Source organism: Trichomycterus rosablanca, chromosome 8 (genome assembly GCF_030014385.1).
Source record: "Trichomycterus rosablanca isolate fTriRos1 chromosome 8, fTriRos1.hap1, whole genome shotgun sequence".
Classification (NCBI taxonomy): domain Eukaryota; kingdom Metazoa; phylum Chordata; class Actinopteri; order Siluriformes; family Trichomycteridae; genus Trichomycterus; species Trichomycterus rosablanca.
This window is the reverse complement of record NC_085995.1, coordinates 29117774-29188682: the sequence shown is the minus strand read 5'-3', so window position 1 is coordinate 29188682 and position 70909 is coordinate 29117774. Positions and strand designations below refer to the sequence as shown.

Below are 70909 nucleotides of genomic sequence, written 5' to 3'. Positions count from 1 at the left end.
TATAGACATGAAACTTGGATATAACTTAGAGTAGTCAGTGTACAACTTGTATAGCAGTGTAGATTTACTGTCTTCTGAAAATAACTCAACACACAGCCATTAATGTCTAAATAGCTGGCAACATAAGTGAGTACACCCCACAGTGAACATGTCCAAATTGTGCCCAAATGTGTCGTTGTCCCTCCCTGGTGTCATGTGTCAAGGTCCCAGGTGTAAATGGGGAGCAGGGCTGTTAAATTTGGTGTTTTGGGTACAATTCTCTCATACTGGCCACTGGATATTCAACATGGCACCTCATGGCAAAGAACTCTCTGAGGATGTGAGAAATAGAATTGTTGCTCTCCACAAAGATGGCCTGGGCTATAAGAAGATTGCTAACACACTGAAACTGAGCTACAGCATGGTGGCCAAGGTCATACAGCGGTTTTCCAGGACAGGTTCCACTCGGAACAGGCTTCGCCAGGGTCGACCAAAGAAGTTGAGTCCACGTGTTCGGCGTCATATCCAGAGGTTGGCTTTAAAAAATAGACACATGAGTGCTGCCAGCATTGCTGCAGAGGTTGAAGACGTGGGAGGTCAGCCTGTCAGTGCTCAGACCATACGCCGCACACTGCATCAACTCGGTCTGCATGGTCGTCATCCCAGAAGGAAGCTGACGCACAAGAAAGCCCGCAAACAGTTTGCTGAAGACAAGCAGTCCAAGAACATGGATTACTGGAATGCCCTGTGGTCTGACGAGACCAAGATAAACTTGTTTGGCTCAGATGGTGTCCAGCATGTGTGGCAGCGCCCTGGTGAGAAGTACCAAGACAACTGTATCTTGCCTACAGTCAAGCATGGTGGTGGTAGCATCATGGTCTTGGGCTGCATGAGTGTTGCTGGCACTGGGGAGCTGCAGTTCATTGAGGGAAACATGAATTCCAACATGTACTGTGACATTCTGAAACAGAGCATGATCCTCTCCCTTCGAAAACTGGGCCTCATGGCAGTTTTCCAACAGGATAACGACCCCAAACACAACCTCCAAGATGACAACTGCCTTGCTGAGGAAGCTGAAGGTAAAGGTGATGGACTAAACCCAATTGAGCACCTGTGGCGCATCCTCAAGTGGAAGGTGGAGGAGTTCAAGGTGTCTAACATCCACCAGCTCCGTGATGTCATCATGGAGGAGTGGAAGAGGATTCCAGTAGCAACCTGTGCAGCTCTGGTGAATTCCATGCCCAGGATGGTTAAGGCAGTGCTCAATAATAATGGTGGTCACACAAAATATTGATACTTTGGGCACAATTTGGACATGTTCACTGTGGGGTGTACTCACTTATGTTGCCAGCTATTTAGACATTAATGGCTGTGTGTTGAGTTATTTTCAGAAGACAGTAAATCTACACTGCTATACAAGTTGTACACTGACTACTCTAAGTTATATCCAAGTTTTATGTCTATAGTGTTGTCCCATGAAAAGATATAATGAAATATTTGCAGAAATGTGAGGGGTGTACTCACTTTTGTGATACACTGTATATATATATATATATATATATATTTATATATATATATATATATATATATATATATATATATATATATATATATATATATAAAAAAAAAAAATATATATATATATATATATATATATAAATATATATATATATATAAATATATATATATATATATATATATATATAACTTGTATATACAGTGGTGTTCAAAAACATAGCAGTGATTTTAAAAAAGTGAATAAAGCACGAAATCATTATAATAACTTTTATTTCCATGGATGCAAATGCACTGAAAATACTACACTTTCAATTCTAAATCAAAACATTAAGAACATTTAGCCAGTTTGTGTTAATCCTTTACAGAAAGTTAAGAAAATGAATTTTAGGCTGTTCAAAAAAATAGCAGTGCCAGCTATTTTCTTTACAAACCCCAAAAAAAAATTATATATAAACTGAAATAATGTTTGAGGTTTTACTTTACTTTAAATTACTGAACTAATATTTAGTGGCATTACAATTGTTTCTGTGATCTGTGTTGCATGGAGTTGACCAACTTCTGGCACCTCTGAACAGGTATTCCTGTCCAGGATGATTAGACTACATTCCACAGTTCTTCTGCAATTTTTGGTTTTGCCTCAATAAAAACATGTTTTAGATATCAGAACACAAGTTCTCTATGGGATTGAGGTCAGGGGATTGCGCTGGCCACTCTATTACCTCAATCTTGTTTGTCTGTAACCAAGATGTTTTGGGTCATTGTCATGTTGAAACACCCATTTTAAGGACATTTCTTCTTCGACATAGGGCAACATGATCTCCTCAAGTATTCTGATATATTTAAATTGATCCATGATCCCTCGTATGTGATAAATAGGCGTAACACCATGGTATGAGAAACATCCCTATATCATCATTTTGTACCACCATGCTTTACTGTCTTCACAGTGTACTCTGGCTTGAATTCAGTGCTCGAGGGTCGTCTGACATACTGTCTACAGCCACTAGACCCAAAAAGAACAATTTTGTTTTCACCAGTCCACAAAATGTCGAGCCATTTCACTTTGGACCAGTCAATGTGTTCCTTGGTAAATTTGAATCCATTTAGGACGCGTCCTTTTCTTAACAACGGGACTTTGCAGGAGTTTTTGCTGGTAAATTGGCTTCACTTAATCATCTTCTGTACTCACTGGTAACTCCAGATGTTCCTTGATCTTGCTGGAGGTGATCATTGGCTGAGTATTTGCCATTCTGGGTATTGTTCAATCCATTCGAACAGTAGTTTATGCTTCCTTCTGTGTCTTTCAGGTTTTGGTTGTCACTTCAAGGCATTTGAGATCATTTTAGCTGAGCTGATATTTTTTCCCTCTACAATCAACTTTTTAATCAAAGTACGCTGTTAATCAGAACAACGTCTGGAACATTTTACCCAGTATTTCAGAAGGAAATGCGCTATGACCAACATGTGCAAAATTTGCCCCCCTCCTACCTTAAATAAGGACCAAAATTGACACCCGTTCTTCTGCAGAATGAGTGACTTCACCAATTGAACTCCTCACTGCTATTATTTTGAACAACCCCCTTTCAATCAATGTTTTGATTACTTAGAATGAGCGGCATGCAATTGTTGGGTATGTTTTGTTTTCATTACTCTACTACACTTTCAGGTAAATTATTTGCTATGTAGAAATATCACTTCTACTAAAAACAGTGATTTATCAGGTTAATGATGTTGGACTGCTATTTTTTTGAACACCATTGTGTGTATATATATATAAGTCCCTTAAGCATCTAAGGTTTTTTAGGCACAAGATGTGGACTCCATACTCCACTGCAGTCCCATTGATCCAAACAGTTTGATGGTTCCTCTCCTGCTTCCCGCTGCAGTCCACTGTCAGCTCCTTTGTCTTGCTGATGTTGAAAAGGAGATTGTTATCCTGGCACCAGTTACAGACTGCAGGTTACAGACTGCAGGTTAGGGAAATGGAAGAAAACCAGAATACAATGATTACCAACTACCAGAGTACATTGATTACCAACAAAGATATGACAGTAATAAGGAGACTATTAAACTAAGGGTACAGACATGAAAGTAATAAATAGTGCATATTTGAGATTTGAAACATCAAAGTTTAGTAGATGCTCAACAATGCTTGTTAAAATCAAAGTGTAATATACAGTATTTATTTATTCAGAAGAAATTATAGATACTAATTAATTCATAAAGAAAACAGATTGAGCCATAATGGTTTTTGACTAGAAACTGTTTTTTATGCCTTACTGGCCAGATGAAATTTGAAAAGGTTTGGCAAATGTTTGAGAGGCACCTGACTGTGCAAAGAGCATTCCTCTCAAAGGATTGCTTAGAGATGCCAGAGATGAGTGGAAATAGTGACCCATTGATTTCACCATCTGGAGGATTTTGTGGTCTGATGATGCAGCCGCCTGCCAAACTGTGACTGTGATGCTGCTGGTGAGGAAGTATTTCCCAGTGGCTCTAGGAGCGCTGTGAATCTCTCTGGAAGATTTCTAACTTTCTTTTTTAACTGTAAGTTAATAGTTTTTATTCTACAAAAAAAAAATTATATACCAAAAAATTCAAAAGCCTTGCAGTTGCAGACCTGCAAAAAGTAAAAAGTCAAAAATAATTTGTTCATCTCTTGATGCATGCTCAATAATCCAGGTACACAAATCCACAAAGTTGAATCAGTTCATCTGGACACAAGTTTGTTGTAGAGATACTACAACAGCATCCCCACAGACACTACAGCCAAGCATAGAGAGAAGTCTCATGTCAAGAAGGCCCTGGGTGAATGTGGTTATCCCAACTGGGGATTCATAAAAGCTGAAAAAGTGCCCAAACACTGCTCCAGTGGACCAAAGGGAGGAGAAGGACAACCGCTGTCTAAGCGCAAACCAGTGGTGATTCAGTATGTGGCTAGAGTAGCAGAACAATTGAGACGGATTCTCTCCAAACACTGCATTTTGGTTGCTTTCAAACCCCAAAACACACTACGCCAGAAATTAGTTCACCCTAAGGACCGGGTCCCTCAACACAAACAGAGTAACGTAGTGTATGCTGTTAGGTGCCGGGAGGATTGCCGGGAACTGTACATCAGGGAAACTAAACAGCCACTGGCGAAACGGATGGCCCAGCATAGAAGATCGACCTCTTCTGGCCAGGACTCTGTGGTTTACACTCACCTGCAAGCCAGCGGCCACTCATTTAATGATGAAGATGTGCAGATCCTTGACAAGGAAGAATGCTGGTTTGAACCAGGAGTCAAAGAGGCCATCTATGTGAAGAGGGAACGATCATCCCTGAACTGAGGAGGGGGCCTTATAACCATCTTACAATGCCGTAATAGGAGCTATACCCCAATCATATGTGAGAGGCACACATGGCCATTATAGCTAATGGTCATTGTGATTTGCATATGGACCTGATCACCGGTTCCATTGTTATGCAATGGGCGATGATCGTCGTTATGCAAATCAACTGCATATAAAGTTGGGGTATTCACCACCAGCTCAGACTGAAGAAGTCACTTGGGTGTGTGATGAAACATATCTCTACAACAAATTTGTGTCCAGATGAACTGATTCAACTTTGTGGATATAGTTTGTTTAGTTTCTTTCAAAATTAGCAACGTTTATGCTTATGTCAGTACTGAGCATGGGAAGCAAGCTGACTATATTCTTTATACATGTGAATCATGCAAGTTGGTTGCAAGATAATAGAGCCCTAAAAGACTCACTCTAAAAATGCTGGGCTGAAAACAACCCAACAAATATTGGATAGAACACACGCTGGGTTATTTTAACGCAACTTGTTGGGTTATGCAATTTAGCCATTGTGCTGTGTTGCTTCAACAACCCAAATGTAAGGTTCTTTTTTTACCCAATGCTGGGTTAATTTTACCATGAATGTTGGGTCGTTTACTCAATGCATTGTTTACTCTAATGCTAATATGTAAATAATAATACTAATACTACTACTATTACTACTACTACTTCTAATAATCATAACAATAATAACAATCTGGCAACACAGGCCGTTACAAATGTACATTTATAATCTTAGGGAAATTTAGCCGTTGGCAGCAGGACATGGTAACCCAAGTGCTGAGTTGAGAAAATAACCCAACAGCTGGGTTATTTGAGTGAGAAATAACCCAGCAAAGTAACCCAGCTGCCTCAACCCAGCACTTTGGTAGAAAACACAACCCAGCATTGTTTAGAGTGTACGACTGTTTTGCATGGTCACACAGTCATGGCTAAAACAAAAAATTAAATTTTTTAATGGAATTTTAAATATAGCCCAGAGGTACTTCAGATTTTATTTGCAGACTTCATTAAAACACCTCAAATCCAATTGTGAAATATGTTATTCAGCCCCGGAATATAAAACGAAATAAATAACCTGGATGAAAAGGAATAGCAAATAGTTTAGTGTCCACATGTGGCACAACTGTAAAGCATTCACCTGGTTGAAAGGTCATGAATTGCAATCTGGAAAAACCAACAGTTATCTTTGGCAGAATGAAGACCTCTGCTTCAGGGTTTTTTGATTACTGGCCTGAATAGAATATTTCTTAATAACATTCTAATAAAATATCCACATAATATCTGACGTTCCTCTGGGCTGTATTTTGAATCTTCTTGGGTTTCCATTTTATCTACAGGGTGGGGTCAAAAAGTATTTAGTCAGCCACTGATTGTGCAAGTTCTCCTACTTAAAAAGATGAGAGAGGTCTGTAATTCTCATCATAGGTACACTTCAACTATGAGAGACAAAATGAGAAAAAAAAAATCCAGGAAATCACATTGTAGAATTTTTAAAGAATTTATTTGTAAATTATGGTGGAAAATAAGTATTTGGTCAATAACAAAAGTTCAACTCAATACTTTGTAACATAACCTTTGTTGGCAATGACAGAGGTCAAACGTTTCCTGTAAGTCTTCACCAGGTTTGCACACACTGTAGCTGGTATTTTGGCCCATTCCTCCATGCAGATCTCCTCTAGAGCAGTGATGTTTTGGGGCTGTCGCTGGGCAACACGGACTTTCAACTCCCTCCACAAATTTTCTATGGGGTTGAGGTCTGGAGACTGGCTAGGCCACTCCAGGACCTTGAAATGCTTTTTACGGAGCCACTCCTTCGTTGCCCGTGTTTGGGATCATTGTCATGCTGGAAGACCCAGCCACGTTCCATCTTCAATGCTCTCACTGATGGAAGGAGGTTTTGGCTTAAAATCTCACGATACATGGCCCCGTTCATTCTTCCCTTAACACGGATCAGTCGTCCTGTCCCCTTTGCAGAAAAACAGCCCCAAAGCATGATGTTTCCACCCCCATGCTTCACAGTAGGTATGGTGTTCTTGGGATGCAACTCAGCATTCTTCTTCCTCCAAACACGACGAGTTGAGTTTTTACCAAAAAGTTCCATTTTGGTTTCATCTGACCACATGATATTCTCCCAATCCTCTTCTGGATCATCCATATGCTCTCTGGCAAACTTCAGACGGGCCTGGACATGTACTGGCTTAAGCAGGGGGACACACCTGGCACTAAAGGATTTTGACCCCACGGGGTCTTGTATGTCTTCCATTTTCTTACAATTGCTCCCACAGTTGATTTATTCACACCAACCTGCTTGCCTATTGTAGATTCACTCTTCCCAGCCTGGTGCAGGTCTACAATTTTCTTCCTGGTGTCCTTCGACAGCTCTTTGGTCTTGGTCATGGTTGAGTTTGGAGTCTGACTGTTTGAGGCTGTGGACAGGTGTCTTTTATACAAATAACGAGGTCAAACAGGTGCCATTAATACAGGTAACGAGTGGAGGACAGAAGAGCTTCTTAAAGAAGAAGTTACAGGTCTGTGAGAGCCAGAATTCTTGCTTGTTTGTAGGTGACCAATAACTTATTTTCCACCATAATTTACAAATAAATTCTTTAAAAATCCTACAATGTGATTTCCTGGATTTTTTTTCTCATTTTGTCTCTCATAGTTGAAGTGCACCTATGATGAAAATTAAAGACCTCTCTCATCTTTCTAAGTAGGAGAACTTGCACAATCAGTGGCTGACTAAATACTTTTTGGCCCAACTGTATGACCGTGTGACCATGCAAAAGACCCTTAACTTTAGTGAGGTGAGGTATAATGAGTTTGTTTGGAAGGAACTCCGGAGAGGGACATAGAGCTGAAATGTTGATTTTGCCTGACCTCACCAAAGCTTTTTTCATTAATTAGACACTAATTTCTCCAGACACGATCCAAAAACTTGAAAGTGTGAAATCTTTCACAGTCTATATTAATGCCTATGATTTTTGGACTAGATAATCTAGTAAGCATATGATCAACTGTCCACATTCTTTGCGGCTATAATGTTTTAGTATGAGATGTCTATTGGTTTGAATACATGTTTATTAATTACTCATTCTATCTCTCTTGTCACTTTAGCTATCTGTATGTAAATGTAATTTCTTATTGTTATTATGATCTCCAGTCTTTGGTAAGTTCATTTGTGGTCATCTAATCAAATATTAGACTTACTGCATATCATTTTCTATCAGTCCATCTTAATTTAGGGACTGTATTTTATTTCTAATTTGTTTTTAATAATGCTCATTGTGTACTATTGGTAAACAGGTGTTAGTTACAGTGGGAGAAATAAGTATTTGATCCCCTGCTGATTTTGTAAGTGTACCCCCTTAGAAAGATTTGAACAGTCTATAATTTTTATGGAAGGTTTATTTTAACAGAGAGAGACAGAATATCAACAAAAAAATCCAGAAAAAAAACATTAAATAAAAGTTATAAATTAATTTGTATTTAACTAAGGGAAATAAGTATTTGATCCCCTACCAACCAGCAATAATTCTGACCCCCACAGACCGGTTATGTGCCCATGAGGCACACAAATTAGTCCTGTCCCTGTATAAAAGACTCCTGTCACAGAATCAGTTTCTTCCATTCAAATCTCTCGACCACCATGGGCAAGACCAAAGAGCTATCAAAGGACGTCAGGGACAAGATTGTAGACCTGCACAAGGCTGGAATGGGCTACAAGACCATCAGCAAGAAGCTTGGTGAGAAAGCGACCACTGTTGGTGTGATAATTCGAAAATTGAAGAAATACAAGATCACAGTCGATCACCCTCACTCTGGAGCTCCATGCAAGATCTCACCTGGTGGGGTAAGAAGGATTCTGAGAAAGGTGAGGTCAGTCCAGAATTACATGGGAGGAGCTTGTCAATGATCTCAAGGGAGCTGGGAGCACAGTCACCAAGAAAACCATTAGTAACACACTTCCCTGTAATGGATTGAGATCCTGCAGTGCCCGCAAAGTCCCTTTGCTCAAGAAGGCTCATGTACAGGCCCATCTGAAGTTTGCCAATGAACACCTGAATGATTCAGAGAAAGCTTGGGAGAATGTGATATGGTCAGATGAGACCAAAATTGAGCTCTTTGGCATCAACTCCACTCGCCGTGTTTGGAGGCAAAGAAATGCCCGGTGGGGATGGTGTTCTTGGGGTCAAATCCAGCATTTCTCTGCTCCCAGCTCCCTTGAGATCATTGACAAGCTCCTCCCGTGTAATTCTGGGCTGACCTCACCTTTCTCAGAATCATTCTTACCCCACCAGGTGAGATCTTGCATGGAGCTCCAGAGTGAGGGTGATTGACTGTGATCTTGTATTTCTTCCATTTTTGAATTATCGCACCAACAGTGGTCTCTTTCTCACCAAGCTTCTTGCTGATGGTCTTGTAGCCCATTCCAGCCTTGTGCAGGTCTACAATCTTGTCCCTGACGTCCTTTGATAGCTCTTTGGTCTTGCCCATGGTGGTCGAGAGATTTGAACGGAAGAAACTGATTCTGTGACAGGAGTCTTTTATACAGGGACAGGACTAGGGTAGGGGATCAAATACTTATTTCCCTTAATTAAATACAAATTAATTTATAACTTTTATTTAATTTTTTTTTTTCTGGATTTTTTGTTGATATTCTGTCTCTCTCTGTTAAAATAAACCTTCCATAAAAATTATAGACTGTTCAAGTCTTTGTAAGGGAGTAAACTTACAAAATCAGCAGGGGATCAAATACTTATTTCCCCCACTGTATATTATGTTTTATTTACTTACATAATTTCACTTTTGAGTCTTTGCATTTCTCAAAGCTTCCATGTGGTTTCTGAGGAAGTCTGTGGAGAAACCAATGGATCTGGGTTTAAACACCTTGCTTTAGGTATTTGGTCTGTGAAGTTCCACAGAGAGAGTCAATTAATGTTTTAAACACAAGTATGACTAACAAAACATTAGCCTTTTGACCACACAATACCAACTAGTTATTTGGTATTTTAGTGAAATAAAGGCTTCTCATTCACATGAGAAACATTCCCTCACTGAGCCTCGGCGCAAATCCCCGCTTTGCTTAGCACTTGACTTGAGCGGTGCAGTAAAATGTCACGAATACTCATTTGTGTGAAGTAACCATCAAATCCACTTTAAAAGCATTCACATGTATCTGTTTTCAGCTGTAATTTCCTCACTGTTTCACTTTTAAACTTGTGTTATAACTCGGGGTGCTGAGAAACGCTGATAATCAGCTTTTTTAAAAAAAGTCTCAAATGCTTATCGTAAAAAAAAGCTTAACGTGGCTTATTGTACTAAAAAAACGGAACACTAAATTCTCTGTTATCAATAGTCATGAGTTCTCTCTACGAATTAAATTCCTCACTTGTTTTAATACAATAAGTCAAACATCACAAGTGCAATGCGGGATGTTTGTGCTGACATTAAGGAAACAATGGCATAGTCGGCGCAAAAGCGGTTTTGCCGTTTCTCATGTGAATGCACCCTAAGACTTGTGCCTTTAATGTCAGATGTACACTGTACTGTCTCAGTGGTCTCATAAAATCATTACTTGTCACACTATATAAGGTTATAACATATACTGTATATCTTGCACCTTGTGCAACATCAGTTGTACTCAGTGTTAACAACAGACCTTAAAAACACAGTGGTATAAATGTGGCAATGTTCTGTCTAAATAAAGCACAGTTTAAAAGGTGAAGAAGAAAAGTTCAGAGTCGTTAGAGAACAACATGCATTGCCTTTTTTCTAAAGTGAACATCTGTTAGCTGCAGTGCTATTGTGAGAAATGTCATGTATTATGTAATTTTTATATTTGTTAACAGGTTTTTATGGTGGAGCTATATACCTCTTTGGGTGGCCTTATTTATAAGTATTAAGTATTATTATTAAAGTAGTACTTTAGTCGTACAACCATTTTTTTCATACGTCCGTCGGCCTCTTACCATGTTGGACTACTGTGTAAAAAAACAGGCAGTAAATCCCAACCCTAATATTTGTATTATTCTCTTTTCCAGCACTCGTTTACACTTGGCTTGTTTCAGCATTCAGCTAATATGCCTTTCTTCTGCACAATAAGATGTAATTTATTCAGCATTCATGCAAGATTGTTGAGGTATGCTACAGAACACCACAGGCAATTGATTAAGTTGTTGGACCTAAGTTGTTAAGTCCATCTGGTATTTTGTATCTAAAACTTTTGTACAATGTTGTCTTAACTTTAAAGAAAAGCAGCTTTACTGTTAACTCTAGCAAGTTCAAACAATTTAAGTGACAGCCAACTCCAAAAAGAACTTGCTAGGGTCAGGGAGTTAAGTGATGTTCACAGTGGGGTATAGTAAAGGTGTGCAGACTACTTAAAGCAGACTTTTAAAGGAGCCCTTGGGATGACAGCAGTGAATCATAAAGTGATGCTGTACAGTGTGGAGGTCAGATGCCAGGTTCCTCATTTTTCTGTGCTTCCTTATGTTTTTGTTGTGGTATCAAGACCAAAACATGGACTTGCCACAAATCATCAGGATTTACCACAAGTGCACCAATTCAGTGTCAAGTCCCAATATACACTGATCAGCCATAACATTAAAACTACCTTCACGTTTCTACACTCACTGTCCATTTTATTAGCTCCAGTTACCATATAGAAGCACTTTGTAGTTCTACAGTTACTGACTGTAGTCCATCTGTTTCTCTACATACTTTTTTAGCCTGCTTTCACCCTGTTCTTCAAATGTCAGGACCCCCACACGTCCACCACAGAGTAGGTATTATTTAGGTGGTGGATGATTCTCAGCACTGCAGTGACACTGACATGGTGGTGGTGTGTTAGTGTGTGTTGTGCTGGTATGAGTGGATCAGACACAGCAGCGCTGCTGGAGTTTTTAAATACCGTGTCCACTTACTGTCCACTTTATTAGACACTCCTACCTAGTTGGTCCACCTTGTAGATGTAAAATCAGAGACGATCGCTATTGCTGCTGTTTGAGTTGGTCATCTTCAAGACCTTCATCAGTGGTCACAGGGTGCTGTTGGCTGGATATATTTTTGGTTGGTGGACTATTCTTAAAACTACAAAGTGCTTATATATGGTAAGTGGAGCTGATAAAATAGACAGTGAGTGTAGAAACAAGGTGGTCATTTTAATGTTATGGCTGATCGGTGTATTTAGATACATATCTAGATGGTTTTAGGATAATGTTTTTATATAAAAAAACGAATAGACAAAATATTCTATTACAACTACAACAATTGGTGTTACCAATATCTTGTCTTTGTACTGTTCCTAACTGAATGCAAGTCAAAATTATTTTTAAATATTTGCTGCCTGTTTTCATTTACCCTTTCCTACCATGTCAACTTTTTTGGAACTGGGGTTGTAGATTAATCACCAGTCTGACAACATAGCTACTACTGCCCACCAATTAGATACATGAACTTGAAAATAAAGCAATAACACTGTTTCTCAGAAACAGCACAACATGTTTCACAAGTACAATTCAAAACACTAAGTAATGTGTGAAAACAAAAACAAATAACATCAAAACAAAGCTTGAGAGTTTGGGTGTTTTAGGTGACAAATTTTGACATTTTGAATGTTGCTAGCAAAATTAAGGTTAATCAGACCAGGCAACATTCAGTTCAGATTTGTTAACCCTGTGCTCACTGTAGCCTTAGATTCTGTCTCTTGTCTGACAGAATTAAAACCTAATATTATAGCCCTCATTGTTAGGTATGATTTATGTTGCACAATTACAATTATTTAGTAGCCGCTCAGGTGACGCAGCGGTAAAACACACGCTGTTCACCAGAGCTGAGATCTCGAATACATCGTATCGAATCTCGGCTCTGCCTTGCCGGCTGAGTGGCTACAAAATCTTTGAAACTCTACGCACTTCATGGAGAAATTAGTCCCCTAAACTTTTTATTTTAAATTAACAACAAACAGCTGCTTTGTTTAGCACTTGGCTTGAGCGGTGCAGTAAATGTGTGAACATGAGACGAATCTGCATTTGTGTGGAATAACTCGTATTAACTCAAATTCACTCTGAAAGCGTACACATGTATTTGTGTTTAGCTGGATGTTTCTCCTGTTTTACTTTTAAACTTGTGTTACAGCTCGGCGTGCTGAGAAATTGTCTCTTGAGTCTAAAACATTTATCATTAGAAAAAAAAGCTTGATGTGACTTAATGTATTAAAAGAACAACATAGAAACACTAAACTTCTCTTATTACTGCTCATAATTTCTCTCCACTAATGAAATTCCTTGCTCGTTGTGTTAGTACAATAAGTCACGTTAGGCTTTGTGCACTGGAACACTCTATAGGAAATAACAGCACAGCCAGCACAAAAGTGGTTTTGCCGCTTCTCATGTGAATGTGCCTTTACTGAACAGAAAACGGTATTCCAAGATCAAGCATCTCCACGATTAAGAAGCATAAGGAAACAATAAAGAAGTAAAGTTAAAGTGCAGGTTTTATTGTATTTTTATAATGATTTAACTGTTTTTCAATTGTATTTTAGTGTTTTTCATATTATATTTGTGTTATTTTCAGTGTATATGTGTCAAAACAACCCTATTATTTTACATTGTCTTAAAATATATGCAGTTTCATGGAACCATGCATTAACAGGTTTCCCATAAATCCTTCCCATAAATCCTTCCCATAAATACTTTAAAAGTCAACACCTTTAAAACTTAACGCCAGTCCCAGAACCAACTGATGCTGAGTTTCAAGGTACCACTGTACTTTGTTTAAAAAAAGGTGTGACCCTGCCAAGTCTGGTCACTTGGCAGAGAGAGTGGTCTTGCTGAGGGAAAATTATCTGTTGAATTCTGTTATCTTTGGCATTTTAAATTAAATGTGATTAAAAGTTGGTCTTATATGTATTAGCAAGCTTTCAATGTATTAAACCCATACAAACCTGTGTATGTAATGCTTAAACATGTCTTGCACAAACCTGGTAAAAAAGACTTTTATCACAGCAGTCATTTTAACATAACATAACAGAACAGGACATACAGGAGTTAGCAATCCATTCCATTTAGGTTTAAGAGAGCTAGGTTCCTGCTATTGCTTAAGTTTGAGGGAAAGCCTGTAAAGCCTTTTTTTCTTTGTTTTAATTGTTTCTTTTTACTTTTTTATTTCATTATTTATTTTTTAAACAATGCATACACATTTTCTGTATTTTCTGTTGCTATTGTAATGAAGAAAGAAATAATAATTGAGAAATAATTACATATGTGTAATTACAATAATTACAAATAATTGCATATGTACAAGGTTCATCCAAGTACTCAGGTTTCTTTCTAACTCCCAGTATATGCAAAAATATACCCAAAGTGTGACTGAGTGAGTGAAAGCTCTGAGATGGAATGGTGCTCTGTCCAGAGTGTTTTACTGCCTTACAGTAGGAGTTTTACAGATAATGCCAAACCCGTGGCAATCCTGACTGGTGTGAAGCAGTTAGTAAAAATCAACGAATAAAGGAACATCTTTAAATAGCTTGGAAAACATATGTTTATGTAATATCAATGTAATCCATACCTCTATTTTTCCTCTGACAGTAGCTTTAATGCACACTGTGTCCACTGTTTTTCTCCTCTCCTTAATAAGACAGTAGAAGTCATTGATGGAGCAGTAAGGCCTCCAACTCGGCCTGTCCTCCCTTTGCTGCATCTGCATTTGCAGCAAGCTCATTTTTGGTTGTATAGTTAATTATTATAATTTTTAATGTATTTAATTATTTTATTCAATTATTTTTTGTAAAACTTCATCTTACCTGGCACCTGTTTTTGGAAGAAATGCCAATTAAGTACAAGCACCCAACCATCTGGCCAATGTGAATCTGGTTATGGTATTCTTTTAAAAATGCTTCATAATTTTGCTCTGCTTTAAACCTGCTACTGTTCACCTTTTATCCGATTTATTACAAGAAATAGTGCTTTCATTGTAACCTTAAAATGAGCTTGTAATGAGCAGCATCTAGCTACAAACACTCTTTTTTATAAGTCCTTCTCTTTAATATAAGCTGTTTTGCAATGTTTTCCATGTTTGCAATGATAAAAGGCAGTAAAAGCATAACAAGATGGGTTTGCTCTGCCTACTTTAAAAGATTTTTCTTTCTTGGCCTGAAATCTTATTAACCTTCCTCAGTTTGTGCTTGCAGTTTACAGTGTGTTATAAAAGTAACAGTGTTTCAGTGATCATTACTGCTTTGTTTTTAAAGCAAGCATAAAACAACTTTAAAGTGAGCTCTTCTTAAACCTTAAAACCTGGCAGCAAAATATGGCATAAAATTATACTTGTATTCAATTTGCCACTGTGTCCTTCGCCACTTGCCACTGGCTTTGAAATCATAAACAAAAAAAGGGAAGCGCAAAGGTCTGTGTGCTAGGCTAAGGCTTAATCCACATGGACAAGCCTTACCCAGCATTTTCCCTTTGGACGTATGGTCTCTGGTAAAGCAGCTGGGCAAGATAAAGATCTGGACCGTCACACAGACCAGGGTCATGGATTTTAACCTCATGTTTTTATGGAAACATGGCTCAACAATGCTGCCATAGACAGTGTAGTGAATCTGCAGTGGCTTACTGTTTTTGGGATGACAAAGTGGCTTCAGCTTTAGGTAAAAGCAAAAGTCATGGTGCTTGCATTTATGTAAACAATACATGGTGCTCAGATTATGTCATCATTGATTCCTAGTGCTCAGCTGTTCTGGAATATCTAATTATTAAGTGCACGGCCTTCTACCTGCCATATGAGTTTACTTGCATTTTTGCTGCTGCAGTTTATGTCCCTCCGGATGCTAATGCAAAAGTGTCGACTTTTTGCTGCTATTAACAATCTGCAAACTAAGCTCCCAGATGGGGACTTTATTGTAACTGGGGATTTTAATCACTGCACATCAAGACCAGTACTTACAAAGTTACCAAGTATATCAGAAGGCCTCCTGCACCACCAAAAACCAAGAGGACAAAAAACTTTGGACCATGTTTACACCAGTGTGGCTGATGCCTATGAAGTCACATTGCTCCCCCACCTAGGACAATCTGACCATCTCTCTTTGTTCCTGCTACCCATATACACCCTAGCTATTAAACATGCCACTAACCTGTTCTGCCTCTCTCCTTAATTAGTTTAACTATTTATATGCTCGCTTTGACCAGGTAAACAAGGAGGTCAGAACTAAACTAGAGCCGTCACCTGTTGACAGATATCTGCTCTACCTATAGCAGACTGAATGCACAGACGGCAAGGTGGAATACCTTGTTGTGTGGCTTGAGTCTGTGCTGTGCAACTGGCTGGGGTCTTGAGAGACATCTTCATTAACATTTTACATTTTCGGGATTTAGCAGAGGCTTTTATCCAAAGTGACTAACAGTACTGTGACAGTATATTGTCTAAGCAATTGAGGGTTAAAGACCTTGCTCAAGGGTCCAACAGTGACAATCTGGCAGTGGTAGGGCTTGAACCAGCAACCTTTTAATTACTAATCCAGTACCTTAACTGCTAGGCTACAACTTGATTATGATATTGGAGTCATAAACAGAAATGCAATCATGGTGAAACAAGGAGTATAGATCTTCAATCTGTCCCTGGCCAAGCGTGTGGTTTCTAGCCTTTTCAAGACTGCCAGTCTACTGCTGCAACAGGTCAACATTAACAGAGGACACCACTCTGCACTGACCCACCTAAATAACCACAACTCAAATGTCAGAATGCTGTTAATTTATTTTAGTTTAGCATTTAATACTGTGAACCTGTCAAGACTGATCTCTAAGCTCAGCCTGGTATAAGATATCCCTTTGTAACTGGACACTGGGTTTTCTGACCAACAGACACCAGTCTTCCACTAACATCCTGAATGCTGGCATGCCACAGGGCTGCGCGCTGAGCCCTCATCTGTACTCCTTGTTTAACCATGATTGCATTCCTGTTTATGACTTCAACACCATAATCAAGTTCGTAAATGATACCACGGTGGTAGGTACAATCAGAGACAACAATGAGACAGCCCACAGGAAAGAGATTAATCACTTAGACATGTGGTGTGCCAATAACAGCTTGGCACTTTAAGATCATAGAGTTCATTGTGGACTTCAGGTAGGCATCAAAGATGTTGTAGAATGTGTGTTAAGCATCCACATTTCCGATATGATCTCAGCAGACCCTTTAAATCCTCTATCATAGTTAAAAAGGCACAACATAGACTTCATTTTCTATGATCTTTAAAAAAAGCACATTTAGATACCAGAATACTGGTGGACTTCTACTGCTGCACCATTAAGAACATACTCACCATCTACATCTCGGTATATTATGGCAACTGGCAACACTCCAGTGTCTAGTGAAAACTGCCTAATGGATTATTGCTGCCCAGTTACCCACCATCAAGAGCATATATCATAAATACTGTCTGAGCTAGACAAGTAGCATCATTAATGCCTCCCATCCTAACCACAGACTTTTCACCATCCGGCAGGATTTACAGAAGCCTCCACTCCTACACTAGCAGACAAAGAAGGAGCTTCTTCCCTGAGGCTGTAATGCTTCTAAACCCCCACTCCGACAGCATCATTGCAATCATTAGCTGCAATGTTACAGTACTTTAATATACATATATTACACTCTTCGAATGTGAAGAAAATAACCAAAGCTGCACAATGATGTCTGGTAATGTAGTCAGTAATATATTGTAGTACCAGTAACAGAAACAAAACAAATGCAACGATTGGCCGGTTGCTCAGTTGGGGATGGGGGGGTTGTGGGTCTCTCTCTGTCAGAATGCGACCTCTGTCGGCTGATTAGAGGCGCCTGCACAGAGATGAGGAAGAGTGCCCTTAGGGTGTGTCTCTCCGCATGCAACGCTAGGTGGCGCCAAACTCATAAATGTGTGGGTGGCAAAAATGCATCCAGCTGCTGCCCATGTTTCGTCGGGGATATGGGTTAGCTTCGATCTCCTCGGTCAGGGCAGGGTTCGGCATAGACACAGAGGAAGCACGATGCAAATTGAACAACTGGATGTGCTAAAGGGGGAGAAAAAGGGAAAAAACAAACAAACAAACAAACAAACAAACAGTGCAGTATCTCTACAGTAAATAGTTGATTACACAAATCTTTTAGTGGTACCCTGCCTTTTCAATGTAGCTTGCTAAGAACCAACTGCCTGGCAACCAACATAAGTTGTTAAAACACTCAGTATAAAAAGGTTTTGTATATAATACAAAATACTTCAATTACTTATCTTGATGGACTGGTGATCTGAACAGGGTGTCTCCTGCCTTTTTTCCCCAGTGAATCAGACCCACTGCGCCCCTAAATAGGTTAAAGCGATAATAAAGCAGACAATGATTAAATGAATGAATACTTACCTTGTGTTCATTTCAGAATAGTGACTTGTGGGGGCAGAATAAATTCTTGATTTTAAAATCTAAAATGGTCATGGCTAAATTACTAACTGCACCATAGTGTAAAATGTTTAGTCACATTTTTAGTCCCATCTTGCACCTATTTTAAATTTAAGCTCAGCATTGGGTTATTTGATTCCTTTTTTCTTGCAGCATTCAGCAATTTTCCCAAGTGAATATGTGATAATCTCCCTCATTAGCATGTTGTCCACACTGTAAATAAAAGACAGTGTCACATCTCTAGACAGATAAGAATGATTGAATTGTGTTGCTAAGCCCCAAACCTGCAAGAATAAAAAGAACCCAGAAGCTAGAAAGCCACTAACAAAAGGGGGGTGTTAGTGAATGAATACAAATGAATATTGTGGCAAAAATAACAAAACAAATAAGCAAATAAAGGACAAAAAGCATCCACAGCCTGCAATAGAGAAAGTGGATAGAAATAGTGCAGAGTGGAGAACTGGTTTTCATAATATGATATATGATAATATATATATGGCTGCTCTGGATATCTGTGACAACACAGGGAACCTTTAGAGCCAGCTGGAACTGGCAATGCTATAGCAGAACCACAACCTAATGTATAATGTAAGCCATGTATAATAAGTATTTACAGGAAGAATTGCTCCAGAAAAGGGGTGTCACGCCACCTCCGTGGCAATCTGCTCACCCAGGGTGGTTTTATTGTGAGCCCAAAAACGCCACAATTCTGGAATGAGTTCCCAGAAACTATAGAGTGTTGTCATTCCATGCCAGTGCAAGAACTGAACCAAGTGGCTTAGTATTACAGCTTCAGAGAAAAGCCAGCAAGTGTGCCAGCAAAAGAGCTGGCAAGTGTGAAAGAGAGAAACTGTAATATATAGAAAAACTACTACCTGAAGCGAATTAACGCCTACAAGGTGCTGACACATCAATCACTTGCACCTCCGTTCCCCCTCTGCCCGCCAAAATGTCAACGGAGAAGTACACGACTCTTAATGTGGGTCAGCCTCTGAACTACTTCAGCAATTTCTATGTTACAGTGTTTTATCTCTTCATTCTGGGAAAAGACAGGAAGCTCATGCCGAGATAGTTTAACTATACCTCTAAATGATACTAATTGGACCCATTTAGCAACATGGTTCATAAGCATACTCTACTGCCACCTAAATCAGACACATCTGGTGGCTAAAGACAGCCAGTCGAGCTGAGTTGTTCCAGCTGAATTGTTCCAGTGCAAATGTGCCTCCAAGTGGTGTTTTGAGAATCACTGATGTGTTACAAAATTAATCCACCATGCATGTTTTCTGTTCATTGTGTTACAGTCACAGACAGGTACACAACATATGGCTTAAAGTTTGTATACACCCAACCATTGGTTGTTGGGCATTCCACAACCATAGAGATTGAGGCTATAACTAGGGCCCTACTAACTTCACAAGAAAATGTGCTTAATTTCACAGACCCCATTTTTCAAAAGCCACAGATTTTACAGATTTTTAAACAAAAGTGCCACATTTCATGGGAATATTTATATAGCACTCATAAATTGAATGACAGAATCAATAGAAGCTACAATACACAGCAGACAAGACACACCCCCTCTGTGTCCACAGAATCTGTTAAGAGTTTTCCAAACTCAGTTAGGTAGTAGTGTTTTTAACTGCTTTAGACTTCGACATCTTGGACATTTTGTCCAACCGATTGCAAGTGTAACTGAGCATCTTTAGTTTGCTGAGTTTATAGTGAAATAAATAAACTGTACATAGACAAACAAACTATCAGGAGCTTAATACTTTACTGGCTTTCTCTACTACAGAGAGATGATGAAATTTGAAACTTATAATTTTATTTACCAAAGCAAATAGTTAACACTGACTAGCACAGTGTGAAATTGCCTCTTAGTTACTAAATCAATCAAATTAATTCATAACTGGTTTCGAATAGAATAGACACAGGATTACTGCGAGTTACTGTAAATGTAGTGCTGTGATTTGCCCCTTCACAATTTCTTTTTCTTTTTGCATATGTTACACATACACTGATGAGGCATAACATTATAACCACCTTCCTAATATAGTCTTGGCCCCCCTTTTGCTGCCAAAACAGCCCTGCAACTGTGATGCACTGTCAGCAATTTGAGCTACAGTAGCTCGTTGGATCGGACCACATAGGCCAGCCTTCGCTCCCCACGTGCATCAATGAGCCTTGGCCACCCATGACCCTGTTGCCGTTTTACCACTGTTTTTTCCTTGAAACACCCCACAAGAGCTGCATTTCTGGAGATGCTCTGATCCAGTCATCTAGCCATCACAATTTGCCCTTGTAAAACTCGCTCAAATCCTTACACTTGTCCATTTTTCCTGCTTCTAACACATCAGCATTGAGGATAAAATGTTCACTTGCTGCGTAATATATCCCACCCACTAACAGGTGCTGTGATGAAGAGATTAACAGTGTTATTCACTTCACCTGTCAGTGGTCATAATGTTATGTCTGGTCAGTGTAAGTTTTAGATCATCAAACTACCTTTAATTACTCGAGTAAAACATTAAAAATTAGGATTTTCTTTACTAAAAGAAAATGCCGTTCAGTCCTTACTGGCCCTAAGCTACTAAATCAATCAGCTAATCAAATTCACGTAACAGTTGGCTTCAGTTTCACTAGTCAAACCAGGCAGTAACTGGATTATGCAGCAGGACAAGGATTCGAAGCACACATGTAAGTCCACCTCTAAGTGACTCAAAAGAAACAAAATTCAAAAGACCTTAAACAGGCAGCTCATGTTTAAAATCCATTCAGTGTATCCTGTTTAAAACGGTTCTGCAAAGACGAGAGAGCCACAACTCTTCCACCAGTGATCTAATTGCAAGTTATCACAAGCATTTAATTGCAGTTGTCACTGTCAAGGGTGGAACAACCAGTTATTAGGTTTTTCACTTACATTTCACATCGGTATATAGATTTTGAATAATCTTTAGTATATGGAATAATCACTCAAAAGCTGCATGTTTGCACTATATTTAAATTATTTGGAAGATCAACAAGCCCTTCTCTATGCCAAAATCAAAAGTAACTTCAAAAGATATTATAATGTTTTTAAGCAATATCAGTCTGGAAAATGGTGACAATAATTTTTTTCAATTCTTTGTGACTCAAGCAAAGCTCAATAAGAGCCATTATATTCAAATAAAAAAAATTTTAACTGTAGTGAATTTGGCCAATCTAGCAAGTCCTCCAATATTCCACCAATGAGTCATCCAAGAAATCATAAAAAACAATAATGATCTGAGGAATTGGCGCACAGGTGGATATTCCGCTAGCACACCAGCGCCGAGATTCTGAACTTCTCGGTTCGAAACTGGGTGCCATCTAACTGGGTGCATAATTGGCAGTGTCTGCAGCAGACATGTTTCTGCTAGGGCGGGATGACCGGACTATGTGGGTGGGGTCTTCAAACGCTGTGTGAGGACGCTGATTAGCAGATAGAGAGGCACCTGTGCAGAATGCATGGGTGGAAAAGGCTTCTGCTAAGGGCTGCACACGGGTCGGAGGAGGCGTGAGCAGCAATATACACACCTCGACTGCAATCAGGGATCCCCCAGGAGTGGGAAACAATTTGACTATGCTAAATTGGGAGAAAAATGCATAAATAAAATAAAAAAATAAAGCTCTGAGGAATTGCAGGCCTGGAGATGCTGTGGCAGGATCTTTAACCGACAGGTTATGCTTGACAAATCTGCAAATAAAAATTTACCAACCTTCCTTTATAGTGATGTAAAGAATTGTTTTTGAGTTATTGTAAGCATTTGTTGCTGCTACATATGGAAGAACAAGTTAGGTTTGGAGGACAAATACTTTTTACAAATTGGTGATATAGTTGTTCCATAACTTTTTTTCATTTATAAAAAAAACAAAACAAACATGTTTAAAAACAGTTCAGTTTTCTTATGTTTTCTTTATCCTATATTAAATTTTGTACAAATGTGCAAAAACACAGCAAAGCAAATAATAAAGACAAACAATGCAAACTAATATACACTTACACAGAATTTTGCATATTCTTACTTCGAAATAAAAAAAAAAAGGAAATTCATTTATTTTGTTATAGAATAAAATTTATTGTATACATTTATTATAGAAATATATAAATACAGTTTATTATATAAATTAATTAACAACTGTGCTGGCCAAATTTAATTTTGCCCAGATTTCTTCACAGGCCACTTGGCTGTTAAATAGTCACATAAAAATGACTGTAAATATGAAACAGTCTTTACTTGTTTTAAATCTTCTGTTAACACATTTCTATAAGGTTCTTTTTATATAGAGCTTACATCTGCATTGTACACAAAGAGCAGAAGTGCTTTGCTGTGATGACCTCTAGAGAATCAATACTTCATGCTGCAGAACAGTTGATCCATAATAGTGAAAGTTGACCTTTTATACAATAATACCAAAACCAACTATAAACCATTCTATTAAAATAAAGCAGCATGATTTGTAGAGAGTTAGAAGGTTAGAATAGATGTTGATCTTATAAATGTATTTTCTGTTGAAGATTTATGCTCTTGTCAGGCCCTGTGTTAAATGCTAAATTTGTCAAATTTATAAAGTGGGCAAAGCTAGAAGTAATTTACTTTTTGCAATTTTAGCCAAAGCTAGTCTTTTTCTGCTGTTTTGCCTCAAACTACTTGCATAAAATCACAACTCAGATTGACCAATTGTAATTATACTCCAGGAGGTGCATAGAGGTAGCTGTATGACATTTATTGGGCAACAATATTGCATATAGCCACTTCAAGTTTTCTGCACCTTGAGTCATAGAGAAACAATCCTGAAACATAAAACATAGAAAAGCAGATTTTACGAGATATATTATATAAAAAATGTCACAGGATTAGATCAGCTTGTTCTTGCAATATTGGTGGACTGGTTCATTAGTGTTGTATTAGCAGGCTTGTCTGTCCCTTGCATGGTTAATAATACAAATTTATGATATGTCACACTGCCTTAAACCACAGGGGTATGAATTATAATAAAACTTGCTAAAAGTTAGAGTCTTTATATTGCCATCTCTGTCTGACAGCAGGGTGACTTATGAAGTGCTGGGCAAATACAGTATGTTGCTGGTATATCAAAATGCTTAATGTAAATGTTACTTGAAAATATAAACTTGTTTGTGCTTTTAAACAAACAACCAAACTGATAAAGGGGAATAGGTATTGAGCCACTATTAAAATACAGTGGGGAAAATAAGTATTTGATCCCCTGCTGATTTTGTAAGTTTACCCCCTTACAAAGACTTGAACAGTCTATAATTTTTATGAAAGGTTTATTTTAACAGAGAGAGACAGAATATCAACAAAAAATCCAGAAAAAAAACATTAAATAAAAGTTATAAATTAATTTGTATTTAATTAAGGGAAATAAGTATTTGATCCCCTACCAACCAGCAAGAATTCTGACCCCCACAGACCGGTTAGGTGCACAAAAGGCACACAAATTAGTCCTGTCCCTGTATAAAAGACACCTATCACAGAATCAGTTTCTTCTGTTCAAATCTCTCGACCACCATGGGCAAGACCAAAGAGCTATCAAAGGACATCAGGGACAAGATTGTAGACCTGCACAAGGCTGGAATGGGCTACAAGACCATTAGCAAGAAGCTTGGTGAGAAAGAGACCACTGTTGGTGTGATAATTCGAAAATGGAAGAAATACAAGATCACAGTCAATCACCCTCACCCTGGAGCTCCATGCAAGATCTCACCTGGTGGGGTAAGAATGATTCTGAGAAAGGTGAGGTCAGCCCAGAATTACACGGGAGGAGCTTGTCAATGATCTCAAGGGAGCTGGGAGCACAGTCACCAAGAAAACCATTGGTAACACACTTCGCCGTAATGGATTGAGATCCTGCAGTGCCTGCAAAGTCCCTTTGCTCAAGAAGGCTCATGTACAGGCCTGTCTGAAGTTTGCCAATGAACACCTGAATGATTCAGAGAAAGATTGGGAGAATGTGATATGGTCAGATGAGACCAAAATTTAGCTCTTTGGCATCAACTCCACTCGCCGTGTTTGGAGGCAAAGAAATGCCCGGTGGGGATGGTGTTCTTGGGGTCATATCCAGCATTTCTCTGCTCCCAGCTCCCTTGAGATCATTGACAAGCTCCTCCCGTGTAATTCTGGGCTGACCTCACCTTTCTCAGAATCATTCTTACCCCACCAGGTGAGATCTTGCATGGAGCTCCAGAGTGAGGGTGATTGACTGTGATCTTGTATTTCTTCCATTTTCGAATTATCGCACCAACAGTGGTCTCTTTCTCACCAAGCTTCTTGCTGATGGTCTTGTAGCCCATTCCAGCCTTGTGCAGGTCTACAGTCTTGTCCCTGACGTCCTTTGATAGCTCTTTGGTCTTGCCCATGGGGGGCGAGAGATTTGAACGGAAGAAACTGATTCTGTGACAGGAGACTTTTATACAGGGACAGGACTAATTTGTGTGCCTCATGGGCACATAACCGGTCTGTGGGGGTCAGAATTCTTGCTGGTTGGTAGGGGATCAAATACTTATTTCCCTTAATTAAATACAAATTAATTTATAACTTTTATTTAATGTTTTTTTCTGGATTTTTTGTTGATATTCTGTCTCTCTCTGTTAAAATAAACTTTTCATAAAAATTATAGACTGTTCAAGTCTTTGTAAGGGGGTAAACTTACAAAATCAGCAGGGGATCAAATACTTATTTCCCCCACTGTATATGTAAAGGTTTAAGGTTCTGCAAACACGTCTTAAGATGTGCAACAGTACGTCGTCGCATTTTTCGTTTCAAAATTCTCCACACATTCTCTATTGGGGACAGGTCAGGACTGCAAGCAGGCCAGTCCAGTACCTGTACCCTCTTCTTCAGCAGCCATGCCTTTTTAATGTGTGCAGCATGTGGTTTTGCATTGTCTTGTTGAAAAATACATGGACGTCCCTGGAAAAGATGAGGTCTTGAAGGCAGCATGTGTAGTACGCTGTCTGGAATCTCTTTTTTTCGCGAACCAGAACCGGAACCGTTCTGCGTCAGTGGAAAAGGGGTATCAGAGCGATTGGATCTTCATCAGTCCACCCTCAATACTCAACGTACACAAAATCAAACCAACCAACACGTTCATGAAGGCACTTTATTGTTATTTTGATGTTGGAAAAGTCGGCGTGTGATTGGATGATCTCCGGATCGTCACCACGACAGATTCAGACGTTGAAGAACGAGGACAGTCGACGGGAAGCTATAGTGACCGTCAACACAACAGCGGCGCCGATGACAAAACCTCTAAGGATCTTGTAGCCGGTTCTGGGCGTTTGGATCTCAGGCTGGTTCTCCTCGACTTCGGCATCGGGACACCTAAACAGCAACACGGAGCCGTCATGCACACGTGTTAAAGGAAACTTCAGCGTTACTCCACCTAGCGTGTATAACGTGTATTTCTGAATTTAAACCTTACCTTCATCTTCACACGCGATCTCCATCAGAGCCCCAGACTCTCCAGGTTGGGCTTCAACGATGGGGGGAACAAGAACGTCGTCCTGCAGCTGCTCTTCTTCCACCTTCGTCATCTGGTCCATCTGAAGCACCTGCTTCTCCAGCCTTTTGTTCTCCATCTTCTCCAGGTTTTTGAGGACCATTTTTCTCCTCTAAATTTGGCGTCTTTATATCAATCTGGTTCTTTACTACCTGCTTTGGTTTTTCCACTGTGTCCACCGGAGCCACCTGCCTCTCTGCCTTCTTCATGACCTGGTCTGGTTTTTCCACTGGGTCCACCTGCCTCTCTGCCTTCTTCATCTCATTCTCTATGAAACGAACCCTATTTTTTACCTGTTCCTTTAGGATGACCTGCTCTGGTTCTTCCACCAAGTTCAGCAGGGCCACCTGCCTCTCTGCCTTCTTCATGACCTGGTCTGGTTTTTCCACTGGGTCCACTTGCCTCTTTGCCTTCATCTTATTCTCTATGAAACAAACCCTATTTTTTACCTGTTCCTTTAGGATGACCTGCTCTGGTTCTTCCACCAGGTTCAGCAGGGCCACCTGCCTCTCTGTCTTCTTCATGACCTGGTCTGGTTTTTCCACTGGGTCCACCTGCCTCTCTACCCCCTTCATGACCTGGTCTTGTTTTTCCACTGGGTCCACTTGCCTCTCTGCCTTCATCTCATTCTCTATGAAACGAACTCTATTTTTTACCTTTTCCTTTAGGATGACCTGCTCTGGTTCTTCCACCAGGTTCAGCAGGGCCACCTGCCTCTCTGCCTTCTTCATGACCTGGTCTGTTTTTTCCACTCACTGGGTCCACCTGCCTCTCTACCTTCTTCATGACCTGGTCTGGTTTTTCCACTGGGTCCACTTGCCTCTCTGCCTTCATCTCATTCTCTATGAAACGAACCCTATTTTTTACCTGTTCCTTTAGGATGACCTGCTCTGGTTCTTCCACCAGGTTCAACTGGGCCATCTGCCTCTCTACCTTCTTCATGACCTGGTCTGGTTTTTCCACTGGGTCCACCTGCCTCTCTAACTTTTTCATCTCATTCTCTATGAAACGAACCCTATTTTTTACTTGTTCCTTCCCCTGGTCCTTTAGGATGACCTGCTCTGGTTTTTCCACCAGGTTCAGCGGGGCCACCTGCCTCTCTACCTTCTTCATGACCTGGTCTGGTTTTTCCACTGGGTCCACCTGCCATCTCAATCTCAAAAACCAGAACCACCTTCTTTACTGGTTTCCTCCTCTGGTCCTTTAGGACGACCTGCTCTGGTTCTTCCACCAGGTCCCGTGGGGCCACCTGCATCTCTACTTTCTGGCGTCTCTGCCACCATTTTCTCTTCTTTACTTTCTTCTCAGGTTTGTTTTTCCCAGAACCACCTGCTTCTCCATCTTTGGTATTTGGTCTGCCTGGCCCTCTAAAACCTTCTGCTCCACTCCTTGCCCCATCTCTTCACCCTTTACCCCATTTCCCTTCTCATCCTCCCCGTCCTGCATCTCTACTTTCTACTTTCTTTCCCAGACTCTCCAGGTTGGGCTTCAACGATGGGGGGAACAAGAACGTCGTCCTGCAGCTGCTCTTCTTCCACCTTCGTCATCTGGTCCATCTGAAGCACCTGCTTCTCCAGCCTTTTGTTCTCCATCTTCTCCAGGATTTTGAGGACCATTTGCTCTTCTAAATTTGGCTTCTTTATATCAATCTGGTTCTTTACTACCTGCTTTGGTTTTTCCACTGTGTCCACCGGGGCCACCTGCCTCTCTGCCTTCTTCATGACCTGGTCTGGTTTTTCCACTGGGTCCACCTGCCTCTCTGTCCTCATCTCATTCTCTATGAAACAAACCCTATTTTTTACCTGTTCCTTTAGGATGACCTGCTCTGGTTCTTCCACCAGGTTCAGCAGGGCCACCTGCCTCTCTGTCTTCTTCATGACCTGGTCTGGTTTTTCCACTGGGTCAACCTGCCTCTCTGCCTTCTTCATGACCTGGTCTGGTTTTTCCACTGGGTCCACCTGCCTCTCTGCCTTCTTCATCTCATTCTCTATGAAACGAACCCTATTTTTTACCTGTTCCTTTAGGATGACCTGCTCTGGTTCTTCCACCAAGTTCAGCAGGGCCACCTGCCTCTCTGCCTTCTTCATGACCTGGTCTGGTTTTTCCACTGGGTCCACTTGCCTCTCTGCCTTCATCTTAATCTCTATGAAACGAACCCTATTTTTTTACCTGTTCCTTTAGGATGACCTGCTCTGGTTCTTCCACCAGGTTCAGCAGGGCCACCTGCCTCTCTGTCTTCTTCATGACCTGGTCTGGTTTTTCCACTGGGTCCACCTGCCTCTCTACCCCCTTCATGACCTGGTCTTGTTTTTCCACTGGGTCCATTTGCCTCTCTGCCTTCATCTCATTCTCTATGAAACGAACTCTATTTTTTACCTGTTCCTTTAGGATGACCTGCTCTGGTTCTTCCACCAGGTTCAGCAGGGCCACCTGCCTCTCTGCCTTCTTCATGACCTGGTCTGTTTTTTCCACTCACTGGGTCCACCTGCCTCTCTACCTTCTTCATGACCTGGTCTGGTTTTTCCACTGGGTCCACTTGCCTCTCTGCCTTCATCTCATTCTCTATGAAACGAACCCTATTTTTTACCTGTTCCTTTAGGATGACCTGCTCTGGTTCTTCCACCAGGTTCAACTGGGCCATCTGCCTCTCTACCTTCTTCATGACCTGGTCTGGTTTTTCCACTGGGTCCACCTGCCTCTCTAACTTTTTCATCTCATTCTCTATGAAACGAACCCTATTTTTTACCTGGTCCTTTAGGATGACCTGCTCTGGCTTTTCCACCAGGTTCAGCGGGGCCACCTGCCTCTCTACCTTCTTCATGACCTGGTCTGGTTTTTCCACTGGGTCCACCTGCCATCTCAATCTCAAAAACCAGAATCACCTTCTTTACTGGTTTCCTCCTCTGGTCCTTTAGGACGACCTGCTCTGGTTCTTCCATCAGGTCCCGTGGGGCCACCTGCATCTCTACTTTCTGGCGTGTCTGCCACCATTTTCTCTTCTTTACTTTCTTCTCAGGTTTGTTTTTCCCAGAACCACCTGCTTCTCCATCTTTGGTATTTGGTCTGCCTGGTCCTCTAAAACCTTCTGCTCCACTCCTTGCCCCATCTCTTCACCCTTTACCCCATTTCCCTTCTCATCCTCCCCGTCCTGCATCTCTACTTTCTACTTTCTTTCCCAGACTCTCCAGGTTGGGCTTCAACGATGGGGGGAACAAGAACGTCGTCCTGCAGCTGCTCTTCTTCCACCTTCGTCATCTGGTCCATCTGAAGCACCTGCTTCTCCAGCCTTTTGTTCTCCATCTTCTCCAGGATTTTGAGGACCATTTGCTCTTCTAAATTTGGCGTCTTTATATCAATCTGGTTCTTTACTACCTGCTTTGGTTTTTCCACTGTGTCCACCGGGGCCACCTGTCTCTCTGCCTTCTTCATGACCTGGTCTGGTTTTTCCACTGGGTCCACCTGCCTCTCTGTCTTCATCTCATTCTCTATGAAACAAACCCTATTTTTTACCTGTTCCTTTAGGATGACCTGCTCTCGTTCTTCCACCAGGTTCAGCAGGGCCACCTGCCTCTCTGTCTTCTTCATGACCTGGTCTGGTTTTTCCACTGGGTCAACCTGCCTCTCTACCTTCTTCATGACCTGGTCTGGTTTTTCCACTGGGTCCACTTGCCTCTCTGCCGTCATCTCATTCTCTATGAAACGAACCCTATTTTTTACCTGTTCCTTTAGGATGACCTGCTCTGGTTCTTCCACCAGGTTCAGCAGGGCCACCTGCCTCTCTGCCTTCTTCATGACCTGGTCTGGTTTTTCCACTCACTGGGTCCACCTGCCTCTCTACCTTCTTCATGACCTGGTCTGGTTTTTCCACTGGGTCCACTTGCCTCTCTGCCTTCATCTCATTCTCTATGAAACAAACCCTATTTTTTACCTGTTCCTTTAGGATGACCTGCTCTGGTTCTTCCACCAGGTTCAACTGGGCCATCTGCCTCTCTACCTTCTTCATGACCTGGTCTGGTTTTTCCACTGGGTCCACCTGCCTCTCTAACTTTTTCATCTCATTCTCTATGAAACGAACCCTATTTTTTACTTGTTCCTTCCCCTGGTCCTTAAGGATGACCTGCTCTGGTTCTTCCACCAGGTTCAGCGGGGCCACCTGCCTCTCTACCTTCTTCATGACCTGGTCTGGTTTTTCCACTGGGTCCACCTGCCATCTCAATCTCAAAAACCAGAACCACCTTCTTTACTGGTTTCCTCCTCTGGTCCTTTAGGACGACCTGCTCTGGTTCTTCCACCAGGTCCCGTGGGGCCACCTGCATCTCTACTTTCTGGCGTCTCTGCCACCATTTTCTCTTCTTTACTTTCTTCTCAGGTTTGTTTTTCCCCAGAACCACCTTGCTCTCCATCTTTGGTATTTGGTCTGCCTGGTCCTCTAAAACCTTCTGCTCCACTCCTTGCCCCATCTCTTCACCCTTTACCCCATTTCCCTTCTCATCCTCCCCGTCCTGCATCTCTACTTTCTACTTTCTTTCCCAGACTCTCCAGGTTGGGCTTCAACGATGGGGGGGAACAAGAACGTCGTCCTGCAGCTGCTCTTCTTCCACCTTCGTCATCTGGTCCATCTGAAGCACCTGCTTCTCCAGCCTTTTGTTCTCCATCTTCTCCAGGATTTTGAGGACCATTTGCTCCTCTAAATTTGGCTTCTTTATATCAATCTGGTTCTTTACTACCTGCTTTGGTTTTTCCACTGTGTCCACCGGGGCCACCTGCCTCTCTGCCTTCTTCATGACCTTGTCTGGTTTTTCCACTGGGTCCACCTGCCTCTCTGCCTTCTTCATCTCATTCTCTATGAAACGATCCCTATTTTTTACCTGTTCCTTTAGGATGACCTGCTCTGGTTCTTCCACCAGGTTCAGCAGGGCCACCTGCCTCTCTGCCTTCTTCATGACCTGGTCTGGTTTTTCCACTCACTGGGTCCACCTGCCTCTCTACCTTCTTCATTACCTGGTCTGGTTTTTCCACTGGGTCCACTTGCCTCTCTGCCTTCATCTCATTCTCTATGAAACAAACCCTATTTTTTACTTGTTCCTTTAGGATGACCTGCTCTGGTTCTTCCACCAGGTTCAACTGGGCCATCTGCCTCTCTACCTTCTTCATGACCTGGTCTGGTTTTTCCACTGGGTCCACCTGCCTCTCTAACTTTTTCATCTCATTCTCTATGAAACGAACCCTATTTTTTACTTGTTCCTTCCCCTGGTCCTTAAGGATGACCTGCTCTGGTTCTTCCACCAGGTTCAGCGGGGCCACCTGCCTCTCTACCTTCTTCATGACCTGGTCTGGTTTTTCCACTGGGTCCACCTGCCATCTCAATCTCAAAAACCAGAACCACCTTCTTTACTGGTTTCCTCCTCTGGTCCTTTAGGACGACCTGCTCTGGTTCTTCCACCAGGTCCCGTGGGGCCACCTGCATCTCTACTTTCTGGCGTCTCTGCCACCATTTTCTCTTCTTTACTTTCTTCTCAGGTTTGTTTTTTCCCAGAACCACCTTGCTCTCCATCTTTGGTATTTGGTCTGCCTGGTCCTCTAAAACCTTCTGCTCCACTCCTTGCCCCATCTCTTCACCCTTTACCCCATTTCCCTTCTCATCCTCCCCGTCCTGCATCTCTACTTTCTACTTTCTTTCCCAGACTCTCCAGGTTGGGCTTCAACGATGGGGGGAACAAGAACGTCGTCCTGCAGCTGCTCTTCTTCCACCTTCGTCATCTGGTCCATCTGAAGCACCTGCTTCTCCAGCCTTTTGTTCTCCATCTTCTCCAGGATTTTGAGGACCATTTGCTCCTCTAAATTTGGCTTCTTTATATCAATCTGGTTCTTTACTACCTGCTTTGGTTTTTCCACTGTGTCCACCGGGGCCACCTGCCTCTCTGCCTTCTTCATGACCTTGTCTGGTTTTTCCACTGGGTCCACCTGCCTCTCTGCCTTCTTCATCTCATTCTCTATGAAACGATCCCTATTTTTTACCTGTTCCTTTAGGATGACCTGCTCTGGTTCTTCCACCAGGTTCAGCAGGGCCACCTGCCTCTCTGTCTTCTTCATGACCTGGTCTGGTTTTTCCACTGGGTCCACCTGCCTCTCTACCTTCTTCATGACCTGGTCTGGTTTTTCCACTGGGTCCACCTGCCTTTCTGCCCTCATCTCATTCTCTATGAAACGAATCCTATTTTTTACCTGTTCCTTTAGGATGACCTGCTCTGGTTCTTCCACCAGGTTCAGCAGGGCCACCTGCCTCTCTGCCTTCTTCATGACCTGGTCTGTTTTTTCCACTGGGTCCACCTGCCTCTCTACCTTCTTCATGACCTGGTCTGGTTTTTCCACTGGGTCCACCTGCCTCTCGCCTTCTTCATCTCTTTATCTCATTCTCTATGAAACGAACCCTATTTTTTACCTGTTCCTTTAGGATGACCTGCTCTGGTTCTTCAACCAGGTTCAGCGGGGCCACCTGCCTCTCTACCTTCTTCATGACCTGGTCTGGTTTTTCCACTGGGTCCACCTGCCTCTCTATCTTCTTCATCTCAATCTCAAAAACCAGAACCACCTTCTTTACTGGTTTCCTCCTCTGGTCCTTTAGGACGACCTGCTCTGGTTCTTCCACCAGGTCCCGTGGGGCCACCTGCATCTCTACTTTCTGGCGTCTATGCCACCATTTTCTCTTCTTTACTTTCTTCTCAGGTTTGTTTTTTCCCAGAACCACCTGCTTCTCCATCTTTGGTATTTGGTCTGCCTGGCCCTCTAAAACCTTCTGCTCCACTCCTTGCCCCATCTCTTCACCCTTTACCCCATTTCCCTTCTCATCCTCCCCGTCCTGCATCTCTACTTTCTACTTTCTTTCTCAGACTCTCCAGGTTGGGCTTCAACGATGGGGGGAACAAGAACGTCGTCCTGCAGCTGCTCTTCTTCCACCTTCGTCATCTGGTCCATCTGAAGCACCTGCTTCTCCAGCCTTTTGTTCTCCATCTTCTCCAGGTTTTTGAGGACCATTTTCTCCTCTAAATTTGGCTTCTTTATATCAATCTGGTTCTTTACTACCTGCTTTGGTTTTTCCACTGTGTCCACCGGGGCCACCTGCCTCTCTGCCTTCTTCATGACCTGGTCTGGTTTTTCCACTGGGTCCACCTGCCTGCACTCTGCCTTTTTCATCTCATTCTCTATGAAACGAACCCTATTTTTTACCTGTTCCTTTAGGATGACCTGCTCTGGTTCTTCCACCAGGTTCAGCAGGGCCACCTGCCTCTCTGCCTTCTTCATGACCTGGTCTGGTTTTTCCACTGGGTCCAACTGCCTCTCTACCTTCTTCATGACCTGGTCTGTTTTTTCCACTGGGTCCACCTGCCATCTCAATCTCAAAAACCAGAACCACCTTCTTTACTGGTTTCCTCCTCTGGTCCTTTAGGACTACCTGCTCTGGTTCTTCCATCAGGTCCCGTGGGGCCACCTGCATCTCTACTTTCTGGCGTCTCTGCCACCATTTTCTCTTCTTTACTTTCTTCTCAGGTTTGTTTTTCCCAGAACCACTTGCTTCTCCATCTTTGGTATTTGGTCTGCCTGGTCCTCTAAAACCTTCTGCTCCACTCCTTGCCCCATCTCTTCACCCTTTACCCCATTTCCCTTCTCATCCTCCCCGTCCTGCATCTCTACTTTCTACTTTCTTTCCCAGACTCTCCAGGTTGGGCTTCAACGATGGGGGGAACAAGAACGTCGTCCTGCAGCTGCTCTTCTTCCACCTTCGTCATCTGGTCCATCTGAAGCACCTGCTTCTCCAGTCTTTTGTTCTCCATCTTCTCCAGGATTTTGAGGACCATTTGCTCTTCTAAATTTGGCGTCTTTATATCAATCTGGTTCTTTACTACCTGCTTTGGTTTTTCCACTGTGTCCACCGGGGCCACCTGTCTCTCTGCCTTCTTCATGACCTGGTCTGGTTTTTCCACTGGGTCCACCTGCCTCTCTGTCTTCATCTCATTCTCTATGAAACAAACCCTATTTTTTACCTGTTCCTTTAGGATGACCTGCTCTCGTTCTTCCACCAGGTTCAGCAGGGCCACCTGCCTCTCTGTCTTCTTCATGACCTGGTCTGGTTTTTCCACTGGGTCAACCTGCCTCTCTACCTTCTTCATGACCTGGTCTGGTTTTTCCACTGGGTCCACTTGCCTCTCTGCCGTCATCTCATTCTCTATGAAACGAACCCTATTTTTTACCTGTTCCTTTAGGATGACCTGCTCTGGTTCTTCCACCAGGTTCAGCAGGGCCACCTGCCTCTCTGCCTTCTTCATGACCTGGTCTGGTTTTTCCACTCACTGGGTCCACCTGCCTCTCTACCTTATTCATGACCTGGTCTGGTTTTTCCACTGGGTCCACTTGCCTCTCTGCCTTCATCTCATTCTCTATGAAACAAACCCTATTTTTTACCTGTTCCTTTAGGATGACCTGCTCTGGTTCTTCCACCAGGTTCAACTGGGCCATCTGCCTCTCTACCTTCTTCATGACCTGGTCTGGTTTTTCCACTGGGTTCACCTGCCTCTCTAACTTTTTCATCTCATTCTCTATGAAACGAACCCTATTTTTTACTTGTTCCTTCCCCTGGTCCTTAAGGATGACCTGCTCTGGTTCTTCCACCAGGTTCAGCGGGGCCACCTGCCTCTCTACCTTCTTCATGACCTGGTCTGGTTTTTCCACTGGGTCCACCTGCCATCTCAATCTCAAAAACCAGAACCACCTTCTTTACTGGTTTCCTCCTCTGGTCCTTTAGGACGACCTGCTCTGGTTCTTCCACCAGGTCCCGTGGGGCCACCTGCATCTCTACTTTCTGGCGTCTCTGCCACCATTTTCTCTTCTTTACTTTCTTCTCAGGTTTGTTTTTTCCCAGAACCACCTTGCTCTCCATCTTTGGTATTTGGTCTGCCTGGTCCTCTAAAACCTTCTGCTCCACTCCTTGCCCCATCTCTTCACCCTTTACCCCATTTCCCTTCTCATCCTCCCCGTCCTGCATCTCTACTTTCTACTTTCTTTCCCAGACTCTCCAGGTTGGGCTTCAACGATGGGGGGAACAAGAACGTCGTCCTGCAGCTGCTCTTCTTCCACCTTCGTCATCTGGTCCATCTGAAGCACCTGCTTCTCCAGCCTTTTGTTCTCCATCTTCTCCAGGATTTTGAGGACCATTTGCTCCTCTAAATTTGGCTTCTTTATATCAATCTGGTTCTTTACTACCTGCTTTGGTTTTTCCACTGTGTCCACCGGGGCCACCTGCCTCTCTGCCTTCTTCATGACCTTGTCTGGTTTTTCCACTGGGTCCACCTGCCTCTCTGCCTTCTTCATCTCATTCTCTATGAAACGATCCCTATTTTTTACCTGTTCCTTTAGGATGACCTGCTCTGGTTCTTCCACCAGGTTCAGCAGGGCCACCTGCCTCTCTGTCTTCTTCATGACCTGGTCTGGTTTTTCCACTGGGTCCACCTGCCTCTCTACCTTCTTCATGACCTGGTCTGGTTTTTCCACTGGGTCCACCTGCCTTTCTGCCCTCATCTCATTCTCTATGAAACGAATCCTATTTTTTACCTGTTCCTTTAGGATGACCTGCTCTGGTTCTTCCACCAGGTTCAGCAGGGCCACCTGCCTCTCTGCCTTCTTCATGACCTGGTCTGTTTTTTCCACTGGGTCCACCTGCCTCTCTACCTTCTTCATGACCTGGTCTGGTTTTTCCACTGGGTCCACCTGCCTCTCGCCTTCTTCATCTCTTTATCTCATTCTCTATGAAACGAACCCTATTTTTTACCTGTTCCTTTAGGATGACCTGCTCTGGTTCTTCAACCAGGTTCAGCGGGGCCACCTGCCTCTCTACCTTGTTCATGACCTGGTCTTGTTTTTCCACTGGGTCCACCTGCCTCTCTAACTTCTTCATCTCAATCTCAAAAACCAGAACCACCTTCTTTACTGGTTTCCTCCTCTGGTCCTTTAGGTCGACCTGCTCTGGTTCTTCCACCAGGTCCCGTGGGGCCACCTGCATCTCTAATTTCTGGCGTCTCTGCCACCATTTTCTCTTCTTTACTTTCTTCTCAGGTTTGTTTTTTCCCAGAACCCCCTGCTTCTCCATCTTTGGTATTTGTTCTGCCTTCTGCTCCACTCCTTGCCCCATCTCTTCACCCTTTACCCCATTTCCCTTCTTATCCTCCCCGTCCTGCATCTCTACTTCCTACTTTCTTTCCCAGACTCTCCAGGTTGGGCTTCAACGATGGGGGGGGAACAAGAACGTCGTCCTGTAGCTGCTCTTCTTCCACCTTCGTCATCTGGTCCATCTGAGGCACCTGCTTCTCCAGCCTTTTGTTCTCCATCTTCTCCAGGTTTTTGAGGATTATTTGCTCCTCTAAATTTGGCTTCTTTATATCAATCTGGTTCTTTACTACCTGCTTTGGTTTTTCCACTGTGTCCACCGTGGCCACCTGCCTCTCTGCCTTCTTCATGACCTGGTCTGGTTTTTCCACTGGTTCCACCTGCCTGTCTGCCTTCTTCATCTCATTCTCTATGAAACGAACCCTATTTTTTACCTGTTCCTTTAGGATGACCTGCTCTGGTTCTTCCACCAAGTTCAGCAGGGCCACCTGCCTCTCTGCCTTCTTCATGACCTGGTCTGGTTTATCCACTGGGTCCACCTGCCTCTCTGCCTTTTTCATGACCTGGTCTGGTTTTTCCACTGAGTCCACCTGCCTCTCTGCCTTCTTCATCTCATTCTCTATGAAACAAACCCTATTTTTTACCTGTTCCTTTAGGATAACCTGCTCTGGTTCTTCCACCAAGTTCAGCAGGGCCACCTGCCTCTCTGCCTTCTTCATGACCTGGTCTGGTTTTTCCACTGGGTCCACCTGCCTCTCTGCCTTCATCTCATTCTCTATGAAACGAACCCTATTTTTTACCTGTTCCTTTAGGATGACCTGCTCTGGTTCTTCCACCAGGTTCAGCAGGGCCACCTGCCTCTCTGTCTTCTTCATGACCTGGTCTGGTTTTTTCACTGGGTCCACCTGCCTCTCTTCCTTCTTCATGACCTGGTCTGGTTTTTCCACTGGGTCCACCTGCCTCTCTGCCTTCATCTCATTCTCTATGAAACGAACCCTATTTTTTACCTGTTCCTTTAGGATGACCTGCTCTGGTTCCTCCACCAGGTTGAACTGGGCCATCTGCCTTTCTACCTTCTTCATGACCTGGTCTGGTTTTTCCACTGGGTCCACCTGCCTCTCTAACTTTTTCATCTTATTCTCTATTAAACGAACCCTATTTTTTACTTGTTCCTTCCCCTGGTCCTTTAGGATGACCTGCTCTGGTTCTTCCACCAGGTTCAGTGGGGCCACCTGCCTCTCTACCTTCTTCATGACCTGGTCTGGTTTTTCCACTGGGTCCACCTGCCTCTCTATCTTCTTCATCTCAATCTCAAAAACCAGAACCACCTTCTTTACTGGTTTCCTCCTCTGGTCCTTTAGGATGACCTGCTCTGGTTCTTCCACCAGGTCCCGTGGGGCCACCTGCATCTCTACTTTCTGGCGTCTATGCCACCATTTTCTCTTCTTTACTTTCTTCTCAGGTTTGTTTTTCCCCAGAACCACCTGCTTCTCCATCTTTGGTATTTGGTCTGCCTGGCCCTCTAAAACCTTCTGCTCCACTCCTTGCCCCATCTCTTCACCCTTTACCCCATTTCCCTTCTCATCCTCCCCGTCCTGCATCTCTACTTTCTACTTTCTTTCTCAGACTCTCCAGGTTGGGCTTCAACGATGGGGGGAACAAGAACGTCGTCCTGCAGCTGCTCTTCTTCCACCTTCGTCATCTGGTCCATCTGAAGCACCTGCTTCTCCAGCCTTTTGTTCTCCATCTTCTCCAGGTTTTTGAGGACCATTTTCTCCTCTAAATTTGGCTTCTTTATATCAATCTGGTTCTTTACTACCTGCTTTGGTTTTTCCACTGTGTCCACCGGGGCCACCTGTCTCTCTGCCTTCTTCATGACCTGGTCTGGTTTTTCCACTGGGTCCACCTGCCTCTCTGTCTTCATCTCATTCTCTATGAAACAAACCCTATTTTTTACCTGTTCCTTTAGGATGACCTGCTCTCGTTCTTCCACCAGGTTCAGCAGGGCCACCTGCCTCTCTGTCTTCTTCATGACCTGGTCTGGTTTTTCCACTGGGTCAACCTGCCTCTCTACCTTCTTCATGACCTGGTCTGGTTTTTCCACTGGGTCCACTTGCCTCTCTGCCGTCATCTCATTCTCTATGAAACGAACCCTATTTTTTACCTGTTCCTTTAGGATGACCTGCTCTGGTTCTTCCACCAGGTTCAGCAGGGCCACCTGCCTCTCTGCCTTCTTCATGACCTGGTCTGGTTTTTCCACTCACTGGGTCCACCTGCCTCTCTACCTTCTTCATGACCTGGTCTGGTTTTTCCACTGGGTCCACTTGCCTCTCTGCCTTCATCTCATTCTCTATGAAACAAACCCTATTTTTTACCTGTTCCTTTAGGATGACCTGCTCTGGTTCTTCCACCAGGTTCAACTGGGCCATCTGCCTCTCTACCTTCTTCATGACCTGGTCTGGTTTTTCCACTGGGTCCACCTGCCTCTCTAACTTTTTCATCTCATTCTCTATGAAACGAACCCTATTTTTTACTTGTTCCTTCCCCTGGTCCTTAAGGATGACCTGCTCTGGTTCTTCCACCAGGTTCAGCGGGGCCACCTGCCTCTCTACCTTCTTCATGACCTGGTCTGGTTTTTCCACTGGGTCCACCTGCCATCTCAATCTCAAAAACCAGAACCACCTTCTTTACTGGTTTCCTCCTCTGGTCCTTTAGGACGACCTGCTCTGGTTCTTCCACCAGGTCCCGTGGGGCCACCTGCATCTCTACTTTCTGGCGTCTCTGCCACCATTTTCTCTTCTTTACTTTCTTCTCAGGTTTGTTTTTCCCCAGAACCACCTTGCTCTCCATCTTTGGTATTTGGTCTGCCTGGTCCTCTAAAACCTTCTGCTCCACTCCTTGCCCCATCTCTTCACCCTTTACCCCATTTCCCTTCTCATCCTCCCCGTCCTGCATCTCTACTTTCTACTTTCTTTCCCAGACTCTCCAGGTTGGGCTTCAACGATGGGGGGAACAAGAACGTCGTCCTGCAGCTGCTCTTCTTCCACCTTCGTCATCTGGTCCATCTGAAGCACCTGCTTCTCCAGCCTTTTGTTCTCCATCTTCTCCAGGATTTTGAGGACCATTTGCTCCTCTAAATTTGGCTTCTTTATATCAATCTGGTTCTTTACTACCTGCTTTGGTTTTTCCACTGTGTCCACCGGGGCCACCTGCCTCTCTGCCTTCTTCATGACCTTGTCTGGTTTTTCCACTGGGTCCACCTGCCTCTCTGCCTTCTTCATCTCATTCTCTATGAAACGATCCCTATTTTTTACCTGTTCCTTTAGGATGACCTGCTCTGGTTCTTCCACCAGGTTCAGCAGGGCCACCTGCCTCTCTGCCTTCTTCATGACCTGGTCTGGTTTTTCCACTCACTGGGTCCACCTGCCTCTCTACCTTCTTCATTACCTGGTCTGGTTTTTCCACTGGGTCCACTTGCCTCTCTGCCTTCATCTCATTCTCTATGAAACAAACCCTATTTTTTACCTGTTCCTTTAGGATGACCTGCTCTGGTTCTTCCACCAGGTTCAACTGGGCCATCTGCCTCTCTACCTTCTTCATGACCTGGTCTGGTTTTTCCACTGGGTCCACCTGCCTCTCTAACTTTTTCATCTCATTCTCTATGAAACGAACCCTATTTTTTACTTGTTCCTTCCCCTGGTCCTTAAGGATGACCTGCTCTGGTTCTTCCACCAGGTTCAGCGGGGCCACCTGCCTCTCTACCTTCTTCATGACCTGGTCTGGTTTTTCCACTGGGTCCACCTGCCATCTCAATCTCAAAAACCAGAACCACCTTCTTTACTGGTTTCCTCCTCTGGTCCTTTAGGACGACCTGCTCTGGTTCTTCCACCAGGTCCCGTGGGGCCACCTGCATCTCTACTTTCTGGCGTCTCTGCCACCATTTTCTCTTCTTTACTTTCTTCTCAGGTTTGTTTTTTCCCAGAACCACCTTGCTCTCCATCTTTGGTATTTGGTCTGCCTGGTCCTCTAAAACCTTCTGCTCCACTCCTTGCCCCATCTCTTCACCCTTTACCCCATTTCCCTTCTCATCCTCCCCGTCCTGCATCTCTACTTTCTACTTTCTTTCCCAGACTCTCCAGGTTGGGCTTCAACGATGGGGGGAACAAGAACGTCGTCCTGCAGCTGCTCTTCTTCCACCTTCGTCATCTGGTCCATCTGAAGCACCTGCTTCTCCAGCCTTTTGTTCTCCATCTTCTCCAGGATTTTGAGGACCATTTGCTCCTCTAAATTTGGCTTCTTTATATCAATCTGGTTCTTTACTACCTGCTTTGGTTTTTCCACTGTGTCCACCGGGGCCACCTGCCTCTCTGCCTTCTTCATGACCTTGTCTGGTTTTTCCACTGGGTCCACCTGCCTCTCTGCCTTCTTCATCTCATTCTCTATGAAACGATCCCTATTTTTTACCTGTTCCTTTAGGATGACCTGCTCTGGTTCTTCCACCAGGTTCAGCAGGGCCACCTGCCTCTCTGTCTTCTTCATGACCTGGTCTGGTTTTTCCACTGGGTCCACCTGCCTCTCTACCTTCTTCATGACCTGGTCTGGTTTTTCCACTGGGTCCACCTGCCTTTCTGCCCTCATCTCATTCTCTATGAAACGAATCCTATTTTTTACCTGTTCCTTTAGGATGACCTGCTCTGGTTCTTCCACCAGGTTCAGCAGGGCCACCTGCCTCTCTGCCTTCTTCATGACCTGGTCTGTTTTTTCCACTGGGTCCACCTGCCTCTCTACCTTCTTCATGACCTGGTCTGGTTTTTCCACTGGGTCCACCTGCCTCTCGCCTTCTTCATCTCTTTATCTCATTCTCTATGAAACGAACCCTATTTTTTACCTGTTCCTTTAGGATGACCTGCTCTGGTTCTTCAACCAGGTTCAGCGGGGCCACCTGCCTCTCTACCTTCTTCATGACCTGGTCTGGTTTTTCCACTGGGTCCACCTGCCTCTCTATCTTCTTCATCTCAATCTCAAAAACCAGAACCACCTTCTTTACTGGTTTCCTCCTCTGGTCCTTTAGGACGACCTGCTCTGGTTCTTCCACCAGGTCCCGTGGGGCCACCTGCATCTCTACTTTCTGGCGTCTATGCCACCATTTTCTCTTCTTTACTTTCTTCTCAGGTTTGTTTTTTCCCAGAACCACCTGCTTCTCCATCTTTGGTATTTGGTCTGCCTGGCCCTCTAAAACCTTCTGCTCCACTCCTTGCCCCATCTCTTCACCCTTTACCCCATTTCCCTTCTCATCCTCCCCGTCCTGCATCTCTACTTTCTACTTTCTTTCTCAGACTCTCCAGGTTGGGCTTCAACGATGGGGGGAACAAGAACGTCGTCCTGCAGCTGCTCTTCTTCCACCTTCGTCATCTGGTCCATCTGAAGCACCTGCTTCTCCAGCCTTTTGTTCTCCATCTTCTCCAGGTTTTTGAGGACCATTTTCTCCTCTAAATTTGGCTTCTTTATATCAATCTGGTTCTTTACTACCTGCTTTGGTTTTTCCACTGTGTCCACCGGGGCCACCTGCCTCTCTGCCTTCTTCATGACCTGGTCTGGTTTTTCCACTGGGTCCACCTGCCTGCACTCTGCCTTTTTCATCTCATTCTCTATGAAACGAACCCTATTTTTTACCTGTTCCTTTAGGATGACCTGCTCTGGTTCTTCCACCAAGTTCAGCAGGGCCACCTGCCTCTCTGCCTTCTTCATGACCTGGTCTGGTTTTTCCACTGGGTCCACCTGTCTCTCTGCCTTCATCTCATTCTCTATGAAACGAACCCTATTTTTTACCTGTTCCTTTAGGATGACCTGCTCTGGTTCTTCCACCAGGTTCAGCAGGGCCACCTGCCTCTCTGCCTTCTTCATGACCTGGTCTGGTTTTTCCACTGGGTCCAACTGCCTCTCTACCTTCTTCATGACCTGGTCTGTTTTTTCCACTGGGTCCACCTGCCATCTCAATCTCAAAAACCAGAACCACCTTCTTTACTGGTTTCCTCCTCTGGTCCTTTAGGACGACCTGCTCTGGTTCTTCCATCAGGTCCCGTGGGGCCACCTGCATCTCTACTTTCTGGCGTCTCTGCCACCATTTTCTCTTCTTTACTTTCTTCTCAGGTTTGTTTTTCCCAGAACCACTTGCTTCTCCATCTTTGGTATTTGGTCTGCCTGGTCCTCTAAAACCTTCTGCTCCACTCCTTGCCCCATCTCTTCACCCTTTACCCCATTTCCCTTCTCATCCTCCCCGTCCTGCATCTCTACTTTCTACTTTCTTTCCCAGACTCTCCAGGTTGGGCTTCAACGATGGGGGGAACAAGAACGTCGTCCTGCAGCTGCTCTTCTTCCACCTTCGTCATCTGGTCCATCTGAAGCACCTGCTTCTCCAGTCTTTTGTTCTCCATCTTCTCCAGGATTTTGAGGACCATTTGCTCTTCTAAATTTGGCGTCTTTATATCAATCTGGTTCTTTACTACCTGCTTTGGTTTTTCCACTGTGTCCACCGGGGCCACCTGTCTCTCTGCCTTCTTCATGACCTGGTCTGGTTTTTCCACTGGGTCCACCTGCCTCTCTGTCTTCATCTCATTCTCTATGAAACAAACCCTATTTTTTACCTGTTCCTTTAGGATGACCTGCTCTCGTTCTTCCACCAGGTTCAGCAGGGCCACCTGCCTCTCTGTCTTCTTCATGACCTGGTCTGGTTTTTCCACTGGGTCAACCTGCCTCTCTACCTTCTTCATGACCTGGTCTGGTTTTTCCACTGGGTCCACTTGCCTCTCTGCCGTCATCTCATTCTCTATGAAACGAACCCTATTTTTTACCTGTTCCTTTAGGATGACCTGCTCTGGTTCTTCCACCAGGTTCAGCAGGGCCACCTGCCTCTCTGCCTTCTTCATGACCTGGTCTGGTTTTTCCACTCACTGGGTCCACCTGCCTCTCTACCTTATTCATGACCTGGTCTGGTTTTTCCACTGGGTCCACTTGCCTCTCTGCCTTCATCTCATTCTCTATGAAACAAACCCTATTTTTTACCTGTTCCTTTAGGATGACCTGCTCTGGTTCTTCCACCAGGTTCAACTGGGCCATCTGCCTCTCTACCTTCTTCATGACCTGGTCTGGTTTTTCCACTGGGTTCACCTGCCTCTCTAACTTTTTCATCTCATTCTCTATGAAACGAACCCTATTTTTTACTTGTTCCTTCCCCTGGTCCTTAAGGATGACCTGCTCTGGTTCTTCCACCAGGTTCAGCGGGGCCACCTGCCTCTCTACCTTCTTCATGACCTGGTCTGGTTTTTCCACTGGGTCCACCTGCCATCTCAATCTCAAAAACCAGAACCACCTTCTTTACTGGTTTCCTCCTCTGGTCCTTTAGGACGACCTGCTCTGGTTCTTCCACCAGGTCCCGTGGGGCCACCTGCATCTCTACTTTCTGGCGTCTCTGCCACCATTTTCTCTTCTTTACTTTCTTCTCAGGTTTGTTTTTTCCCAGAACCACCTTGCTCTCCATCTTTGGTATTTGGTCTGCCTGGTCCTCTAAAACCTTCTGCTCCACTCCTTGCCCCATCTCTTCACCCTTTACCCCATTTCCCTTCTCATCCTCCCCGTCCTGCATCTCTACTTTCTACTTTCTTTCCCAGACTCTCCAGGTTGGGCTTCAACGATGGGGGGAACAAGAACGTCGTCCTGCAGCTGCTCTTCTTCCACCTTCGTCATCTGGTCCATCTGAAGCACCTGCTTCTCCAGCCTTTTGTTCTCCATCTTCTCCAGGATTTTGAGGACCATTTGCTCCTCTAAATTTGGCTTCTTTATATCAATCTGGTTCTTTACTACCTGCTTTGGTTTTTCCACTGTGTCCACCGGGGCCACCTGCCTCTCTGCCTTCTTCATGACCTTGTCTGGTTTTTCCACTGGGTCCACCTGCCTCTCTGCCTTCTTCATCTCATTCTCTATGAAACGATCCCTATTTTTTACCTGTTCCTTTAGGATGACCTGCTCTGGTTCTTCCACCAGGTTCAGCAGGGCCACCTGCCTCTCTGTCTTCTTCATGACCTGGTCTGGTTTTTCCACTGGGTCCACCTGCCTCTCTACCTTCTTCATGACCTGGTCTGGTTTTTCCACTGGGTCCACCTGCCTTTCTGCCCTCATCTCATTCTCTATGAAACGAATCCTATTTTTTACCTGTTCCTTTAGGATGACCTGCTCTGGTTCTTCCACCAGGTTCAGCAGGGCCACCTGCCTCTCTGCCTTCTTCATGACCTGGTCTGTTTTTTCCACTGGGTCCACCTGCCTCTCTACCTTCTTCATGACCTGGTCTGGTTTTTCCACTGGGTCCACCTGCCTCTCGCCTTCTTCATCTCTTTATCTCATTCTCTATGAAACGAACCCTATTTTTTACCTGTTCCTTTAGGATGACCTGCTCTGGTTCTTCAACCAGGTTCAGCGGGGCCACCTGCCTCTCTACCTTGTTCATGACCTGGTCTTGTTTTTCCACTGGGTCCACCTGCCTCTCTAACTTCTTCATCTCAATCTCAAAAACCAGAACCACCTTCTTTACTGGTTTCCTCCTCTGGTCCTTTAGGTCGACCTGCTCTGGTTCTTCCACCAGGTCCCGTGGGGCCACCTGCATCTCTAATTTCTGGCGTCTCTGCCACCATTTTCTCTTCTTTACTTTCTTCTCAGGTTTGTTTTTTCCCAGAACCCCCTGCTTCTCCATCTTTGGTATTTGTTCTGCCTTCTGCTCCACTCCTTGCCCCATCTCTTCACCCTTTACCCCATTTCCCTTCTTATCCTCCCCGTCCTGCATCTCTACTTCCTACTTTCTTTCCCAGACTCTCCAGGTTGGGCTTCAACGATGGGGGGGGAACAAGAACGTCGTCCTGTAGCTGCTCTTCTTCCACCTTCGTCATCTGGTCCATCTGAGGCACCTGCTTCTCCAGCCTTTTGTTCTCCATCTTCTCCAGGTTTTTGAGGATTATTTGCTCCTCTAAATTTGGCTTCTTTATATCAATCTGGTTCTTTACTACCTGCTTTGGTTTTTCCACTGTGTCCACCGTGGCCACCTGCCTCTCTGCCTTCTTCATGACCTGGTCTGGTTTTTCCACTGGGTCCACCTGCCTGTCTGCCTTCTTCATCTCATTCTCTATGAAACGAACCCTATTTTTTACCTGTTCCTTTAGGATGACCTGCTCTGGTTCTTCCACCAAGTTCAGCAGGGCCACCTGCCTCTCTGCCTTCTTCATGACCTGGTCTGGTTTATCCACTGGGTCCACCTGCCTCTCTGCCTTTTTCATGACCTGGTCTGGTTTTTCCACTGAGTCCACCTGCCTCTCTGCCTTCTTCATCTCATTCTCTATGAAACAAACCCTATTTTTTACCTGTTCCTTTAGGATAACCTGCTCTGGTTCTTCCACCAAGTTCAGCAGGGCCACCTGCCTCTCTGCCTTCTTCATGACCTGGTCTGGTTTTTCCACTGGGTCCACCTGCCTCTCTGCCTTCATCTCATTCTCTATGAAACGAACCCTATTTTTTACCTGTTCCTTTAGGATGACCTGCTCTGGTTCTTCCACCAGGTTCAGCAGGGCCACCTGCCTCTCTGTCTTCTTCATGACCTGGTCTGGTTTTTTCACTGGGTCCACCTGCCTCTCTTCCTTCTTCATGACCTGGTCTGGTTTTTCCACTGGGTCCACCTGCCTCTCTGCCTTCATCTCATTCTCTATGAAACGAACCCTATTTTTTACCTGTTCCTTTAGGATGACCTGCTCTGGTTCCTCCACCAGGTTGAACTGGGCCATCTGCCTTTCTACCTTCTTCATGACCTGGTCTGGTTTTTCCACTGGGTCCACCTGCCTCTCTAACTTTTTCATCTTATTCTCTATTAAACGAACCCTATTTTTTACTTGTTCCTTCCCCTGGTCCTTTAGGATGACCTGCTCTGGTTCTTCCACCAGGTTCAGTGGGGCCACCTGCCTCTCTACCTTCTTCATGACCTGGTCTGGTTTTTCCACTGGGTCCACCTGCCTCTCTATCTTCTTCATCTCAATCTCAAAAACCAGAACCACCTTCTTTACTGGTTTCCTCCTCTGGTCCTTTAGGATGACCTGCTCTGGTTCTTCCACCAGGTCCCGTGGGGCCACCTGCATCTCTACTTTCTGGCGTCTCTGCCACCATTTTCTCTTCTTTACTTTCTTCTCAGGTTTGTTTTTTCCCAGAACCACCTTGCTCTCCATCTTTGGTATTTGGTCTGCCTGGTCCTCTAAAACCTTCTGCTCCACTCCTTGCCCCATCTCTTCACCCTTTACCCCATTTCCCTTCTCATCCTCCCCGTCCTGCATCTCTACTTTCTACTTTCTTTCCCAGACTCTCCAGGTTGGGCTTCAACGATGGGGGGAACAAGAACGTCGTCCTGCAGCTGCTCTTCTTCCACCTTCGTCATCTGGTCCATCTGAAGCACCTGCTTCTCCAGCCTTTTGTTCTCCATCTTCTCCAGGATTTTGAGGACCATTTGCTCCTCTAAATTTGGCTTCTTTATATCAATCTGGTTCTTTACTACCTGCTTTGGTTTTTCCACTGTGTCCACCGGGGCCACCTGCCTCTCTGCCTTCTTCATGACCTTGTCTGGTTTTTCCACTGGGTCCACCTGCCTCTCTGCCTTCTTCATCTCATTCTCTATGAAACGATCCCTATTTTTTACCTGTTCCTTTAGGATGACCTGCTCTGGTTCTTCCACCAGGTTCAGCAGGGCCACCTGCCTCTCTGTCTTCTTCATGACCTGGTCTGGTTTTTCCACTGGGTCCACCTGCCTCTCTACCTTCTTCATGACCTGGTCTGGTTTTTCCACTGGGTCCACCTGCCTTTCTGCCCTCATCTCATTCTCTATGAAACGAATCCTATTTTTTACCTGTTCCTTTAGGATGACCTGCTCTGGTTCTTCCACCAGGTTCAGCAGGGCCACCTGCCTCTCTGCCTTCTTCATGACCTGGTCTGTTTTTTCCACTGGGTCCACCTGCCTCTCTACCTTCTTCATGACCTGGTCTGGTTTTTCCACTGGGTCCACCTGCCTCTCGCCTTCTTCATCTCTTTATCTCATTCTCTATGAAACGAACCCTATTTTTTACCTGTTCCTTTAGGATGACCTGCTCTGGTTCTTCAACCAGGTTCAGCGGGGCCACCTGCCTCTCTACCTTCTTCATGACCTGGTCTGGTTTTTCCACTGGGTCCACCTGCCTCTCTATCTTCTTCATCTCAATCTCAAAAACCAGAACCACCTTCTTTACTGGTTTCCTCCTCTGGTCCTTTAGGACGACCTGCTCTGGTTCTTCCACCAGGTCCCGTGGGGCCACCTGCATCTCTACTTTCTGGCGTCTATGCCACCATTTTCTCTTCTTTACTTTCTTCTCAGGTTTGTTTTTTCCCAGAACCACCTGCTTCTCCATCTTTGGTATTTGGTCTGCCTGGCCCTCTAAAACCTTCTGCTCCACTCCTTGCCCCATCTCTTCACCCTTTACCCCATTTCCCTTCTCATCCTCCCCGTCCTGCATCTCTACTTTCTACTTTCTTTCTCAGACTCTCCAGGTTGGGCTTCAACGATGGGGGGAACAAGAACGTCGTCCTGCAGCTGCTCTTCTTCCACCTTCGTCATCTGGTCCATCTGAAGCACCTGCTTCTCCAGCCTTTTGTTCTCCATCTTCTCCAGGTTTTTGAGGACCATTTTCTCCTCTAAATTTGGCTTCTTTATATCAATCTGGTTCTTTACTACCTGCTTTGGTTTTTCCACTGTGTCCACCGGGGCCACCTGCCTCTCTGCCTTCTTCATGACCTGGTCTGGTTTTTCCACTGGGTCCACCTGCCTGCACTCTGCCTTTTTCATCTCATTCTCTATGAAACGAACCCTATTTTTTACCTGTTCCTTTAGGATGACCTGCTCTGGTTCTTCCACCAAGTTCAGCAGGGCCACCTGCCTCTCTGCCTTCTTCATGACCTGGTCTGGTTTTTCCACTGGGTCCACCTGTCTCTCTGCCTTCATCTCATTCTCTATGAAACGAACCCTATTTTTTACCTGTTCCTTTAGGATGACCTGCTCTGGTTCTTCCACCAGGTTCAGCAGGGCCACCTGCCTCTCTGCCTTCTTCATGACCTGGTCTGGTTTTTCCACTGGGTCCAACTGCCTCTCTACCTTCTTCATGACCTGGTCTGTTTTTTCCACTGGGTCCACCTGCCATCTCAATCTCAAAAACCAGAACCACCTTCTTTACTGGTTTCCTCCTCTGGTCCTTTAGGACGACCTGCTCTGGTTCTTCCATCAGGTCCCGTGGGGCCACCTGCATCTCTACTTTCTGGCGTCTCTGCCACCATTTTCTCTTCTTTACTTTCTTCTCAGGTTTGTTTTTCCCAGAACCACTTGCTTCTCCATCTTTGGTATTTGGTCTGCCTGGTCCTCTAAAACCTTCTGCTCCACTCCTTGCCCCATCTCTTCACCCTTTACCCCATTTCCCTTCTCATCCTCCCCGTCCTGCATCTCTACTTTCTACTTTCTTTCCCAGACTCTCCAGGTTGGGCTTCAACGATGGGGGGAACAAGAACGTCGTCCTGCAGCTGCTCTTCTTCCACCTTCGTCATCTGGTCCATCTGAAGCACCTGCTTCTCCAGTCTTTTGTTCTCCATCTTCTCCAGGATTTTGAGGACCATTTGCTCTTCTAAATTTGGCGTCTTTATATCAATCTGGTTCTTTACTACCTGCTTTGGTTTTTCCACTGTGTCCACCGGGGCCACCTGTCTCTCTGCCTTCTTCATGACCTGGTCTGGTTTTTCCACTGGGTCCACCTGCCTCTCTGTCTTCATCTCATTCTCTATGAAACAAACCCTATTTTTTACCTGTTCCTTTAGGATGACCTGCTCTCGTTCTTCCACCAGGTTCAGCAGGGCCACCTGCCTCTCTGTCTTCTTCATGACCTGGTCTGGTTTTTCCACTGGGTCAACCTGCCTCTCTACCTTCTTCATGACCTGGTCTGGTTTTTCCACTGGGTCCACTTGCCTCTCTGCCGTCATCTCATTCTCTATGAAACGAACCCTATTTTTTACCTGTTCCTTTAGGATGACCTGCTCTGGTTCTTCCACCAGGTTCAGCAGGGCCACCTGCCTCTCTGCCTTCTTCATGACCTGGTCTGGTTTTTCCACTCACTGGGTCCACCTGCCTCTCTACCTTATTCATGACCTGGTCTGGTTTTTCCACTGGGTCCACTTGCCTCTCTGCCTTCATCTCATTCTCTATGAAACAAACCCTATTTTTTACCTGTTCCTTTAGGATGACCTGCTCTGGTTCTTCCACCAGGTTCAACTGGGCCATCTGCCTCTCTACCTTCTTCATGACCTGGTCTGGTTTTTCCACTGGGTTCACCTGCCTCTCTAACTTTTTCATCTCATTCTCTATGAAACGAACCCTATTTTTTACTTGTTCCTTCCCCTGGTCCTTAAGGATGACCTGCTCTGGTTCTTCCACCAGGTTCAGCGGGGCCACCTGCCTCTCTACCTTCTTCATGACCTGGTCTGGTTTTTCCACTGGGTCCACCTGCCATCTCAATCTCAAAAACCAGAACCACCTTCTTTACTGGTTTCCTCCTCTGGTCCTTTAGGACGACCTGCTCTGGTTCTTCCACCAGGTCCCGTGGGGCCACCTGCATCTCTACTTTCTGGCGTCTCTGCCACCATTTTCTCTTCTTTACTTTCTTCTCAGGTTTGTTTTTTCCCAGAACCACCTTGCTCTCCATCTTTGGTATTTGGTCTGCCTGGTCCTCTAAAACCTTCTGCTCCACTCCTTGCCCCATCTCTTCACCCTTTACCCCATTTCCCTTCTCATCCTCCCCGTCCTGCATCTCTACTTTCTACTTTCTTTCCCAGACTCTCCAGGTTGGGCTTCAACGATGGGGGGAACAAGAACGTCGTCCTGCAGCTGCTCTTCTTCCACCTTCGTCATCTGGTCCATCTGAAGCACCTGCTTCTCCAGCCTTTTGTTCTCCATCTTCTCCAGGATTTTGAGGACCATTTGCTCCTCTAAATTTGGCTTCTTTATATCAATCTGGTTCTTTACTACCTGCTTTGGTTTTTCCACTGTGTCCACCGGGGCCACCTGCCTCTCTGCCTTCTTCATGACCTTGTCTGGTTTTTCCACTGGGTCCACCTGCCTCTCTGCCTTCTTCATCTCATTCTCTATGAAACGATCCCTATTTTTTACCTGTTCCTTTAGGATGACCTGCTCTGGTTCTTCCACCAGGTTCAGCAGGGCCACCTGCCTCTCTGTCTTCTTCATGACCTGGTCTGGTTTTTCCACTGGGTCCACCTGCCTCTCTACCTTCTTCATGACCTGGTCTGGTTTTTCCACTGGGTCCACCTGCCTTTCTGCCCTCATCTCATTCTCTATGAAACGAATCCTATTTTTTACCTGTTCCTTTAGGATGACCTGCTCTGGTTCTTCCACCAGGTTCAGCAGGGCCACCTGCCTCTCTGCCTTCTTCATGACCTGGTCTGTTTTTTCCACTGGGTCCACCTGCCTCTCTACCTTCTTCATGACCTGGTCTGGTTTTTCCACTGGGTCCACCTGCCTCTCGCCTTCTTCATCTCTTTATCTCATTCTCTATGAAACGAACCCTATTTTTTACCTGTTCCTTTAGGATGACCTGCTCTGGTTCTTCAACCAGGTTCAGCGGGGCCACCTGCCTCTCTACCTTGTTCATGACCTGGTCTTGTTTTTCCACTGGGTCCACCTGCCTCTCTAACTTCTTCATCTCAATCTCAAAAACCAGAACCACCTTCTTTACTGGTTTCCTCCTCTGGTCCTTTAGGTCGACCTGCTCTGGTTCTTCCACCAGGTCCCGTGGGGCCACCTGCATCTCTAATTTCTGGCGTCTCTGCCACCATTTTCTCTTCTTTACTTTCTTCTCAGGTTTGTTTTTTCCCAGAACCCCCTGCTTCTCCATCTTTGGTATTTGTTCTGCCTTCTGCTCCACTCCTTGCCCCATCTCTTCACCCTTTACCCCATTTCCCTTCTTATCCTCCCCGTCCTGCATCTCTACTTCCTACTTTCTTTCCCAGACTCTCCAGGTTGGGCTTCAACGATGGGGGGGGAACAAGAACGTCGTCCTGTAGCTGCTCTTCTTCCACCTTCGTCATCTGGTCCATCTGAGGCACCTGCTTCTCCAGCCTTTTGTTCTCCATCTTCTCCAGGTTTTTGAGGATTATTTGCTCCTCTAAATTTGGCTTCTTTATATCAATCTGGTTCTTTACTACCTGCTTTGGTTTTTCCACTGTGTCCACCGTGGCCACCTGCCTCTCTGCCTTCTTCATGACCTGGTCTGGTTTTTCCACTGGGTCCACCTGCCTGTCTGCCTTCTTCATCTCATTCTCTATGAAACGAACCCTATTTTTTACCTGTTCCTTTAGGATGACCTGCTCTGGTTCTTCCACCAAGTTCAGCAGGGCCACCTGCCTCTCTGCCTTCTTCATGACCTGGTCTGGTTTATCCACTGGGTCCACCTGCCTCTCTGCCTTTTTCATGACCTGGTCTGGTTTTTCCACTGAGTCCACCTGCCTCTCTGCCTTCTTCATCTCATTCTCTATGAAACAAACCCTATTTTTTACCTGTTCCTTTAGGATAACCTGCTCTGGTTCTTCCACCAAGTTCAGCAGGGCCACCTGCCTCTCTGCCTTCTTCATGACCTGGTCTGGTTTTTCCACTGGGTCCACCTGCCTCTCTGCCTTCATCTCATTCTCTATGAAACGAACCCTATTTTTTACCTGTTCCTTTAGGATGACCTGCTCTGGTTCTTCCACCAGGTTCAGCAGGGCCACCTGCCTCTCTGTCTTCTTCATGACCTGGTCTGGTTTTTTCACTGGGTCCACCTGCCTCTCTTCCTTCTTCATGACCTGGTCTGGTTTTTCCACTGGGTCCACCTGCCTCTCTGCCTTCATCTCATTCTCTATGAAACGAACCCTATTTTTTACCTGTTCCTTTAGGATGACCTGCTCTGGTTCCTCCACCAGGTTGAACTGGGCCATCTGCCTTTCTACCTTCTTCATGACCTGGTCTGGTTTTTCCACTGGGTCCACCTGCCTCTCTAACTTTTTCATCTTATTCTCTATTAAACGAACCCTATTTTTTACTTGTTCCTTCCCCTGGTCCTTTAGGATGACCTGCTCTGGTTCTTCCACCAGGTTCAGTGGGGCCACCTGCCTCTCTACCTTCTTCATGACCTGGTCTGGTTTTTCCACTGGGTCCACCTGCCTCTCTATCTTCTTCATCTCAATCTCAAAAACCAGAACCACCTTCTTTACTGGTTTCCTCCTCTGGTCCTTTAGGATGACCTGCTCTGGTTCTTCCACCAGGTCCCGTGGGGCCACCTGCATCTCTACTTTCTGGCGTCTCTGCCACCATTTTCTCTTCTTTACTTTCTTCTCAGGTTTGTTTTTTCCCAGAACCACCTTGCTCTCCATCTTTGGTATTTGGTCTGCCTGGTCCTCTAAAACCTTCTGCTCCACTCCTTGCCCCATCTCTTCACCCTTTACCCCATTTCCCTTCTCATCCTCCCCGTCCTGCATCTCTACTTTCTACTTTCTTTCCCAGACTCTCCAGGTTGGGCTTCAACGATGGGGGGAACAAGAACGTCGTCCTGCAGCTGCTCTTCTTCCACCTTCGTCATCTGGTCCATCTGAAGCACCTGCTTCTCCAGCCTTTTGTTCTCCATCTTCTCCAGGATTTTGAGGACCATTTGCTCCTCTAAATTTGGCTTCTTTATATCAATCTGGTTCTTTACTACCTGCTTTGGTTTTTCCACTGTGTCCACCGGGGCCACCTGCCTCTCTGCCTTCTTCATGACCTTGTCTGGTTTTTCCACTGGGTCCACCTGCCTCTCTGCCTTCTTCATCTCATTCTCTATGAAACGATCCCTATTTTTTACCTGTTCCTTTAGGATGACCTGCTCTGGTTCTTCCACCAGGTTCAGCAGGGCCACCTGCCTCTCTGTCTTCTTCATGACCTGGTCTGGTTTTTCCACTGGGTCCACCTGCCTCTCTACCTTCTTCATGACCTGGTCTGGTTTTTCCACTGGGTCCACCTGCCTTTCTGCCCTCATCTCATTCTCTATGAAACGAATCCTATTTTTTACCTGTTCCTTTAGGATGACCTGCTCTGGTTCTTCCACCAGGTTCAGCAGGGCCACCTGCCTCTCTGCCTTCTTCATGACCTGGTCTGTTTTTTCCACTGGGTCCACCTGCCTCTCTACCTTCTTCATGACCTGGTCTGGTTTTTCCACTGGGTCCACCTGCCTCTCGCCTTCTTCATCTCTTTATCTCATTCTCTATGAAACGAACCCTATTTTTTACCTGTTCCTTTAGGATGACCTGCTCTGGTTCTTCAACCAGGTTCAGCGGGGCCACCTGCCTCTCTACCTTGTTCATGACCTGGTCTTGTTTTTCCACTGGGTCCACCTGCCTCTCTAACTTCTTCATCTCAATCTCAAAAACCAGAACCACCTTCTTTACTGGTTTCCTCCTCTGGTCCTTTAGGTCGACCTGCTCTGGTTCTTCCACCAGGTCCCGTGGGGCCACCTGCATCTCTAATTTCTGGCGTCTCTGCCACCATTTTCTCTTCTTTACTTTCTTCTCAGGTTTGTTTTTTCCCAGAACCCCCTGCTTCTCCATCTTTGGTATTTGTTCTGCCTTCTGCTCCACTCCTTGCCCCATCTCTTCACCCTTTACCCCATTTCCCTTCTTATCCTCCCCGTCCTGCATCTCTACTTCCTACTTTCTTTCCCAGACTCTCCAGGTTGGGCTTCAACGATGGGGGGGGAACAAGAACGTCGTCCTGTAGCTGCTCTTCTTCCACCTTCGTCATCTGGTCCATCTGAGGCACCTGCTTCTCCAGCCTTTTGTTCTCCATCTTCTCCAGGTTTTTGAGGATTATTTGCTCCTCTAAATTTGGCTTCTTTATATCAATCTGGTTCTTTACTACCTGCTTTGGTTTTTCCACTGTGTCCACCGTGGCCACCTGCCTCTCTGCCTTCTTCATGACCTGGTCTGGTTTTTCCACTGGGTCCACCTGCCTGTCTGCCTTCTTCATCTCATTCTCTATGAAACGAACCCTATTTTTTACCTGTTCCTTTAGGATGACCTGCTCTGGTTCTTCCACCAAGTTCAGCAGGGCCACCTGCCTCTCTGCCTTCTTCATGACCTGGTCTGGTTTATCCACTGGGTCCACCTGCCTCTCTGCCTTTTTCATGACCTGGTCTGGTTTTTCCACTGAGTCCACCTGCCTCTCTGCCTTCTTCATCTCATTCTCTATGAAACAAACCCTATTTTTTACCTGTTCCTTTAGGATAACCTGCTCTGGTTCTTCCACCAAGTTCAGCAGGGCCACCTGCCTCTCTGCCTTCTTCATGACCTGGTCTGGTTTTTCCACTGGGTCCACCTGCCTCTCTGCCTTCATCTCATTCTCTATGAAACGAACCCTATTTTTTACCTGTTCCTTTAGGATGACCTGCTCTGGTTCTTCCACCAGGTTCAGCAGGGCCACCTGCCTCTCTGTCTTCTTCATGACCTGGTCTGGTTTTTTCACTGGGTCCACCTGCCTCTCTTCCTTCTTCATGACCTGGTCTGGTTTTTCCACTGGGTCCACCTGCCTCTCTGCCTTCATCTCATTCTCTATGAAACGAACCCTATTTTTTACCTGTTCCTTTAGGATGACCTGCTCTGGTTCCTCCACCAGGTTGAACTGGGCCATCTGCCTTTCTACCTTCTTCATGACCTGGTCTGGTTTTTCCACTGGGTCCACCTGCCTCTCTAACTTTTTCATCTTATTCTCTATTAAACGAACCCTATTTTTTACTTGTTCCTTCCCCTGGTCCTTTAGGATGACCTGCTCTGGTTCTTCCACCAGGTTCAGTGGGGCCACCTGCCTCTCTACCTTCTTCATGACCTGGTCTGGTTTTTCCACTGGGTCCACCTGCCTCTCTATCTTCTTCATCTCAATCTCAAAAACCAGAACCACCTTCTTTACTGGTTTCCTCCTCTGGTCCTTTAGGATGACCTGCTCTGGTTCTTCCACCAGGTCCCGTGGGGCCACCTGCATCTCTACTTTCTGGCGTCTATGCCACCATTTTCTCTTCTTTACTTTCTTCTCAGGTTTGTTTTTTCCCAGAACCACCTGCTTCTCCATCTTTGGTATTTGGTCTGCCTGGCCCTCTAAAACCTTCTGCTCCACTCCTTGCCCCATCTCTTCACCCTTTACCCCATTTCCCTTCTCATCCTCCCCGTCCTGCATCTCTACTTTCTACTTTCTTTCTCAGACTCTCCAGGTTGGGCTTCAACGATGGGGGGAACAAGAACGTCGTCCTGCAGCTGCTCTTCTTCCACCTTCGTCATCTGGTCCATCTGAAGCACCTGCTTCTCCAGCCTTTTGTTCTCCATCTTCTCCAGGTTTTTGAGGACCATTTTCTCCTCTAAATTTGGCTTCTTTATATCAATCTGGTTCTTTACTACCTGCTTTGGTTTTTCCACTGTGTCCACCGGGGCCACCTGCCTCTCTGCCTTCTTCATGACCTGGTCTGGTTTTTCCACTGGGTCCACCTGCCTGCACTCTGCCTTCTTCATCTCATTCTCTATGAAACGAACCCTATTTTTTACCTGTTCCTTTAGGATGACCTGCTCTGGTTCTTCCACCAAGTTCAGCAGGGCCACCTGCCTCTCTGCCTTCTTCATGACCTGGTCTGGTTTTTCCACTGGGTCCACCTGTCTCTCTGCCTTCATCTCATTCTCTATGAAACGAACCCTATTTTTTACCTGTTCCTTTAGGATGACCTGCTCTGGTTCTTCCACCAGGTTCAGCAGGGCCACCTGCCTCTCTGCCTTCTTCATGACCTGGTCTGGTTTTTCCACTGGGTCCAACTGCCTCTCTACCTTCTTCATGACCTGGTCTGTTTTTTCCACTGGGTCCACCTGCCTCTCTACCTTCTTCATGACCTGGTCTGGTTTTTCCACTGGGTCCACCTGCCTCTCCGCCTTCTTCATCTCATTCTCTATGAAACGAACCCTATTTTTTACCTGTTCCTTTAGGATGACCTGCTCTGGTTCTTCCACCAGGTTCAACTGGGCCATCTGCCTCTCTTCCTTCTTTATGACCTGGTCTGGTTTTTTCACTGGGTCCACCTGCCTCTCTAACTTTTTCATCTCATTCTCTATGAAACGAACCCTATTTTTTACTTGTTCCTTCCCCTGGTCCTTTAGGATGACCTGCTCTGGTTCTTCCACCAGGTTCAGCGGGGCCACCTGCCTCTCTACCTTCTTCATGACCTGGTCTGGTTTTTCCACTGGGTCCACCTGCCTCTCTAACTTCTTCATCTCAATCTCAAAAACCAGAACCACCTTCTTTACTGGTTTCCTCCTCTGGTCCTTTAGGACGACCTGCTCTGGTTCTTCCACCAGGTCCCGTGGGGCCACCTGCATCTCTACTTTCTGGCGTCTCTGCCACCATTTTCTCTTCTTTACTTTCTTCTCAGGTTTGTTTTTTCCCAGAACCACCTGCTTCTCCATCTTTGGTATTTGGTCTGCCTGGTCCTCTAAAACCTTCTGCTCCACTCCTTGCCCCATCTTTTCACCCTTTACCACATTTCCCTTCTTATCCTCCCCGTGCTGCATCTCTACTTTCTGGCGTCTCTGCCACCATTTTCTCTTCTTTACTTTCTTCCCCGGTTCGTTTACCCGCCTGTGCGGCTCGTCTTTGTCAGATGGCAAAGTCCAACAGGAGAACATGTTTATGCTGCTTACTGTCTCGGTGTCTCAGATCAAATGAGCACAAACACATGAAACGCAGCTATTTATACCAGAGGTTTGGAGTGTGGTGATGTCATCATGATGATGTCACAATGTGTGCATGTAGCTGAGAGTGGTGCTGATCATTATCACTGCTGCTCTCAGTATCTTTAACCTCTGGTGTAGAGTGGGGACAGTGGGAGCCTAGTGGGAGGAGCTTTGGGCTATAACCCGAAAGGTTGAGGGTTCAAATCCCAGTTCTGCCTTTTAGCAAGACCTTTATCCCTGTTTGCTCCAGGGGCATAACAGCTTGAATACTGTACACCTGTAAATGTATATATGACAAATAAAGGCAATCTATTCTATTACCATATACATGTACACACACACACACACACACACACACACACACACACACCACATTATGACCACTGACAGCTGAAGTGAATAACACTGATTTCTCTTCATCACAGCACCTGTTAGTGGGGAAGAGGGGGGTATATTAGGCAGCACGTGAACATTTTATCCTCAAAGTTGATCCTAGAAGCAGAAAAATGGATGCATTTTTGGATCCTGGTCTGCAGGGGTCAGTATCTATCAAAAGTGCTCCAAGGAAGGAACAGTGGTAAACCAGCGACAGGGTCATGAGCGCTAAGGCTCACTGATGCACGTGGGGAACGAAGGCTGGCCCGTGTGGTCCGATCCAACAGACGAGCTCCTGTGGACGTTCTGCTGGGGAAACCATGCCATCCATGTGGATGTTACTCTGATACGGAGCTCCTACCTAAGCATTGTTGAAGACCATGTTCATCCTTTTATGGAGACGGTTCCCTGATATCTGTGGCCTCTTAAAGCAGGATGATGCGCCCTGACTCTGTACTGTTTATAAACGCTCTGTACTACCCAAATTTATCGGCCATTGTTTTAGTACAACAAAAGTGTTTTTCGTTCTGTCTGGGTCACTTTTACCACATAATATCACACACTTCATCTTTTTTTAAGGCGCTTTGAAAATATCAGCGGCAAACTGGCTTAAAACTTAACCAGGTGAACGTTAAAAGATAAAAATGCAGCGACAAGCTCCATACGAGACAAGCACCCAAACCTCTACACTTAACATGCCCACAGATGATGTCACGGTTCGGCCTGAAAAACCCAGTATTCTGTGGTGCTAGATTAGACGCTAAAGGATCTCAATGTACTTTTCTGCATTAATGCTGCCATCACAGAAGTGTAAATGACCTTTGTCAAGGGCACTGACACAACCCCATACCATGACGGACCCTGGCTTATGGACTTGTTGCTGATAAGAGTCTGGATGGTCCTTTTTCGTCTTTGGTCCGGAGCACACGGCATCCATTTTTTCCAAAAAATATGGTCAAAGGTATTTAGACCATCTCTTAACAATTGTGTTTAGGTGTTTCAGTCTTACCCAGTGCAGCAGTTAGTAAATATGCTTTTTTCCTGTTTTACTCCATTAAGCCATAGTTTGATATTAATAATTTGGTGGCCTGCACAGAGCCCTGACCTCAACTCCATTAAACACCTTTGGGATGAACTGAAACATTAATTACATACTAGGAATTCTTCTCAAGTAGACACAAATTCTTACAGATACACAGATACAAAATCTTGTAAAAAAGCCTTCTGAAAAAACTAGAGGCAAAAATCTGTTAATTGTTAATAAGTTTAATAAGACTTTTGTTCATTTATAAATCATTTAAAAACTTTAGATGCAGTAAAGTAAGGAGGCCATTTAGCTTCACAGTGGTCAATAAAAAAAAAGGCAACGTTCAGATTGACAGTAATTGTTTTGAATTACCACAAAGCTATAGAAGTAGTTTTATTACCGAGTCCTTATGTTTTTTTATTTTGCCAGTAATGAGCCATCACTCAGCTGCCTTTAAATTCTTTTTGACTGCTTATCACTATAATGACACACATTATTTTTTATTTCAACTTTGACCCTGCCGCACACCTTGCCCTATCTAAAGCTTATCTTACACTGCCAGAGGTATTCATTAAAGCCATAGGAATTAAATAGAATTCCTGCCAGCTGACGCAGAGCATTTGACAGATTTAATGAGCCTGCTGGCTAACCAGTAGATGAGGAGGAGAAAGGCCAAAATGATTCATTCAGAACTGGCACTTACTCATTTTAATGGGGAATTAAATCGACCTGACAGACAGTGGGCACAACACTGGACACACCTTCCACCAATTATTAGCTTTCTTACAATGCAACAGAGCTGAAGAGGGACATCTTTTGTCTTTGAAGAAATTAATTATGAACTGTATATAAATGGCCTGTTGTGGTATAAATATTTGTTTACTAAACAATTACATTTCTTTCTTTATTAGTAATCATGTCTTAATTACAATATATCAACATAGCTCTAACAGCACCATTAGCAGATCAGAGCATGTGTAGTAGAGTAGTAATTCTTTACATGTAAGCTCAGGGATGCCATAGGATTGATAGGGTTAATAAAAATTCCACTTTCACCCAAAGAGCAAGACATTATGCTCTTCAAGACCTCTGGCTACCATGCATTACAAATGGAAACTAAAAGTTGTAGTATTATTAAGCAGTGCTCTTTTTTGTTTGTGTATCACTGCCAAAAAGTTTCATTCAGGCATCTTCGAAGAGGGTATTGTGTGATTTTATTTCATAAACATACACCAATCATTATAACATTATGACCACCTCCTTGTTTCTACACTCACTGTATTTTTTCAGCTCCATTTACCATACAGAAACACTTCTTTATGTAGCTCTACAATTACTGAGTGTAGTCCATCTGTTTCTCTGCATACTTTTAGCCTGCTTTCACCCTGTTCTTCAATGTCAGGACCCCCACAGCACCACCACAGAGCAGGTATTATTTGGGTGGTGGATCATTCTCAGCACTGCAGTGACACTGACATGGTGGTGGTGTGTTAGTGTGTGTTGTGCTGGTATGAGTGGATAAGACACAGCAATGCTGATGGAGTTTGTTGCATATGTTGCTCTAAGATCTCAATGTACTTTTTTGCATTAAGGCTGCCATCATAGAAGTGTTAAAGACCTTTGACAGACCATGACAGACCCTGGCTTTCGGACTAGCTGATAACTGTCTGGATGGTCCTTTTTGTTGTTGGTCCGGCGCACACGGCGTCCATTTTTTCCAAAAAAGACCTGGAATGCTGATTCATCTGACCACAATACATGTTTCCACTGTGTGATGGTCCATCCTAGATGCCTCTGTAATAAATAACTGTAATAAGTAAGGACCTATGCTGTTTTCAGGCCAGCAAAATACCTAAATAATTGTAAAAGTAGTCAAATCATTATGCTCTCTTCACTATGCATTTTTATTTAATATAAAACAATTTATTTAATTGCATTATTTGTTGTAGCTGGAATAAAAATGTCTGCATCATCAGTTGGAGACCAGTGGTTTTCTTCATGTCATTCTTATTCATTGTTTTCCTAATAGTGGACTCAAAAATGTACAGTTTATTTTTCCCCCAGACATTTTACTGTTGCCCTTGTTTCTCGTTTACCTGCTACAAGATAGCACATTGTGTTCTTTGTTTGCTCTTACAAGATGTCCACTTCTTGGACTTGAATCTCCACATCCTTTGCTAGAGTAAAATATAAAATGTGTGTATATATCTTATGTAATAAATGCCAATTTTCTTTCTAAATTAAGTCATAAACATATTCTGTAATGCTAACATCCCATATTAATAGCTGTCAGTGTTGGTAAGAAAAGAAAAGCTGAACAGTGGCAAAGCACACAGACCTTCTGCTGGCAAGAAAGAATCAGACTTGGAATGCAATTACAGATGACATTCTAGGAAGCAAAACCCCTGTAAGTCAAAGTCCAATCCCCTGGAGGGATTTTCTCCCTAAGGAGAGGGTTAAAGCCAAACCTACAACTTTTATCCCACTTTTCCTTCCTTGCTGTTCATCTTTTCCTGCTGTTGACAGAGTTACTGCAGACAATTACAGTGTGCAGCCGCCTCTGCCAACGTCTGGAGAGCCAGCCTTATTAGTCATTGTGGGGGGAGAGAGAGAGAGAGAGAGAGAGAAGAGCTGTAGTGTGGACAAGACATTGCCTAAAGAAAAATGTTTAAAGTACCCCTAAACAGGTCATTTATAACAGGATACATATTTATAAATAGTGGCATAAGACGTATTTCCAACTGTCAACATTCTTCTATTTTTTTTTTTCAACTTTGTCATATTGCATACTGCTTTTTAATCAAAATGTAAGAACACAAAGACAACCTAAAAACACAACTGGCTTAACAACTGCCAGCACTGTTTAATGAAAACATCACTTAAAGAACCTTTTTAACAAATTTTAGTGGAGGAAAAATCACAACAAACAGCTTACCATGCCACGATTAAAAGAAAAACCAGAGTAGTCAAGATGTTTAAAAAACCCATTTAAAAAGAGAACTACAAATCTTGTCTGGAATTTTAATTAGTAATTTCACTCTGTGACTTCAGCAAACCACTGTCAGAGCCATAGAGAAAACTTGGAACAGCCCCTAATCTTTCCAGGAGTGTCCGACTCTTTACAACCCCAAATCAGAAAAAGTTGGGACAGCATAGAAAATGCAAATAATAAAAAAACAAAGAGGTTCTTACATTTACTTTGACTTTTATTTCATTGCAAACAGTAAAGCATAGTAAAGGACAGTAAAGCATTTACCACTTTGTAATGTTGCCATTCCTTTTCACCACACTTAAAAGACATTTTGGCACCGAGGATACCAAGCGATTTAGTGTTTCAGCTTTTATTTTGTCCCATTCTTCCTGCAAACACCTCTTCAGACGTGCAACAGTACGGGGTCGTCGTTGTATCATTTTTTGTTTCAAAATTCTCCACACAATTCTCTATTGGGGACAGGTCAGGACTGCAGGCAGGCCAGTCAAAAACCTGTACCGTCTTCTTCCACAGCCATGCCTTTGTAATGTGTGCAGCATGTGGTTTTGCATTGTCTTGTTGAAAAATGCATGAACGGTCCTGGAAAAGATGACATCATAAAGGCAGCATATGTTGCTTAATGTGGTTATATCAGCTATTGTTGAGTGGCGGTTCTTGATTCAGTGCCGTGTGAAGGAATAAAGATCACAGGCGTTCAGCTTAAGCTTGCGCATTTGGCCTTTACGCACTGAAATTCTTCCTGATTCCTTGAATGGTTTAATGATATTATGCACTGTAGAGGGAGAAATATGCAAATCCCTTCCTATCTTTCTTTGAGGTTCATTGTTTTTAGACATTTCAATAATTTTCTCATGCATTTGTTGACAAACTGGAGATCCTCTGATCATCTTTGCTCATCAAAGACTCAGCCTTTCCTGGATGCTGCTTTTGTACCAAACCATGATTACAATCACCTGTTGACATCACCTGTTTGGAATCACATAATTATTTAGTTTTTTTCAGGCCTGAAATGCAGGAATGGAGGTATATTAACAAATGAAATGAAGTTGAGCAGAAAAACATGAAATATATTTGGTTCAAACTGTCTGCAATCAAATAAAAGTCAAAGTAAATGTAAGGAACACAAACTGTCCCAACTTTATTCTGATTTGGGGTTGTAAAATTTTTCCAGTAGAGTATAGACAAATGATCCAAAAAAATTACAACAAACCTGGACAAACCCCTAGTTAACTTGATAACAGAGTCAACAAACTCCCAGTGTATAAATCCTTGCAATGGACAATGGACCGGATTTGGTCCACCAAAATCAATTCAGGATGTAAGATTGCAACCCTGGAAAACTAGAATAGCTAAAGCTGGGCAAAGAATGACAGCCTTTTTAGAAAAGCCATAGCTAGAATGCTAACTGAATCGCAGAAATTAAAAACTTCTGGCAAAAAGCCTGACCAATAGCAAGTTTTTATTGTGACCAAAGCCTTTTCCAGAATGACTAAATGAAGTTTTGGTAGCATTCTCATGCTGCTGTACTACATAGTACTAAATGTCAAATTAATCCATTAGCAATGTTGTAGGAATTCTGGCAACTGTCCTAAAATATATTGATATATTGATGGTAGGATTAGCTGGATAGCTAACTTCTATTTAAATAGCCCACATTTGTCACAGAAATACATGTGTAGGATTGTGTAGTGCTTTGCAATAAATTAGTGCCCTGTTTAGGGTGTTTTCTATCCTTGCGCCCATTGTTTTGGGGTAGGCTCTGAATCAAATTTGAAATGATGTGTAGTGACCTGTACTAAACTTAAACCATGTCAATATAATGCCTTGATCAAACCTTGCACTCTAGGGGTCAAGCTTTCTGGCCTATAACATTCTCTTGGTGTATGCCATACAAACATTCAACCACTTTTTAAGAATATAGATTAAAACACTACCCAGCTAAGCAATATTTGTGACTAAATCTCCTGCCAACAATGTTCCAATAAATGAATGAATGAATGCTTTATTGGATAATGCTTTACACATGTCTTAAATCATCAAATGATTCTCCACAAATTACTTTATTTTCCTATTTTTTTAATGCATTACATGTATGCATAACAGTGTTAGTCATCCAAAAGGTGATAATGTTCATTTTTTATCAGCTTTTATAGGTCAATCAATTATCTATAAGTCTAGAAAAAGAACTCCTGATTTATTTTCCTCTGAGCAGTGACTTTGGGAGTAGATAAGACTGTGTTCACCAGAGCTGCATTTGGCAGATCAAGGGGGTTCATCCTCTAAAGTGTTCATCTCTTTCATTCCAAGGTAAGTGGTACATCTTTTTTCTTTCTGCTAGCGAGAATTAAGTATTGATCTCCTGGCCTTGAGTGGAGCGTAGCATGGACAGATAATGGCAGCTGCTGCATTTGGTTTTAACAACATATCCACACTTGTCACATCTGCAGTGTCTAGTCATTGTTTTTCTTCTCTTAAGAACACAGACTTGTCTGTCTTTAATGTTGATATTTTCAAGCTGATATATGTAGTTATATACAAATGACACTGAGGCTTTAAATATATTTTAATCATGGCCTGGTAATTGGATTAGATATAGGATTCCATATTGACCGTCATGACTAACTTACATAATATGCAGTAAAATCGAACAGAATGAACCAAAATGATCCAAAAAAGCTGGTTTCTGCTAATGTATGCATTCCCCCCCCCCCATTTTCATCCCGATTTAGTGCAGTCAATTTGTCTTCCGCTGCTGAGAGATACCCGTTTGCATCCGAAAAGAGCACATCGCTGGATACGCCTCTTCCGACAAGTGCACAGCCCTCCTCTTCTCACCGCTGCATTCTGCACAGGCGTCTCTTCCGCCAATAAAGGTCCTGACAAAGCGTATGAAGATCCCACCCACACATAGTCCGGCCCTCACCCTACAGATACAATGGCCAATTAGTATCTGCTGCAGGCACTGCCAATTATGCCAGATGGCGTCCAGCCGGCCGGTGGCAACTAGCGGAATATCCCGCCTGGGCGCTCGACTTCTTCATTTCTGATCAGAATCATGGTGGATCCAAGGCCACCTGAAGACACTAGCTGCTAGACATTAAAACACCTTAGACAAGACACCAAACCATTACAGGCCATTGCATACAGTACTAACCCACTCACATCTACTGGAAATTTAGAGTAGCCAATCTGCATCCAAATGGCCCCTTGTACAAGTTTTTTTCAAGATGTGATCAAAAGTAAGGTCTACACCCAAGTCTCTGTACGCATGTAACTGTGTCACCCCTACACTACCTTCTGTGCCTCTGTTCTGCTATGTCATCTTTAATTTGTTAGTTTTGTCAAACATTCACAGACTTATTTTAATTAATATTTACATTTAATTCAGCCACAATGGAGAGGAAATCTCTAATCAAACAAACATTCTGAAAGACGGAATGAATACTTAAGGTGATTAACTGAATTGCTAGCAAGTAGGTCAGAGCATCATTTCAGGCTCAGAGTAATGTGCTGTCCAAAAGAATATATAAGAACATGGAAGCACCTAGGAATTTTTACTTTAAAGCACAAGTGACTTGAATTAAAGTAAGTGGGTAAAACGGCAATTTTCTTAAATGGACCAGAAAACTACACATGAAAAAGTACAGTAAATCACCTCTGAAAGTGATAAATCTAAATCAACCTTAACATCTAGTTTCAGATTTGCCAAAAGCTGCTTGGCTTAAATTTAAATTAAATATCTTGCATGTTTTATTTAATGTGTAAGTCAGTAATAAACTAAATAAGTGTAAAATCTTATGAATAGGAATACTGGGGTCGAATTGCAATGACTTTAATGTGAAGCTTTCAAGGCTCTGTGTAGGGTCCTCGAGTTCATCCACATCATACTAGTCAAACCAGGTTTTTAGGTCTTGCTTTGTGCATAGTGATACACACACACTGATCAGCCATAACATTAAAACCACCTTCTTGTTTTTACACTCACTGTCCATTTTATCAGCTTCACTTACCATATAAAACTACTTTTAAGTTCTACAATTATTGACTGTAGTTCGTCTGTTTCTCTACATGCTGTTTTAGCCTGCTTTCACTCTGTTCTTCAATGGTTAGAACCCCCACAGGACCACCGCAGAGCAGATATTATTTAGATGGTGGATGATTCTCATCACTGCAGTGACAATGACATGGTGGTGGTGTGTTAGTGTGTGTTGTGCTGGTATGAGCGGATCACACACAGCAGCGCTGCTGGAGTTTTTAAATACTGTGTCCACTCCCTGTCCACTCTATTAGACACTCCTACCTAGTTGGTCCACCTTGTAGATGTAAAGTCAGAGACGATCGCCCATCTATTGCTGCTGTTTAAGTCGGTCATCTTCTAGACCTTCATCAGTGGTCACAGAACCACTGCTGTGTCTTATCCACTCATACCAGCACAACACACACTAACACACCACCACCATGTCATTGTCACTGCAGTGCTGAGAATGACCCACCACCCAAATAATACCTACTCTGTAGTGGTCCTGGGAGAGTCCTGACCATTGAAGAACAGCATGAAAGGGGGCTAACAAAGCATGCAGAGAAATAGATGGACTACAGTCAGTAATTGTAGAACTACAAAGTGCTTCTATATGGTAAGTGAAGCTGATAACCATGGACAGTGTGTCTAGAAACAAGGAGGTGATAATGTTTTAATTACAAATCATATAATCATATAATCAACATAATTTAGGAATTTCAATTATTTGGTGCTTATGTTTATAATAAGTATTTTAAATACTATAAAATTGTGCACAGGTGGCACAGCAGTAAAACACACTAGCACACCAGAGCTGACATTTCGAATCTCAGCTCTGCTATCCTGCAGGTTGGGGGCCAACATGAACAACGATGGGCTGTTGTTCATACAGGGTGGGAGCCGGATGGGGATTCCTCATAACTGATGCAATTATGACCTCTGCTGGCTGATTGATGGCGCCTGCACAGAATCGAGGGATAATGCGTTGATCAGGGTGTGGCTCTCTGTGCACAAAGCTGATCAGCATATGAACTCGCTTTGTGCAGGTAAAAAGATGTGAAGACTGTGTGGCCAAAGATATTCAAAGACCCCTCCTTATTTTTGAGTTCAGATGTTTTAGCCTTACTTGAATATAGTAGGTTCTCTTAATGCAGACTGTCCATGCAACATTCTAGAGTGTATTTAAAATATGATTTCTTAATTTAATAGTTACTTTTGGGAAATTTGACAGCTGTATGCCCCACTGATTTTAAATCACTACTGATGTTATATTTCATTCCTGCCTTTAACTGATGAGCTAATGACAGGTGGAGTCTGTGTGATAAATATCAAAGACTGATGGTTGCATGTACTCCTGTATTTGACCTTTCTCACTCACTGAACTGAACAAAATTTTCAGTGCTCTGTTTTTCTTCTTTTTGTGTGCAGATAGATGAGTTGCAGTGGCTGATCTTGATCCTGCAGTCCCCATGTCAACCCTTTTCACTGCTGCCACTTTGAAGCTTGAGTTGTTTGCCACTCCGACAGGGACTGCTCGACGTCTGGTTGATGTCGCAATATGTCAAAAAAAAGGTACAGAATAAGCCTTTATTGTTCTGGAACAATCTGATGGACAGAATCTGTACTGGCCAAAAAAAAAGCGTGAAAACAAGTCCTGCAATCTTTCTTCCTTATTTGTGATACATGACAGCCAAATTAACAGCATGAAAATTGTTCACTGTCTAGGCTGGAAAAATGATGTGAAGCTCTGGGCTTATTACTTCATGTCAGGTAATTTTTTATTCAACTTTTTCATTGTTTATTATTGTTATTTAGAAATACACCAATCAGCCATAACATTAAAACCACCTCCCTGTTTCTACACTCACTGTCCATTTTATCAGCTCCACTTACCATATAGAAGCACTTTGTAGCTCTACAATTACTGACTGTAGTCCATCTGTTTCTCTACATACATTCCACAGTTACAGTTATCAAATAAACGCTGGACACAGTAAGAAAACAGTATGCTTTTACACCTTCCTTTCCTTTTCCCCCCTGCTCCTATCCACAGCCCTCCCATAGAATCATGAACATGATAACCAAACTTCTCATGAATATCCACAAAACCATGAGCCACAAAATAACCTCTGCTGAATTACCCACAACTTCTCCCTTTTTACACACCGTAGGAGTGCAGTCTTTACCACTGCCTCATTCAGCTTCTTGAAGAAGAAAAATTTTAGTGATAGGTATATCAAGCTAAGCTAACATCACATGAACTAGACAACTTAAGACAAGACAGTATAAATAAACAGGAATTATAACTAGACACATGAACAAAAATGCAAGACGAGAATAATGAACATGATAACCAAACTACTCATGAATATCCACAAAACCATAAGCCACAAAATAGCCTATGCTGATTGACCCACAGCCTCTCTCTTAAATGCCTGAGACAAGGTGTAGCTGTGGATAATACATCACATATAAAATAGCAGTAGACCAATCTCAATGAGGGGGTGTTGGCGTGACACTAATAACAAACATTCCAAGCATGAGCTCCCAGAGAGGTGGGCGTGGCACATGAGTTCCGGGAGCCTGGACAGGACAGGGCCTCGTATACATTAAAGGGACAATAAATTAACAATTAAATAAAAAAAAATCAGATTTGTGTTTTGAAACATGAAGGTTATAGAAGTTAAATGATGCAAGGACTTAATGATCCAAGAACAAAATGACCTAAAACACAAAATATAGGCAAAAAAATCATGCTGTTCATACACCAAAATCTCAATATAGTTCCTTCTCACCATTGTGCGTCATTGACACCCCACACTAACACCATAAATGACTAATATCATGTGTTACATAGCAGAAGTGTTTGGGTTAACTGGGGACAGAACAAGCTAAATAAATACCAGGGTAGTCTGATAGCGTGTTGACGTGTCTCTGAGACTCTCTCCTGCTGTGTGTTTGAAGTTGTTGTAGAAAATAGAGTGCAGATTGCTTTCAGTGACTTTCCTCATCAGAGCAGCTGCATGGAGAAAAGCCTGGACTATACAGAGGCTCTAGCTGTCCAGTTCTGAAAATATCTCATTTCTGCTGCAGTGAGATGAATACACCTGCTGTGATAGTAAAACAGAAATAACCTACACTCCCAAAACCAGTAAATCTTTGGAAGATTTTTGGCTTTCTGCTTGTCTGAGTAAATGGATCTCAATGTAGTGACACAATTATCTACTATATACAGGCGTACCAAATTGCAATATTAATTTAGACAAATAAATAAAACCATAATTTAATTTGTGCAACATTAGAGCTCAGGGCAGCCAAATATCACTTTCAGGTTTACACTTTCAGGTTTAGGTCAATGGGGGAAAAAACACAAGAGTGTTGTAGGTGTGTTACAGACCAGTACATTTGGGGTATTAGTGTTTCTACAGCTATACTTGCATATAAGGCGCAATCAGAGAAGCATGTCCACCTGCTATTATGGTTTTTTTTTATAAGATAGAAAGGAAGCAAAGACGAGAATTGTGTGGTACCTGCTGTGCCATCCTAGTTTTATATAAGGGTATTACATAAGATGAGAGCACAAAGGATCAGGGAGACCTATGTTATCAGGGAATATAGGGAGGAAACACAACCCTAGATAGGAAAGGAGGATGGGTGCCTGTATACAGAGACAGTGAGGCTCTATTTAACATATAAAGTTCAGGTCTAAATCTTGTCAAAGTTATTGTCTCCTTATTTTTATTCAAAACAATTGATTACATCATGTAACCACAGAATCATTGTGGCATTGTTTTTGATTATGACTGACAATAGTGGCTTACTTTTCCTAAGCCCATATAACAAGTGGTTGTGGCCCCATATGTCATTTAAACTGGCACATTGCAGAAAGTGAAAAGCATATTACCATAATTCATAGCTCAATTCACATCCCAGAAGCTTGAATATTGGATGCAAGTGGGTGTTTCAACAAGGCAATCACCCAAAAATGAAATTAAGCTTTTGATCTGGCATCACAAAGGTTCTGATGTTATACTGGTAGTAAATATAAAGTCGGTGAAATAAAAAGTCTGTGCTAAGAAACAAACACATTGTGTTGAATTTGGTTGGTATGGTGGTCAAAGATCCAAGAGTTGTGCTAGAAGCTTGCTGGCTTAAAAGGCAAAACATCTGGTCAATGTGAATAGAGCTAAGACATGTAATTATCGGGTCTTGCTAAGTGGGTAGCACTGTCGCCTTACAGCGAGAAGGTCCTGGGTCCAATCCCCAGGCAGGGTGGTCCGGGTCCTTTCTGTGTGGAGTTTGCATGTTCTCTGTGTGTCTGCATGGGTTTCCTCCGGGGGCTCAGGTTTCCTTCAACAGTCCAAAAACATGCAGTCAGGTTAACTGGAGACACTGAATTGCCCTATAGGTGAATGTGTGTGTGTATGTGTGTCTGCCCTGCGATGGACTGGTGCCCTGTCCAGGGTGTTACTGTGTGCCTTGCGCCTATTGAAAAACTGGAATAGGCTCCAGCAGCCAACCCCCGCCCCCAACCCCTGCCCCCCCACCCCCTGTGACGCTAATTGAATAAGTGATTAAGAAAGTGTGACTGTAAACACTTATTAACACTATTAAATTCCCAAGATTCATGAGGAGTCAAACGTAAAGATATTTAAAGGTATCCAAAGCAAAGGTGTTGAAAACCAAAGTATTTGCAAAAGTTTCTATCCAAAAGCTGCTGGACCACTATTGCATCAGGTGTAGGTTCATTACTCACCATATGAATGCTCTAAATTATTAATCTGAGCTGCTATTTGCTGCCAGTGCACTATAAAAAGGACACTTTGTTCACATGAGAACACTGAAGGTCTGAGAGATGGTTGTACTGGAATGCTCCATTGTCCACTTGATACAAGATGACAGGCCCTGCTGCTACTTTATAATCAGTGCACCTACTGCATTGTGCCTTGGTGACCTGCATGTGAAGACACAGTCATATGTATTGATTTTCCTACAACAGCTGTATGTGCAATACTTTAGGGATTTGAACCTTACTGATCCTACAGTGTGGCTGGTCACTCATCAGAAGTCAGAGGTCCCAGTGGTATGCTTGAAAACCACAGTTTGTTTTACTAAACTTGGTTTTGTAAATCCTTAGAGACCATTTCATTACAAGACCCCTTTGTTCTATGTAAAGCAATGTATGAACTGTGTAATGTTTTTAAAAATACTTAATTCATTTAATAATTTTTTTATAAAAATGTAATAATTTAATAATTATTAATAATAATTAAATACTTTTTTAAATAATTAATTTAAAATACTTATTAAAAATTCATGGAAATAGGGTGATCAACAGCAGAAAGGTACACTGATCAGAAAAGAAGTTTGTGCAAAACACTTTAGGGGGAACGTTGGGGGAACGTTCGGGGGGAACGTTGAGGGAACGTTCGGGGGGAACGTTCGGGAAACGTTCGGTGGGAATTTTGGTGGAACGTTCGTGAGGAAACGTTGGGGGAACGTTTGTGTGGAAACGTTGGGGGAACGTTCGGGAGGGGAACATTGGGGGGAATGTTCAGGGGGGAACGTTGGGGGAACGTTCGTGAAGGAACGTTGAGGGAACCACCCAAACGTTTTCTTAACAGTCCACCCAAACGTTTTCTCAACAGT

At 43.6% G+C, this 70909-nt stretch overlaps 3 protein-coding genes across 7 annotated transcripts; all 3 read right to left on the bottom strand.

The window, feature by feature from the left end:
- Window positions 1–25406: 25406 nt before the first annotated feature.
- Window positions 25407–29612, bottom strand: LOC134319467 (titin-like). 3 transcript variants are annotated; one of them, XM_063000653.1, is made up of 4 exons: window positions 28425–29611; window positions 26705–27849; window positions 25742–26130; window positions 25407–25641 (listed from the first exon to the last, which is right to left on the bottom strand). In XM_063000653.1, the coding sequence occupies exons 1-2, from the start codon at window positions 28638–28640 to the stop codon at window positions 27268–27270; spliced, it is 798 nt and encodes a 265-aa protein (XP_062856723.1). In that variant the 5' UTR covers window positions 28641–29611; the 3' UTR covers window positions 25407–25641; window positions 25742–26130; window positions 26705–27267. The 3 variants fall into 3 exon arrangements, with proteins under 3 accessions (XP_062856723.1, XP_062856722.1, XP_062856724.1); XM_063000652.1 differs by having other exon boundaries at window positions 25742–27849; XM_063000654.1 differs by having other exon boundaries at window positions 25742–29612.
- A 1858-nt stretch (window positions 29613–31470) lies between these two features.
- On the bottom strand, window positions 31471–37578 carry LOC134319466 (titin-like). Its single transcript, XM_063000651.1, has 5 exons — window positions 36307–37578; window positions 35114–35530; window positions 33101–33202; window positions 32939–32989; window positions 31471–32149 (listed from the first exon to the last, which is right to left on the bottom strand). The coding sequence occupies exons 1-5, from the start codon at window positions 37576–37578 to the stop codon at window positions 31481–31483; spliced, it is 2511 nt and encodes an 836-aa protein (XP_062856721.1). The 3' UTR covers window positions 31471–31480.
- A 2496-nt stretch (window positions 37579–40074) lies between these two features.
- Window positions 40075–55313, bottom strand: LOC134319465 (titin-like). 3 transcript variants are annotated; one of them, XM_063000648.1, is made up of 10 exons: window positions 54042–55313; window positions 52900–53265; window positions 50130–50597; window positions 48117–48218; window positions 47799–48011; window positions 46644–47009; window positions 43874–44341; window positions 41861–41962; window positions 41543–41755; window positions 40075–40753 (listed from the first exon to the last, which is right to left on the bottom strand). In XM_063000648.1, exons 1-10 carry the CDS (start codon window positions 55311–55313, stop codon window positions 40085–40087), a joined length of 4239 nt encoding a protein of 1412 aa, XP_062856718.1. In that variant the 3' UTR covers window positions 40075–40084. The 3 variants fall into 3 exon arrangements, with proteins under 3 accessions (XP_062856718.1, XP_062856719.1, XP_062856720.1); XM_063000649.1 differs by having other exon boundaries at window positions 54411–55313; XM_063000650.1 differs by lacking the exons at window positions 52900–53265; window positions 54042–55313 and adding an exon at window positions 51323–52673 and having other exon boundaries at window positions 50130–50546.
- Between the last annotated feature and the right edge of the window lie 15596 nt (window positions 55314–70909).

Excerpts from the sequence above, each read along its gene's own strand:
- LOC134319466 (XM_063000651.1), bottom strand. The coding sequence starts at position 37,578 with ATGCAGGACGGGGAGGATGAGAAGGGAAATGGGGTAAAGGGTGAAGAG. Across the intron at positions 33,203-35,113 it reads TGAAGAAGGCAGAGAGGCAG|GTGGACCCAGTGGAAAAAAC; the intron begins GTGGCCCCGGTG and ends TTGAGATGGCAG. Across the intron at positions 32,150-32,938 it reads TGAAGAAGGCAGAGAGGCAG|GTGGACCCAGTGGAAAAAAC; the intron begins GTGGCCCCGGTG and ends GTAGAGAGGCAG.
- LOC134319465 (XM_063000648.1), bottom strand. The coding sequence starts at position 55,313 with ATGCAGGACGGGGAGGATGAGAAGGGAAATGGGGTAAAGGGTGAAGAG. Across the intron at positions 44,342-46,643 it reads TGAAGAAGGCAGAGAGGCAG|GTGGACCCAGTGGAAAAACC; the intron begins GTGGACCCAGTG and ends GGCGAGAGGCAG. Across the intron at positions 41,756-41,860 it reads TGAAGAAGGCAGAGAGGCAG|GTGGACCCAGTGGAAAAACC; the intron begins GTGGCCCTGCTG and ends GCAGAGAGACAG.
- LOC134319467 (XM_063000652.1), bottom strand. The coding sequence starts at position 28,640 with ATGAAGAAGGTAGAGAGGCAGGTGGCCCCGCTGAACCTGGTGGAAAAG. Across the intron at positions 27,850-28,424 it reads TGGTGGAAGAACCAGAGCAG|GTCATCCTAAAGGAACAGGT; the intron begins GTCATCCTAAAG and ends GAACCAGAGCAG.